We start from the raw sequence: 72,089 nt of genomic DNA on the forward strand, positions 1-72,089 counted from the left end.
CCTCATCAAAAGAAACAATTTATGTCCTTCATCAAAGGCTACATGCGCAAAAAACAACAAATCAGGATCTGAGGTGCCAAGTTGATTATCTGTTGAGTTTGGCTCCTCCTGTGGTCAATCATGTGAAGTCTCCAATAACTACTATTCCAACTCCAAAAGAGTCTCCTACATAAAAAGTAAGTAATTAAGTGAATTTTTTATGATAGTTTTTTAATAATGGACTACTAATTAATGCTTTCGTTGCATATTGTCGTCCCAGGAAAGGAAAAATATGTGTGGGTAAATCAGCATCGCAAACACCCCCCAAAGAGCTCGAAAATAATGTAAGTTAATATATATAATAATAATTTTTGTACACTGTATTTTCCAATATTTCAACTGCTTTTCATATACTAAACATGGAACACTATTCTCAGGAAAACTTGAATAATGTTGAAGAAAATGTGATAGCAGCGCCTCAACCCAACACACTCCTACAATTGACCAAAGTACGTATATTCAACATGTTTACGTAGATATACATGTGTCAGTTAAACTTTATACTTATAAATTTATCAATATGTGCATCTATATCTTTGTAGAAAATAAAATGTTCACTGTCGGTGTGTAAACTTAGCAACGTCGTCGCCAAGGGTTATGTCAACTACTCGACTGATGAAAACCAAAAAATACATGGAAAGTCATTGACGACTGATTACTGTACAGTTTATGTGGAAGAAGTAATTAAGCCAGCCACCTGCGTACCAAACGAAGACAAAGTCCCGTTAACAATACATGGAAAGCCATTGACGACTGATTACTATAATTATTTTATGTTCACCGTTTAATTACTTGTAAGTGAGTAAACGTTCATAATATTCACGATATAATATTAAACATGTCACTAAAAGTAATAAATAATCATAATAAAAGAAATAACATGTTAGTATAGATCATTTTTTGCGACGTCTTAATTTCTTTATTTATTGGTGTATGTAAGCAATAGTAATGATAAATGATTAAACATGTTAGGAAACATAAATTATCCTTACATCTTAATTACGTTTGTGTCTCCAAAAGTCAACAATGACTGCGATAATATTTATAAACGGTAATCTTAAGTAAAAATTTATCACTCTATATGAAAAACACATCACTATAGGTATTTTATGTTCACCATTTAGTTGCTTGCAAGTGAGTAAACGTTCACAATATTCACAATATAATAATAAACATGTCACTAAAAGTGATCAATAATTATAATAAAATAAATAACATGTTAGTATAGATCAATTTTAGCGACGTCTTAATTTATTTATTTGTCGGTGTATGTAAGCAATAGTAATGATAAACGATTAAACATATCAAGAAACATAACTTATCCTTACAGGTTAATTATATTTGTGTCACCAAAAGTCAACAATGGCCACAAAATTATTTAAAAACGGTCACCGTAATTTATCACTCTATATGAAAAAACACATCACTGTAAGTATTTTATGCTCACCGTTTAATTGATTGTGAGTGAGTAAACGCTCACAATATTCATGATATAATATTAAACATGTCACTAAAAGTGATCAATAATCATAATAAAAGAAATTACATGTTAGTATAGATCATTTTTAGGGACGTTTTAATTTTTTATTTGTCGGTGTATGTAAACATTAGTAATGATAAACCATTAAACATGTTAGTAAGATAGCTTATCCTTACAATTTAATTACATTTGTGTCTCCAAAAGTCATCAATGGCCGCGATAAGATTTATAAACAGTGACCGTAAGTGAACATTTATAAGATAGATATATCTCCAAAAACACCATAGCATATAAAGACGGGTTTGACCTATAATAACGGGTTTTCATGAGTTATACTCACTATAATTGAACGACAACATACCTTATCTTCAATGAAGCGACCTTTCCTCTCATGTTCTTCAAAAATAAAAAAAAACTGACATAAAATGTCTTTAATGATGAGTTTTTACATGGATAAAGCCCAGTTTTGTACTAGTGTAAGGAAAAGATAAAACGATAATCATACTGAAGATTAAATAAACACGTGTTAGTGATATGTTATTATTCATCCTATAGCCTGATTAAATTCGGTTAACCCCAAACCTATAATCTAACAATTTTGTGAGAGACAGAAAGATGTGTATAGATCTATACGGGGCTGACACCCCCACCTACAATTACAAGCTACAATCTCGGCAGGATAACTTTCTTAAATATAAAAATAATATTATTCGATGTCCGATGAAGTGTCTCGTGGGGTATATATCGGCCGACAACATCGATTATAGGGGCTCATGGTAATTTTTTTTGGAAAATCTTAATTTAAACTGCCTAGAGGGACGCCTTCAAGTAGTTGTATGATTCGATTCGATAAAGATTATAAAGAATAGGATAGGTAATACATCCTAACGGAAAGAAGGGTTTTAAAACACGAATAGTTTTCGATCAAATAAAATTATAAAATAGAAAACTATAAAACCTATGCACTCACCAACTTTATGCTGACGTTTTTCAAATTACATGTATTCTCAGGAAGATGAGTGTGGAGGGCAGCTGTGGAAGGAAGAAATTTATCAAGGAAGTTGTTGGAAGTCGTTTCTATTTGTTTTATGCCTAGTTATGAATAGGAAGTATGCTTCAATGTAATGCCCGCGTTTTCTGCTAGATTAAGTCATAGTCTGTAATCACTTTGGTCAACTATTATAATATTTATATGAATGAATAAGAAATGATTATTCATATATTTGTATGCGTACGTGTTTTATAGGATATTATGTGTAATTTATATGAATATTAAATAATAAAATACATAAAATTAAAATGTGTGTCGAAGATAAAAGATTACTTAAAGCAAATAATCTTAACCTAGTTTTGGTATACGATATAAGGATTCCGGAGATATAGGGAGCGTTCAAATCCGAGTTCGTATGAAGAAGTTGTGCTTCTTCGAAGTTTCGCGACTAAACCGGCACGACTCTGTGTCTTGTAAAAAGTTAATTTTTGATAAATTAATGTTTATCCTTAGTGATATAAACGAAATTCGTAGTAGTCGTTAAACCGGAGCGTGCATATAGAGAACGTCCAAATCTAACCTCATGAGAGGAAGGTATGATTTTTCTAAGATTCAACATAGTAGTATTCAGCTCAAAAATCGAATTTTTGATTGGTCGACTTTTAGCCAAAATAATCTAAACTAGAATTGAAGATCTCGTTAATAGGAGTCCGAAGATATAAAGTCTGTGGAAAACAGACACCGGATGAGAGAGTTATGCTTTTTATACGGGCTTTAACAGTCTAAGCCCGTGTGAAAAATATAAACTTATAATGAGCTGACGGAGTCTAAACGAAAGTTGTAGATCTCGTCGAGTGCTTTTCAAGGATATAAAGAACATCAAAAGGGAGTTCATATGAAGAAGTTACGCAATTTTGAAAATATGAAAAAGGGTATGACGTGCACGACGCGCCCGACAAGATCACGCAGCCCCACCCACTTTTCGCCATGTGTCAGACTTATATTCTACCATGTCATTTTGTCCCGACTAGAGGTGCGGCGGGTTGGTAAGGAGAAATGGGGCCACCCTATCCCATTGAGTGCTCTACCATCCATGATGCACGGCGTGCACAACTCTAATTAGCCCTATAAATACCAGCTTATTCCTTCATTCCTCCTCACACTATTCTATCGACTTTGCTATGAAATACTAGACATTTGGACCATTTTTCCTTCATTCTAGCCTATGGCGAAGCCTCTGAGTACTCATATGAGTAGTAGCCTTCGAGTACGAGATCCCGAATCAATATTCTGCCCGCTTAGATCCTCATTCTCATCAATAGCCCTCTGTAAGTGAGATATAATTATTCTGCTTCCGTGTAACTTATATTTATAGTTATAAGTCATTACTAGGAGATTTATCAATGATTCTAAGTCGTTATACTGCTTGATCTACTTACGAGAGTGATGTCTAGTATGGATTTAGTGAGGTATTTAAAGTGGGATTTCCAAATCGTATACTCTGTATACCAAATGGAACCTACCTTTGATATGATCCTACCTGGTTATTCCTTATTTAGATCTCGAAGTAGACTTTGGAATTGTTGAGGAATCTAAAACCTAAGGATAATAATTCATAAATCATGAAATTAGAGTAAGACTTAGCGTCATGTACATCTAAGTCTTTTAAAAAAGGTGTAAGGCGAAGCTCTGCCTGATTCACCAATCACCAGACACTTTTGTGAGGAGAGTGTGTAGTTATTACCGAGATCATAATCTAAAATAAAAGTATTATTTATATGAAACATTAAATGATTGCATGTATTATCTGTGCTATATGCTATTCTGAAACATCACAAAATTTAAGACCAAAAATTTCATTTTAATAATAATAAAACCATCATCCAAAACGAGTTCATAAAACAATAAATGAAAATATGAGCATGTCAATAATCATCCAAATACATCAAGTCAACAAAATGTGGAACAACATGGTGTGTACGATGCTATCATCCCGAGCTCTTCCCCTTCGATACGGAAGTACCTGAAACATAAACTGAAATCCGTAAGCACGAAGCTTAGTGAGTTCCCTAAAATATCTCATACCATACATGTCAAACATATAATGGGCCATGCCCAACAACCATCGGGCCCTGTCCGATATCGAGCCCCACTCGGAATAGATCTGTAAGTAACATGAGATGGACCCGCCCCATCACATTCATCAGGCCCCGCTTGGCATCGGGGCCCGCCCGACATTCATACTGACACATAAACACATGCATGAATCACTAAGATAAATAGAATACAATACACCCATCAGGCCTCGTCGGGCATCAGATCCCCCCCCTGGTATACATATCACATGATACACATGCAAGAGTCATACAGACAACTAGCATCCTAATCATAATAAATCATGGGCCGACTTTGATGCCTTCGACCCGCCAAGCATGGTGAGGAGACTCACCTCAACTGCTGAAAATCAGATAAATGCTCGAACTGCTGATTTGGAAAGTCCCCGCACTAATTAATCAAATAAAACCCCAATTAATAACTGGGCCATAAAACATAAATAGGAATCTTTCTCAATTGTCCAACTCCCAGGTTGAAAGACCATTTTACCATTTCCTCACTTGGCGCAATAACCGAGGCCCAACCCAAAGCCCACTATGTGCCCAAATCCAAGAAGGCCTAAAGCCTAACAATGGCCCAAATTCAGAAAGACTAGTGGCCCAACAAGGCCCAAAACCCTAATAGCCTAAAAACGGCCCAAACCGCAAGGCCCAAAGACCAGGCTTGGTACACTGTACGAACCAGACGTACGAGGTCACGTACTGGATCGGGGATTCAGCAGCGTATGCCCAACATATGCGCCCATTCAGCACTTTTTCCATTAAGTGTATAGTACTTGCAACCAAACATCCAAACTTCAGATCTAAGCCTTGTGGAACGTCTTAATCCATAAAGTCATGAACTTGGAGCCTTTGTATGGCTCAAAAGAACCCAAACCTTACTTTTAGCATTCTACTTACATTAAATGGACCTAAACACATTCATGGTTGATCCACAACCATCAAGATGCTAACTTGATGGACTAGGGACCTCAGAAACATCAAGAGAAGCAACTACTAACTTCTGGAGTGGCAGAAACCCACTAGATCTCATCATAGGACCAAAAAAGGACCAAAACTTCATAAAGACTAGATCTAAGCATACAAGGAGCAAGTTCCAAGATTTATACCTCAATGAAGCTGGAAATGATGTGTGAAATCTAGATCTACAAGTTCTCCTTTGATCAAGGCTCCTTCATCCAAGCTCTTCTTCCTCAAATCTCACCAACACACACTAGAAACACGCATGAAAGGGTCAAATCTCCTCAAGAGGGACTAGGGTTTCGAAATGGGGCTCAAAGGAAAATAGAGGCTGAGAAATGAGAGGATCATGGGTCATAATGTTGTTTAAATAGGGTCCAAACCCTTAAATTTAGGGTTTGTCCCCTGGGTGCGTACGCCCTACGCACGAGAAGTATGCCCAACATACTCTCAGATTTCCAAAAATGGCAAAACTGCCTCCTACAGACCAAATCTGCAAAATATATACACACACCAATGGTCAAAAATGAAAAGTACCTTGAATCGGGTGTTACAATTCTCCCCCACTTGAATCAGACTTCATCCTCGAAGTCTGTTGCCGTAAATAACTTTGTGTAATGCTCCATCATCTCGCCCTTTCGGTGTTGCCACTGCACCTTCACCAACTCTACAACCTTGTTCCTCAAGGTTTTCGTCTTCTTGTCAAGGATGGAAATCGGTCTATCAATATAATTCAGGTGATCATCCACCTGAATATCCTCCAATGAAACCACCATGGAATCAACAACGAAACATTTCCGAAGCTGGGAGACGTGAAACGTGTTATGGATCTGAATAGGCTCCTCAGGTAGATCCAAGTGATAAGCAACCCGGCCCACCCGAGCCAAAACCCTAAAAGGACCGATATATGTGGGGCCCAACTTACTCTCTTCCTGAATTAGATGACACATTTCCAATGTGACACCTTGATGAGTACCATGTCCCCAACTTGGAACTCTAGATATGATCGGCGCTTGTCGACATAGCTCTTCTGCCGACTCTGTGTTGTCTGAAGTCAACCTCGAACCTGCTGAATCAAATTAGTAGTATTGAGTACCACCTTAATACTCCCCATGACCCGCTAAATGAACTCACCCCAACATATCGAGGTCCTGCACTTCCTCCCATAGAACATCTCGAAAGGAGTTCGATCAATGATGTCGTGATAACTATTGTTATATATAAATTACACAAAAGAAAGAAATGTATCCCAACTCCTTGTGAAATCCAATACACATGCCCATAGCATATCCTCGAAGGTTTGGAGAGTCAGCTCACTCTGTCCATCAGTCTGCGGGTGGAAAGTTGTGCTGAAATGCAGACGAGTACTCAGCTCCTCATGAAACTGTTGGATTAGTGTCTAAGTCCATAACTATAATTGGTATATACTTGACCCGACCCGACATGGTCCATTTGGGTTGCATGGCATCGTGCATTTGGATAGACTAAAATGAGAGAAATAACACTTAAGGTTTATTAATATATTATAAGTTCTAATATATTAATAAGATTATTTAATTAGTATTGATCAAGACTTAATCTAGAATTAATTAAGTGATCAAAAGAAGACTAATTAAATATATGGGTTGATTGTGTAAATCATCCATACCTATATAGTGGGCTAATGCTCCATGGATTATCAAGTTGGGCTAAAACCCATAGGATGCTCCATGGATGCTCCATGGTGTATTTGAACCCATGGATCCAAGGAAATGGAAAGCCATGACAATTAGGGTTTACCCTAATTGTGACAAACTATATAAGCATCTTATTCTTGCAAAATCGACCACCCATGTGTGCATGAAGAGGGCTAGGCGATTTCATGAAGTGTTCATTTCTCTCTAAGTTATTCCAAGTGCATTTGATGTTGTGTGAACCATTTGAGGTGTCACATTTGGGGCACTAGGCTCTTGAGCTCCATGGAATCAAGCACCAAACAAGAGGTATGTAATTCTACTAGAATTTATATTATGTGTACTTTATATTATGCTAGTTAGAACAATACCTTGGAAAATTGATATTTGCATGTATAATAGAGAAAACATAGATCCAAGGTATTTAGGGTTGCATGTACACCATAGGAGTGTTAGAATGCTCAAAACCCAACAATGGTATCAGAGACTAGGCTTGTTTTCACTTATACTTGATGCAAACTGCTTAAAATCGAAGTTTATTTGCTGCTGGGACAGTGGACTCGCCGAGTTCACTGATGGACTCGACGTCCAAGACAAAATGCATCCAACTCGCCGAGTTGGTTCGTGCACTCGACGAGTTGGACCCCCAAACAGCATATCTTCGAGTTTTGGTGCTGGAATTGGTTTAGAATCATTACCTTTGACTGTTTTGGACTTATAAAACCTGTTTTTGATGTGGTAATGATTGTGTTAAACCAATTTCAATGCTATAATCGAATTTTCAAGTTTATATATGTTTATGTAATTCTTGAAAATTGTTAATTATGGATGTTCATGCTTATGAGTTTTGGTAGATCATAGGAATTATGTGCAAATTGTTTGTTAGTATAATTCTTGATCTCAATGAAATTGTATGGACTCCATAACTTGTCCTCAAATTATGGATTACCATAAGTTTTTTATGTTTCCTTAATTTATGAGTTAGTTTAGATTAATGAAAAAAAATTGTGTTTTAGTTGTTTTTGATCCAAATTAATCTAGAGTTAGTTCATAAAATATGTTTTTGTAACTTGTCTTCAAGTTATATGAAATGTCATATTTATGAATCTTAAAACTCATAAAAGTGCCATAGGTTACATAAAAATGAAGAGTCTTTTTCATTTAATTATTTTATGACTCCATAACTTGTCCTCAAGTTGTGGATTTTAAAGAGTCACTTCTTTAAAAGATGTCATTAAAAGATAAGGAGTTACATAAAAATGAAGAGTCTTCATTTTAATGTACATAAAACTCATAAGTTATGAAATGAAAAGTCTTAAATAGTTTCAAAACTTGCCCTCAAGTTTTGGAATTTGTAAAGTTACTCTTCATGTGTACTTTAATTTCAAATTGAACCCTTAGAATTTTAAAAGCTAAAATTCAAACTTTATGGACTTCATTAAATTGATTAAATTGTTTGATTAAAAGAGTTAATAATTCCATAAAGACATGGTTTAAGTTTAATTAAATTAAGAGTATAGTTTAATTAATAGATTAAACCACCAAGTATTTTAAATGTTTAAAATACACCCTTATACTATTATTATAATTTTAATTATATAGATATGTATAAGATAAAGTCAATCTTACCATTAGTAGGCCTCATTCACGAAGCCGGTCTATAAGGGGGTATAAGGTTGCTGCCTATAAAATGGCAGTTTAATGGGTGTCCACTCTCACCCACCGCTTCCTTGACTGGTGGAGGGTCGTTAGCCGAACGGGTAGGAAAGGACTATAATTCTCCCTTCATTAAAAGTATAATGATAAATACTAAGTAACTAAACACTTATAAATTCCCAATCTTAGTTACTTAGGAAAATGTGAAATAGGTGCTAACCCATGAAATTACACTTTGTACCTTACCAAGTCGTTAGTTGAGCGTGTGTGGTTAACCGGCACACTAATAAGGACTAGTAAGAGTGGCAAAGGGTAACTTGACTTTATTATAGATCAGTGGAGCGTGTGTGGTTAACCGGCACATCGATTAGGTGATAAAGTTAAGGGTACCAAGTCAATTTGCATGGTTATTCACACCTTGTTTGTGATCCTCGGCATCCCAGTCACAAACTTGAGAGGGCACAATCGAGATTCAAACATGCCATTGAAAGTTCAATGTATCTCAAAAGATCTAGGAGTTTCAAATCCATTTAAAACTTAATAGTTTATTTCGTTTTTCATGGTGGAAATTGGTAAATCGTCATTTACCTACCTTCAACTATTTTATAACTCGGATTACGACATCCCTCTTCCAGTTATAAATAGGTTGTTGGATCCTAGCCTTAATATCTCATATTGGGTGTTATATTAAGGACTTTAAATCAACTAACTTGAATTTCTCCCTTATAGATGTCTAGTTTAGACAACTATGGTCTTCCCAAATCTTTAGGAACAAGCCTCCTAATAAAGATGATATCCCAAAAGGCAATCAAGGTGAAAGACTGATCCCTTTATTGAGCACTAATGGGACTGGAAATCATAGTTCATTTCCTCCACCTCCTCCAATAAATCTCCCTATCCCACAAGTTTCAAGACTTGATAAGTTCTAAGTCACTCAATCCCTATTGGAAAACAAAGTCTATATGTGCTTAGGTCTTGGAGATTAAGTCACATATTGACAAGCCGGGAGAGTCGGGTGTCGAAGTCTCGAGGTAGCTGGCTGTTGACTTGGTTCTGCAGTCACTTCCTGATGACAGATCTGTTGGATTAATGTCTAAGTCCATAACTATATTTGGTATGTACTTGACCCGACCCGGCATGGTCCATTTGGGTTGCACTTCACCGGCACAATTTATATGGATAGTCTTTTGAGAATAGTATATTTATGATTTATATTAATATATTATAAGTTCTAATATATTAATATGGAATCATATTATTTAATTAGTATTGATCAAGAATTAATTTAGAATTAATTAAGTGATAAAAAAGAACTAATTAAATATGGACTCTTATATATATGGAATGGGCCAAGTTCATTTAGGTTGGGCTAAGCTTTCATGGATGGTCCATGGAGCGTTTAACCCATGGATCCTTTGTAAATGAAAGGTCATGGGTATTAGGGTTTACATGGATGCAACCCTAATCCTCCATAATATATAAAGGGGTCCTTGGCTCACAAAATTAGCACACGTGTGTGAAAATAAGAGTGGGCCGATTTTAGTGTGCATACATATTCTCTCAAGTTCTTCCAAGGTGTTTTGGTGATTTGTGATTCCATTTGAGGCTTCCACACTATTGGGGCTAAGCTCTTAAAGCTTGAAGACATCAAGCTACATCAAAAGGTATGTCATCTAACTAGAACTTTGTAGTATAGGTGCTTCATAATATGCTAGTTAGGATGAAACCTTGGAATAGTTAATATTTGCATGTATAATAGAGAAAACATAGATCCAAGGTTTATAGGATTGCATGTACACCATAAGAGTGTTAGAATGCTCAAAACCCAACAGTGGTATCAGAGCCATGGGTTGATTTCTGTTATATTGATGCAAATGTTTTATTTTCAAGTTGAAAAAAAAAAAACAAACATGACGTTTGTCAAATTTTAAGATAATTACTTGTTTTGTGAAAAACGAATTATTTGTAAAATTTGAATCATTTGTTATATGAGTTGAATTAGGTCAAATTTAGTAAAAGATAAAATGATATGATTATTTTATTAGTTTTAAAAGTTTGATCTAAATGTTTTAAGGAGTTACATATTTTGTCATAAAAGTTTGGAGCTCAAAAGTTTTTTTTAAAGTTGTGATCTTAAGGGTTTTTGAAACTTCCATAAGTTATGGATATGAAAGTTTTTTTTTAAAAAAAAAATTTGATTCAAAGTTTTGATGGAGTTACAAAATTTGGTGTTAATGTTTTAAAGAATTCCATAACTTGTTCTTAAGTTATGGAACATGGAAAGTTTCATCATAAAACACCATTAATTCCATAAGTTATGGAATCCAAAGGTTTTCAAGAATTACAAAACTTGCCCTCAAGTTTTGGAATTTGAGAAAAGTTTTTTATGAAAAAAAAAGAATTGAATTCTAAAACTCTTGGGTTCATAACTTAAACAATTAATTAAATGGTTTTAATTTTGAGTTTAATAATTGGAATTATGATGTTTTGTTGAATAGTTCAAATTAACTCTTATTGACTTTATTAATAGTTAATTAAAGCGTTTAATTAAAAGAGTATTATTAAATCCATAAATATATGGTTTGAGTTTAATTAAATTAAAAGTCTAGTTTAATTAATAGATTAAACCATCAAGTATTTTAAATGTCTAAAATACACCCTTATACTATTATAATATTAAAAGTTTAATATATTATATGTATAAGAGCAAGTCGTCTTACCATTAGTAGGCCTCATTCACGAAGCCGGTCTATAAGAGGGGTATAAGGTTGTTGCCTATAAAATGGCAGCTTAATGGGTGTCCACTCTCACCCACCGCTTCCTTGACTGGTGGAGGGTCGTTAGCCGAACAGGTAGGACAAGGACTATAATTCTCCCTTCATTAAAAGTATTAATGATAAATACTAAGTAACTAAACCTTTTATTAATTCCCAATCTTAGTTACTTAGGAAAATATGAATAAGGTGCTAATCCATGAAATTACACTTTGCACTTTATTAAGCTGTTAGTGGAGCGTGTGTGGTTAACCGGCACACTAACCTGGACTTAACAAGGTAGGCAAAGGGTAACTTAATGTTTATCATAGTATCGTTGGAGCGTGTGTGGTTAACCGGCACATCGATTGAGGGGTAAATATTAAGGGTACCAAGTATATTTGCATGGTTACTTCACACCTTGTTTTGTGATCCTCGGCATCCCAGTCACAAAACCTGAAGGGCACACTCGAGATTGAAACATGCCATTGAAAAGTTAAATGAATCTCAAAAGAATCTAGGAGTTTCAAAACCAATTAAAACCTAATAATACATTTCGTTTATCTTGGTGGAAATTGGTGAATCGTCATTCACCTACCTTCAAATATTTTATAGCTTGGATTACGGCATCCCTCTTCCAAGTTATAAAATAGTTTGTTGGGTCCTAGCCTTAATATATCATATTGGGTGTTATATTAAGGACTTAAATCAACTTTACGTGAATTTCTCCCATTGTTGATGTTTGGTTTAGACAACAATGATCTTCCCAAACCAAGCTTTCCTAATGAATATGACTTCCCGAGTTTGGCTCATGGAAGTCATACTTCTCTTCCTCCACCTCCTCCAATTATTCTCCCTAACCCACAAGTTCAAGGTCACTCAAGCCCTAATGGCAAGCAAGGTCTATGTGTGATCACATCTTAGAGATGAAGTCACATATTGACAAGCCGGGAGAGTTGGGTGTCAAAGTCTTGAGAAAGTTGGATGTTCAATCACTTTCTAAGTCACATAGTGAGTTCCTTTGGGACTACTATGAAACAGACTATGACATGAACCTTAATGATCATATCTATTTGCTTGGTGCTGCTGAATCAGCAATGATTTGGAACGATAGTAAAGCAAATTTGATTAGAAGATCAACTTCCCAAAAACTTTATGGACAGTGACAATGGTGACACTGGAAATCCAGAAAAAGCATTCTCTTCCCAATGGAAAGGATTGGCCATAGTCAACCCGGTTGACCAAATGGTAAAGAGAAAGGCTAAGTCTGAGATAGTCCCATTACCAAAGGGTCCATATGTTTATTTTGCCAAAGGAAGGGGCGTTGATTGCAAAGCTGCCGAATTTACCTAAGGATGTTAAAGGCAATAAGTTTGACTCTACATCAGGTAGAGCCCATTATCTAACTCTGTTAAGTTCTATTCTGAGATCCTCATTACATGATGTGACTGGGTCACATGTTGATGTTTTAAGAATCAAAGAATAGAGAGAAATCTTAAAGGAAGTATATGTTGATTCTGATCGCGAAGGTGGATTTCGATCGCATCAGAATTTTGAGCAGTTGCTTAAGAAGTTATGATATATTGCTAAGGAATAGATAACAACAATTTTCCATGTGGATTGTAAGGATAAGTTTTTCCGTAAAGTTTTAAAATAAAAGAAAATTGTTTAATTTTGTTTATTTGAAGTATCCTTACAATGGCATTTGTGAAAAATTGTTGTTTATATGATTCCACTGACAGCAATATTGGAAAATGGATTTGATTCTTTCATTTATGGTAGTGTCTAAATTTACCAAATCAGGAAAGTTCCTCATCACCCAAGTTTCAATTGGACCGAAACTTGGAATCATGCAAGTTGAATAGTATGATGAATGAGAACTTTCAAGCATTGGAAAATCAAGACTAATTACTTGTTCACATGGATGTGTGAGTCAAGTGAAGGACTAAAGGGATCGAGTACACATTCTTGTGCAATGGTCATGTCCACCACAAAGCTCGTTAAGACTATTTGATTTACTAAAGTTTAGTAAATATGGTTATACTTACAAGTTTAAGTATAATTCTGAAACATTGGAAAAGTCTCAATGTATGGCAGAACGAATGGGAAGAATCAAATTAGGCAGAAAGATAAAAGTTTCTCAAATCTGAAAAGATGGGAGAGTACTTTAGTATCATGTTTGTGATCATCTTAATGATTTAGAAATCATATCACAATTAGTCCTCTAAAGGTCTTCTTAGTGCATTCTTATGACTAAGAAGAGGAGTCATGAATTGTTGAAATGGTTAGATCAGGAAGATGAGTCATACTTCGTTCCAAAACAATTCTTAGAGTCATACTCCAAGATTGTAACTTGAGTGACATATCTTAAAGAAAGGTTTAAAACACTTGTCAAATGTAAGAGTAAAAGTTTCCTACTCTTGTACATTTGAAATTGGTAAGTTGTGATGTTTTGGATAAAACAAAGACCAACTAAGGCCAATTGTGTGAAGTGTTTGTCTTGATAAAGAATCCGCACTATCTCTTGAATATTTGGCAAGATAGTCTTATATGTCAAGAGGATAGTGGGAGTCTTAAAGATCCTAAAAAGAATTTCAAGAACTAATCAAGAATAAAACCTGAGGTTCTTCACTAGCACACGACTTGAGGTTTATAACCTATCGTGTTGACATATTCTGTGCCCATTCCAGTTAAAGTTGGCTTTGCATAGGAGTTCTGAAAGTTCTCAATTGGTTGCATAACAACTTGGAAGCAATGGCAGGCCCTGTACTGCCAGGTGGCAAGAAGTTAAGATTGCATAAGTTCAGTCCATATGAGTTTGGATTTGTCATTATCCTTGTCTTGTGACTATGGTTTTGACGATTCACATGGATAAGAACACATACACCATAAATCTAAGGGTCATAAGGTTTCTCTCCGATTCATGAAAATGATGGTGAGGAAACACTTCCACCAAGTAGATTTGAAGCAGATGGCAAAAGGTCTAAACAATTGAGACTATGATTACGGCATCCTTTTTCATAGTTCTGAAATTGTTTAGACACACATGCATGATATCTAAGGAAAGGTGTATGCTTTTGATAAAGTTTTATCAAAGCATCTCGTATCAGAAATCTGAACTTTGGTAAGAAAGTCAATAAAGTATTGATTTGTAGAAGTCCAGCTGATTTCTGAGTACATGTCAAAGCTAGTGGGAGCATAAGTGTTATGCTAATAATCATCATGTTAGTGGGAGCATGATAATTATTGTTGGTGTTGCAAGTTAGCAATGTTAATTATAGAAAACAAAAGTTTCAATTCGTGAGGCTGCAGGGATTGAAAAAGTTGTTTTGCTACAATTAAGGGAGAGGATATACTTCATTTCAGTTCTAAAGGCTTAGATTGAGACCTTAATCATCTTTAGTCAAGAATATATATATGAATTTCATGTTGGATTGGTTCAACTTAAGGAAATTCTATATATTGCGTTCTCAAAATTCGATTATGATTACGGCATCCCTCTTCATAGTCAAATTTTGAAAACATGGCAAATAAAAATATTGTAGCAAAAGACTGGTCTAGAATCATGTCTTTATGTGAGACATTATGAATCGTGTACCATTTGCTTTGGGTACAGGATCGATTGCATGTGTTATAATATTTGTCATTTCTAAATTTTTCTAAATGCCTATAGACATTAAAAAGGGAAAAGGTCTAGAATTGGATATGACTAAAATGATTAAGCAATTGTCGAGGACAATCTGAGGTTTACCAAAGATTGGTTGCTCAGGGACAGTTGGAAGTATAGTGCTAATTTTGGAAGGACCATATTGACATATTCTGAAAAGAGGCATCTCTTATTCAGAAGTGATAGTCAAAATGAGAATATGGAGTTGTCTCCATAGGTGGAAGTTATCTGTGTAAGATTAGAAAACTTAATGCAAGAAGCATGTCTAAAGCAATGTACTTTGAATATGAGACTTAGTTTCCATGGAGTTGATCTCCATTAGAATACCTTGTAATGACTGTTGACAAGTCTTTGTGACTTTGTACATATTCATTACAGGAGGGTCAGTGCATATAAGTTTAAAATCTAAACAGATTTCGATAAATGATAGGAATTTGAAATTCTCACATTTTTCGATAAGGATTTGGGAGTGTGAAATTAGAATCATTGAAATTATGTTCAATTGGTTTATTTCACAAAGTAAGGATCATAGACAAACATAGAGTGCATACTTGGTGTATGGCAAAGCTATTGTTTAAGAAAAACATAGTGTACATGCTTGGAGCATGGGACAACTAGTGTTATTAATTCAAGTATAAAGTTGATAAAACCGAAACAATGAATAATGAGTAATCAGTATGGTGATAAATAAAAGTGTTTATTTATATTCATAGGGTTTGATACCATATTTGATTAATTTATTCTTGTGTTTCACTTTGCATGTTTTGACTTCCAGAATAACTAAGTCGCTCTTCCTGAATGATTAAGTTATTCAAACCATCCACAGTCGGTCATATGTTGGAAGTAGATATGAATCAAGACTGTCATGGGTTGGTTTGTAGAGGTCCAAGTTGGTGGACAAAGTGGTGCTACAACACTCATGAGTGCTCATAAGTTCTGAGTATTTGATTCAACCCGCGCTCATTTGAATCACTTCATGGATTTTATCACGAGTGATCATGAGAGGATAATATCTTATATTCTTCAAACCTAGAGATATGAGTTGTTACTATGAGTTGGTTATACATTGATTGCACGAAAACGCATTTTGTAACTCGATGTTATAAAACGTGCCTTTGTGTATGATTCAACAAGTAGTAGAACAAGCCATATGAGTCGAAGTTTATCCATTCCTTTTACCTTCGGGATAAAAGCAATATCTGTGGGCCCCTCGATGATTTAGCGATGACACATGTGAGTGCTTGGCCAAGCCAGGACTGATTTGATTTGTTCAATCAGTCAGTCATCATAAATCGAAAATCGGGAAACAACAAATGGACAGAGAGAATGATTATAATCCATGTCTCAGTCCATATGATATCTAGAATGGAGGAATATATGATCCCTTATCTAATGGACAAGTCATTGACAAGGTCAGAGTTCGACAGCGGCTTTAAGAGCTACGATTGCCAGTTAGGTTTTGAAGTCATACTCAATAATAGTTTTAGACTTATCCAAGTGGGAGACTGTTGGATTAATGTCTAAGTCCATAACTATATTTGGTATGTACTTGACCCGACCCGGCATGGTCCATTTGGGTTGCACTTCACCGGCACAATTTATATGGATAGTCTTTTGAGAATAGTATATTTATGATTTATATTAATATATTATAAGTTCTAATATATTAATATGGAATCATATTATTTAATTAGTATTGATCAAGAATTAATTAAGTGATCAAAAAGAACTATTAAATATGGACTCTTATATATATGGAATGGGCCAAGTTCATTTAGGTTGGGCTAAGCTTTCATGGATGGTCCATGGAGCTTTTAACCCATGGATCCTATGTAAATGAAAGGTCATGGGTATTAGGGTTTACATGGATGTAACCCTAATCCTCCATAATATATAAAGGGGTCTTTGGCTCACAAAATTGGCACAAGTGTGTGAAAATAAGAGTGGGCCGATTTTAGTGTGCATACATATTCTCTCAAGTTCTTCCAAGGTGTTTTGCTGATTTGTGATTCCATTTTAGGCTTCCACACTATTGGGGCTAAGCTCTTAAAGCTTGAAGACATCAAGCTACATCAAAAGGTATGTCATCTAACTAGAACTTTGTAGTATAGGTGCTTTATAATATGCTAGTTAGGATGAAACCTTGGAATAGTTAATATTTGCATGTATAATAGAGAAAACATAGATCCAAGGTTTATAGGGTTGCATGTACACCATAGGAGTGTTAGAATGCTCAAGACCCAACAAGATCGCGACATGACCCTTTAATGATCTTATCTATTTGCTTGGTGCTGCTAAATCAGCAATGATTTGGAACACTTGTAAATAAAATTTTATTAGAAGATCGACTTCCCAAAACTTCATGGACATTGACAATGGTAACACTGGAAATCCAGAAAAACTTTCTCTTCCCAATGGAAAGGGATCGGCCATAGTCAACTCGGTTGACCAAATGGTAAAGAGAAAGGCTAAGTCTGAGATAGTCCCATGTACCATTCCTAAAGAGTCCATATGTGCCTATTGCCAAAGGAAAGGGGCATTGGTTGCGAAGCTGCCGAATTTACCTGAAACCTCTTAAGGATGGTAAAGTCAAAAGTTTGACTCTACTTCAGGTAAAGTCCGTTATCTAACTCTATTAAGTCTCTTTTGGAGATTCTTAATACATGATGTAATGTAATTACATTTTGATGTTTTTGAAGAATCAAAGGAAGCTTAAAGAAAAGGTGTGCTGATTCTGATCGCATGGTTCGATGACCAGAATTTTGAGCCACTGCATAAGAGTTATGAGATATTGCTTAGGAATAGATAACAACAAAGTTTTCATATGAATTTGCATTATAAGGATAAGTTTTTCCGCAAGTTTTAAAATAAAAGAAAAGTTTTGATTTATTTATTTTAAGTATCCTTACAAAGGCATTTATGAAAAATTGTTGTTTATATGTTTCCATTGATAAGCAATATTGGAAAATGAAATTTGATTCTTTCGTTTGTGGTAGTGTCATAATTTATCAAATAAGGAAAGATTCTCATCACCCAAGTTTCAGTTGGATAGAAACTTGGAATCATGCAAGTTGTATTGTGTGATGAATGAGATTTTTCCATCTTTGGTAAATTAAGACTAATTCCTTGTTCACATTCGCATGTGAGTCAAGCGAAGGACTAAAGGATCGGGTACATTAGGTTGTGTACTAGTCAGGTCCACCACAAAGGTTGAATAAGAAGAATCAAATAAGGCAGAAAGATAAAAGTTTCTCCAATCTGAAGAGATGGGAGAGTACTTGTGTATCTTGTTTTATGATTATCTTAGTGATTATGGAACCATATCACAATTGATCCTCTAAGGACACCTTAGTGCATTTGGTGGCTAAGGAGAGGAATTGTGAATTGTGGAAATGGTTAAATCAAAAGATAAATCATACTTCATTCCAAAATAAAATCTTAGAGTCATACTCCAAGATTGAGCCTTGAGTGACATAATCTTAAGAAAGGTTTAAAACACTTGTCAAATGTAGAGTAAAATGTTTTCTTACTCTTGTACATTTGAAATTGGTAAGTTGTGATGTTTTGGATAAAACAAAGACCAACTAAGGCCAATTGTGTGAAGTGTTTGTAAAAGAATCCGCACTATCTCTTTAATATTGGACAAGAGAGTCCTATATGTCAAGAGGACAGTGGGAGCTTAAAAGATCCTGAAATAGTTTCAAGAACTAATCAAGAGTTTTGTTAATCACTAGTCACGACTTGAGGTTTGTAACCTATCGTGCTGACATATTCTTATTTCTATATCTATTACAGAAATGTTGACTATGCTTGTGAGTTCTATGAGTTCTCAATTGTTTGCATAACAACCTGGAAGCAATGGTAGGCCCTTGTGCTGCCGGGTGGCAAGAAATTAAGATTGAACAAGTTCAGTTCATATGTGTTTGGATTTGCCACTAACCTTGTCTTGTGATTATGGTTATGACAAATTCACATGGATAGGAACACTTACACCATAAAAATCTAAGTGTCATAAGGTTTCTCACCGATTCATGAAAATGATGGTGAGGAAACTCTTTCACTAAGTAGATTTTAAGTAGATAGCAATTGTGAGAAAGACAAAAGGTCTAAACATTATGATTACGGCATCTCTCTTCATAATTGTTTAGACACACAAGTGAGCTATCTAAGGAAAGGTGTATGATTTTGATAAAGTCTTATCAAAACATCTCGTATCAGAAATCTGAACTTTGGTAAAAAAATCAATAAAGTATTGTTTTTCTAGAAGTCCAACTGATTTCTGAGTACATGTCAAAGCTAGTGGGAGCATAAGTGTTATGCTAGTAAGATAATAATCATTATGCTAGTGGGAGCATGATGATTATGTTGCAAGTTAGCAATGTTAATTATAGAAAACAAAAGTTTCAATTCGCTTTGAAACGTTGTTTCCCTATAATTAAGGGAGAGGATTTTATACTTCATTCCAACTCTACAAGCTTAGATTGAGATTTTAATCAACTTTAGTCAAGGATATATATGAATGTTATGTTGGAATGGTTCAACATAAGGAAATTCTATATATGTTGCGTTCTCAAAATTCGTTTATGATTACGGCATCCCTCTTCATAGTTCGAATTGTGAGAACATGGCAAATAAAAATTTTATAGCATGAATCGCGTCCCATATGCTTAGGATATAGGATCGATTGCATGTGCTATAATATTCATCCATTCTAAATTTTCGTAATGCTTAGGGCATTAAGAAGGGAAAAGGGATTAGAACTAGATATGACTAAAATGATTAAGCAATTGTCGAGGACAATTTGAGGTTTACCAAAGATTGGTTACTCATGGACAATTGGAAGTATAGAGTAAGGATCATATTGACATATTTTGAAAAGAGGCAACTCTTGTTCAAAAAGTGATGGTCAAAATGGGAATATGGAATTGTTTCCATAGGTGGAAGTTATTTTTTGAATCTGTGTAAGATTAAAGAACTTAATGCAAAGAAGGATGTTCAAAGCAATGTACTTTGAATTTGAGACTTCGTTTCCATCGAATTGCTTTCCATTGGAATACTTTGTAATGTCTGTTGCCAAGTCTTTATGACTTGTGTGCATATTCATTACAAGAGGATCATTACATATAAGTTTAGAATCTAACAAGATTACGGTAAATGACAAGAATTTTGGTGTTCTTGCATTTATTGTAAAGGATTTGGGATTGTGAAATGAGCATCATTGAAATGTTTTCAATCGATCTGTTTCACAAAGAGAGGACCACATGTAAACATAGTGTGCATACTTGGAGTATGGCATAGCTATTGTTTGGACAAACATAGTGTGCATGCTTGGAGCATGGCATGACTATTGTTTCAATTCAAGTATTAAGTTGATTAATCGAAACTTGAATAATGAGTAATCAATATGGTGCTTAGATAAAAGGGTTTTTATGTACACTCAAAGTGTTGGGGCCATATAGGATTATTATTATTCTTGTGTTTCACTTTGCATGTTTTGACTTCCAGAATAACTAGGTCATTCTTCCCGAATGACTAAGTTATTTAAACCATCCACAGTCGGTCATATGTTGGAAGTAGATATGAATCAAGACTGTCATGAATTTGGCTTGTATGATTTGTCTAATGTGCATTAGACATAGCAGTGGTTGCTACAACATTCATGAGTGCTCATAAGTTCTGAGTATTGGATTCAACCCACGCTCATTTGAATCACTTCATGGATTTTATCACGAGTGAATCATGAGACGATAATATCTTATATTCTTCAAACCTAGAGATATGAGTTGTTGACTATGAGTTGGTTATACATTGATTGCACGTAAACGCATTGGTAACTCGATGTTATAAAACGTGCCTTTGGGTATGATTCAACAAGTAGTCAGTACAAGCATATGAGTCGAAGTTTATCCATTCCTTTTACCTTCGGGATAAAAGCGATATCTGTGGGCCCCTCGATGATTTAGTGATGACAAAACGTAAGTGCTCGGCCGGGCCTGGACTGATTTGATTTGTTCAATTAGTCAGTCGTCATAAATCGGAAATCGGGAAACAACAAATGGACAGAGAGAATGATTATAATCCATATCTCAGTCCATATGATATCTAGAATGGAGGAATATATGATCACTTATCTAATGGACGCTTCATTGATTTGTTCAGAGTTCGGCAGCAGCTTTTAAGAGCTACGATTGCTGGTCAGGTTGTGAAGGCGTACTTGCAATAATAGTTATTAGACTTATCCAAGTGGGAGACTGTTGGATTAGTGTCTAAGTCCATAACTATAATTGGTATATACTTGACCCGACCCGGCATGGTCCATTTGGGTTGCATGGCATCGTGCATTTGGATAGACTAAATTGAGAGAAATAACACTTAAGGTTTATTAATATATTATAAGTTCTAATATATTAATAAGATTATTTAATTAGTATTGATCAAGAATTAATCTAGTACTAATTAAGTGATCAAAAGAAGACTAATTAAATATATCGGTTGATTGTGTAAATCATCCATACTTATATAGTGGGCTAATGCTCCATGGATTATCAAGTTGGGCTAAAACCCATAGGATGCTCCATGGATGCTCCATGGTGTATTTGAACCCATGGATCCAAGGAAATGGAAAGCCATGACAATTAGGGTTTACCCTAATTGTGACAAACTATATAAGCATCTTATTCTTGCAAAATCGACCACCCATGTGTGCATGAAGAGGGCTAGGCGATTTCATGAAGTGTTCATTTCTCTCTAAGTTATTCCAAGTGCATTTGATGTTGTGTGAACCATTTGAGGTGTCACATTTGGGGCACTAGGCTCTTGATCTCCATGGAATCAAGCACCAAACAAGAGGTATGTAATTCTACTAGAATTTATATTATGTGTACTTTATATTATGCTAGTTAGAACAATACCTTGGAAAATTGATATTTGCATGTATAATAGAGAAAACATAGATCCAAGGTATTTAGGGTTGCATGTACACCATAGGAGTGTTAGAATGCTCAAAACCCAACATAAACCTCTTCCAAAACCTTGATTTAAACCGAACATCCCTATCCGAAACCACTGAAACCAGAACCCCATGTCGTGCCACAACCTCCCTGATGTAGATGTCGGCCAACTTCTCGGCAGAGATACTCTCCTGAATTGGAATGAAGTGCGTACTCTTGGTCAATCATTCCATAATGACCCATATCGAATCCACTACGTGCGATGTTCGGGGAAATTTCGTGATGAAATCCATAGTAATCTCTTCCCATTTCCAAACAGGAATGTATAACGACTGGATCTTGTCGTAGGTCGCTGATGCTCGACCTTGATTTTCCTGCAAGTCAAGTACCTCTCCACATACCAGGCCATATCTCGCTTCATACATGGCCACGAATAATCAAGATGGAGATCTCTACATATATTTGTTGCTCTAGGATGCATAGAGAACCTCAACTTGTTTGCCTCCTCCATCAAAACCTGGAGTGCACTTCCCAAATATGAAACCCACACCCTCCGATGAAGGGTCAATAACCCGCGACTATCATAATCGAAGGAAGCCACCTGGCCTACTATGCGCTCACTCTTCCGGTGATCTTCCTTCATAGCCTCAACCTAAGCCTCTCAAATCTGCTCCAAGTGTGGAGTAATCACTGTCATCCTCAAACACAAATCTCATATCAGAATCGCGATTGCCTTGCGGCTGAGAGCATCGGCCACCACATTGGCCTTCCTCGGATGGTAAAGGATCTCACAATCATAATCCTTCACCACATCCAACAACCTACGCTGCTTCATGTTCAGATTCGGCTGATCCATCAAATATCTCAGGCTCTTGTGATCAGTGTAGATAGTACAACGGACCCCATAGAGGTTGTGTCACCAAATTTTGAGGAGAAACACCATAACCCCCAACTCCAAATCATGCGTATGATAATTCACCTCATGAGGCTTCAGCTGCCTCGAAGCATAAGCAATAACACGACCCCTCTGCATCAGAATTGTACCCAAACCCATGATCGACGCATCACAATAAAGCACAAAATCCTCAACACCCTCTGGCAGGGTCAGAATCGATGCCTCACACAATCTCTAATTCAAAGTCTCAAAAGATGCATGCTGCTCAGGCCCCCAACGAAACGTGACGATCTTCTTAGTCAACCGAGTCAAAGATACCGCTATCTTGGAGAAATCCTGAATGAATCTCCGATAGTAACCTGCCAAACCAAGGAAACTCCAAATCTCAAATGGAGACTTCAGAACTTCCCATCTCATGACCGCCTCGACCTTGGCCGGATCGACCAGAATATCATTCTGGTTGACAAGGTGCCCTAGAAACTGCACCTCGTACAAACAGAACTCACACTTGGAAAACTTCGCATACAGTATCTCCCTCCTCAAGGTCTCCAATACCTCCCTCAGATGCTCCTCATGCAGCTCCTGGGTCTTAGAATAGACTGGGATGTCATCGATAGATACAATCATAAACCGATCCAACATGGGTCTGTATACGTGATTGATGAGATCTATGAATATAGCTGGAGCATTGGTGAGACCGAAGGGCATCACCACGAACTCGTAATGAACATAACGAGTGCGGAAGGCCATCTTCTGCATATCCTCCTCTCTGACCGTCATTTGATGATAACCTGAACGCAAATCAATCTTGGAAAACCAAGATGCATGCTAAAGCTGGTCCAATAAATCGTCAATCTTCGGGAGTGGATAACGGTTCTTCACCATTAGCTTATTCATCTCTCGGTAATCGATACACATCTGATGCGACCCATCCTTTTTCTTCGCAAACAACATTGGCGCTCCCCATGGCTAACTACTCGGCCGGATAAATCCCCTGTCTAACAGTTCCTATAGCTGTGTAGAGAACTCCTGTATCTCTGGGGGAGCTAATCAATAAGGTGATTTGGCTATCGGAGCCACACCAAGAACCAAGTCAATCTGAAACTCCACCTGCCTCTACGTAGGCACTCCAGGAAAATCATCCGAAAACACATCCTGATACTTCCGAACAATCGAAACATCGACCACAGTCGCCTTACCTTTCTCCCAAGTATCCATAACATAGGAAACAAATCCAGAACAATCGAATCACCAACTCTCCCCTACGTGGGGCCCGAATACGCACCAACTGCTGCTCTAAATCAATCACTACCCCATTGGGTCTTAGCCAATCCATCCCCACTATAACATTGCTCTCACGCAAGGGAATAACAACCAAATAGATCAAATACCACTCGCTGAACAACTCCAGGACACAACCCCGATGGACCCTATATACTCGTATAGGACGATCGTCAACAATCTCAACCTCTAATGGACAATCCAGGTACCCCGGAGCATCATCAAACCTGTTGCTGAGGGCAAGAGATATAAAGGATTGGGTAGCCCCCCGAAGAAAACAATACCAAAGCAGAGATACCCTTCACAAGGAACGATTGTAAAACAAAACACACAGATATAAGTAGAAAATCAACATAAATAAAGAGATAAAGGGAATATACATACCCGTCACCACATCTAGCGATGCACGAGCCTCCTCGGTTGTCAATTAGAAAGCCCTGCTCCTCACGACAGGCGTTTCCGCCTTGCTCTGCCGGCTATCTTTAATCCGTAAGGTCGCCAGAACGGGTGTTGCAACTGGTCCCACTATTGCTAAACTCGGTCAATTAGCCTTATAATGGCCCCTATGATTGAAATGAAAGAAAATCAAATCAGATACCTTGGCGGTGGTGATGGCAGTGCAATCCCTGCTAAAATGACCCGTCTTGCTGCACTTGAAGCAACCATAACCACCCACCATGCACGCCCCATTGTGCGTCTTTCCTTACTTACCGTAGCAGCCCGGACCCTACTGGCCCCTCGACCTCGAGTCAAAGACCTTGGGCCTCTTTCCTGAACCCTGTGAACTTTGAACCTGATCTGACTTCCTTTTCCTCTCCATCTCCAAGTCAATATCCCTTTCTCTGGTTCGCGCTATCATATCCCCTAGTGTCCTGCAACTGGATCGACTCACAAACTGTCGGATATCGCTCCTGAACATATCATGGTACATTGTGTTCTTTATCTCCTCGTCTGCGACATACCGCAGAACCAATCACGCCCTCTTACGGAACATAGTAGGGATCTCTGCTACTGTGTCAGTAGTCTTCTGAAGGTCCTGAAACTCCCTCGCCAACTGTTGGACCTCAATCACAGGTGCGGACTCATCCCAAAATCTGGTCATAAAATCCTCCCAAGTCATCGAATCGATCACATCGCCTCCCAAGGCATGCCCAACCTCCTCCCACCAGTCTCGAGCTTTATCCTTGAGAAGACAAGATGCAAGTCGGACCTTCGCCTCTTCAGGAAAAAGACAAGATCGGAAGGCATTCCCGACGTCTGCCAACGAATACCTACTCACAATCGGGTCCTTCTTCCAAAAGAACTCCAGGGATCCGCATGCCTAGAACTCACGAAAGTCAAGGTGTGAGCTCCCATCATCTCCACCAACTCAGAACGTAAAGCACCCATGTGCTCATCTAGAATCTCCATGATATCCTCCTTGATCATACTAAAGATCACAAGATTCTGATCTAGAATGTTGCGGGTAATCTCTAATGAAATGAACTCTCGCATCTGATCATCCAATTTTCGACCCAGAGCCCGAACCTAAACTCTCACCGACACCAGAACCACTACCAGATCCTCCTCGAGTGACCACCATACTGAAAATAGACCATTCAAACTATCAGAACATATATATATATATATATATATATATATATATATATATATATATATATATATATATATATATATATATATATATATATATATATATATATATATATATTGAGGTATCCCATACTCTACAAGCTTCCTGGTATCATTGCAACTTTCCTTGACTCGAGTATGGATCCTCTTCTTCCAGTAGTACGGGCCCACACTACTTTACACATCTATTTGTCCTTCCCTCAAGGATCGCCCCGATTCCTCCAGGTCACTTCCTTATCAAACCAAATATTCTCAATATGACAAGGCTCTCAACACTGAATCATATCCTAGGTCTTCCTAGGGCAACCACGTCACCACTCTCCGCCATCAGTTGCAGAAGGAACTCCCCCTTAACACCCCCTAACCTTCTAAAATTATCTAGTCTCAGTAATATGTAACTTAACATATTCGCTTACTAGTTAGCTGATGTTAATGGGAACTCCTAAAAGCACAAAGCAAGCAACATTCGAGCATCGAGTAGTTGGAATCAAGCATAACCTAATCAGGTCATCCTATCACTGACTCAAGCTCGATTTAGGGCATGGGCAATATGGGCAATGGATCAGGGCCCACCATTTTAAGGGGCCCAATTTTTTTTAATAGTATATGATGTATCGGTTCAGCAGCCCAAGCAATCCAACATCATCGGAAATCAACGTAAAAACGAAGAGGCGAAGACAGTAACGATAATTCGATCAATACATCACCGTGTTTGTTTTCGTTAAAAAAATTCCATTGCAACAATCAACGTCGACAGTCGGTCAGGGCAGGGCATCAGGCCTCAGTGACAGCGTGCAGCAGTCATCGAGACAGCCGATAGGTGAGGATCAATTAATGTCTTAGATGATTATCCATTTATCGTGTATTCCTGTTATCACTTTATCAATGATTCTTCACTCTTGATTCTTGGTCCTGTTAATGTAATAGTCTAATTGTAATGACCGAGATTTGTCATGTAATTATGTTGCACCATGTTCAAAGTTATATTTATACTTATGTTCGAATTTGGTGGGTCGGGGAGTACGCTGGGCGTACAAGGCATACGCACGGCGTACGCAAGAGAGGTGGCGGAAAGTCTCCATGTTGATGTTGGGCGTAGGCTGATAAGATGCAAACCCTAAATTTTAGGGTTTGCACCCTATTTAAGCAACTTATAACCCTCCAAACCCTTATCCTTTCAGCCTCCAGTGTCCCCAAAATTGTCCAACTCGAACCCTAACCCCGTTGCATGTATCTTGAGCTTACTTTGAGCTTTTTGGTGACATTTTGGTGGTTTTGAAGAAGAATGAGCTTGAAGAAGGAGCAAGAGATTGGAGAGGGCTTGTAGATCCAGAAGTTTGGCATCATTTCTGACCCATTTGAGGTATAAAGCTTTAAACTTGGTCATTGCATGCTTAGATTTGGTTTTGGGGTGTTTTATGTCACTTTTTTGTCCCATGCTTGAGGTCCTTTGAGTTTTAGATGATTTTGTCCGAATAGGCTGTCCTTTTTGGTTATTGGAGGTGTTTAGAACCATAAAAATCGGATCTTGATGGTTTAGCATCAACCATGCAAGTGTTAGATGGCCACTAAGTGAACTTATGGACTTAATGTGTGTCTTAATCCTCACCCATGCATGCAAAAGCATAAAGTTCATAACTTTATGGTTTAGGATGTTGTTAGGAGCCTAGATCTACATTCTTGACGTTAGGACCTAATAGATTAAGTCAAAAGAAAGAACTTAGGGTGGCTGGCAGGAACGTTGGGTGTACCGGGTCAGCTTCCCACCTCTGGTCAAAGTCGGAGTACGTCGGGCGTACCTACTGTGTACGCTGCGCATACTCGTTCAGTGGGCTGTTTTGGGGCGTGAGTATTGGGCTTAGAATTTGTGGGCCTCAAACCCACAGGTGGACTGGAACCCTTGGGCATGGGATTAGGATTATTATTTTGTGCCTTATTGGTCCTTAAAGCCTAATTAATTGGACTTGGACATTTTATTATGAAGGTTGGGCCTTGGGAGGAAAGGGGCCCAATAGGACAAAGATTAGGGAACCTTTGCTTTATGTGGTAATTGGGCCTTTGGCGTTATGTTTGGATCTAATAGCTAATTAGGAAGTTTTTATGCTTTAGGGAGAGGAGCCCCGAGTCGTCTATGGAGTACGGTTCGACATTCATAGTTGAGGTGAGTCTCCCTACATAGAATTTGTTGGTCGAAGGCACCAAGGTCGGTCCACTAGTATTGATATAACTTAATAATTGTCTTTATGATAATTATTAAGGTGGTATGTATTGTTTGATGTTTATGAGAGATATGCATGATTTTATATGGTAGTCGTAAGGGGTGAAATAGACCCTGTAATCGGTTGGAATAAGACCGAAGGGTAGGTCGGGCACCCATATATTCCTGACAAGGGTAGGTTGAGCACCCGTATATGCTCAGCAGGGTAGGTTGAGCATCCGGATATGCTCAACAGGGTAGGTCGGGAACCCGGATATGCCTGGAAGTATGCTATGTTTTATGTGGTATGGTGGGGGAAACTCACTAAGCTTTATGCTTAGCAGTTTAGTTTGTGTTTTAGGTACCTCCAACTCGAAGGGGAAAGGGCCGACTTGATCGCATCACATCACACTATGATTTCCGCATTTGAGATCTTGGGATTTATACTTTGATGATGACTTTCTATGTACTGTCTTGATTGTATGACTAAAACAATTTCGTGTCCTCATGGTTTTGAAAACATTTTTGTTCTAGTCATGTTTTGATAAACTAAAAATGAAATGAAATTTTTGGGTCGTAATTTTAGGGATGTTACAATTTTGTATCAGAGCCTTGGTTTGAGGGATTCATACATACCTTCGGGTAGGTTTGAACTCAAACTGAGGGTTTGATAGATTTTATAAGAAAAACAATTTTTTAAAATAAATAAAGAACGATAATAGAAGACGAGATGTGTGATGCGAGCAGTCGGCCGAGCTCAAGTAAGTTTTCCCCAAGATACCCATACCTGTTATCTGATATGAATTGATTTATGAATATGTGAATTGCATGCTAGTTAGGACTAGGGATCTGCTCAGTTTTTGCATAATTATAAGATAATTGCAATTGGGCTATGGATCACCTTGGAACATAGGTTGGACGAATTCTATGGGAAGCCCATAAGGAATTCATCCGAGGGGTGTTCTAAAGAAGTCAATGGGCTACTTGGAGCCTAAGCAGTCAAATTAGGGTTTCCTTGTTTGATAACCCTAATAGCCTCACTATATAAAGACCCCTATGGCCCCAAAACCGTAACTAACTCTTTTGGAGGAACCCTAGGACGTTTTTGGTGCTCCTCATCCTTCTCATAAGGCATCCTCTTGCTCTTGGTGTTTGTAAGCCATTAGAGGAGTGACACTTGTGACTCTAAGCTCCAAGACAAGAAGATTCAAGCCATTCTTGAAGAGGTAATCATCTAGATCTATTCTTATCTGTTAATTTCGAAATTTATATGCTAGATTAGGGTTCTTGAGTCTTGGATGAATTGCATGTACAATAGAGAAACCTAGATCCAAGCATTAGGGTTTGTATGAGCACATAGGATGTTCTTGTGCATAAAACTCATCAGTGGTATCAGAGCCTTGATTGGTTTCTATTGTATTGATGCTTAGTGTTTCATTCTTGATTGCAAAGTCGAGTTTTTGGCCATCTGCCTGACAAACTCGTCGAGTCCCAATGTGGACTCGTCAAGTAGGATGAACTCGGCGAGTCCATATGGTGACTCGGCGAGTCTGGCTTCCAGACAGACAGATTTTCAAATTTTTTGCCTATTTTGAATTAGGATAATTGCCATAATTGTTTCAAATTAATAAAATACGAATTTTATTGATTCCTTATGATTATCTTTGTCAAAATAAAAGATTTTGGTCATCTAATTAGATAATTGTTACCTAGTTTGATAAATGTTAAATTATTTGAATTATTTGGTCAATTATCTTGCATGAAATTGGATTAGGTCAAAAACTAGATAATCACCAATTAATTGTTTAATTGCCTTATTTATATTTTGATCTAGATAGTTTTGAAAGGTTTCAAAACTTTCCCTCAAGTTTTGGAATTTAATTTTTTGATTAAAGGTTTAATTTTGAAATTTTAAATTCTAAAACCCTAAGTTTTGAAAAGTTCAAATTACACCCTTATGGTTTTATTAAATTAATTAAGTGTATAATTAAAAGAAAATTAATAAATCCATAGTGACATGGTTTATATTTAATTAAATTAAAAGTATAATTTATTAAAGTAGACCATATAGTATTTTAAAAGTGTAAAATGCACTCTTATACTATATATAACATTAAAAGCATAATAGTATATATGTATAACTTAAATGCTAGTCTTACCGTTAGTAGGCCTCATTCACGAAGCCGATCTATAAGGGGGGTATAAGGTTATGGCCTATAAAATAGCCGTTTAATGGGTGTCCACTCTCACCCACCGCTTCTTTGATTGGTGGAGGTTCGTTAGCCGAACGAGTAGGATAGGGCAAACCCTTTCCATTAAAAGTATAATGTATTATAAAGTAACTAAATGTTTTGACAAATTTCCCAATCTTAGTTACTTTAGGCAAAAGTGAATTTGATGCAATTCCATGAAATTACACTTTGTACCCTTGCTAAGACGTTAGTGGAGCATGTGTGGTTAACCGGCACACTATATGGGCTCTAAGCAAATGTAGCGAAGGGTGACTCGATGTTTCTCATAATTCGGTGGAGCGCGTGTGGTTAACCGGCACATCGAATAGGTGACTGTAACATTGGGAGCACCATGTAAGTTTGCATGGTTATTCACATCCTGTTTTGTGATCCTCGGCATCCCAGTCACAAATCGAGGGGCATATCGAGATTTAAACATGCCAATGAAAAGTTCAATGAATATCAAAGGATCTAGGAGTTTTCAATACATTTAAAACTTAATCTCTTTTTCGTTTTTCATGGTGGAAAATTAGTGAATCGTCATTCACTTACCTTCAAATGTTCTGCAATTTGGATTACTGCATCCCTCTTCCAAGTTGTAGAATATTGTGTTGGGTCCTAGCCTTAATATCTAATTTGGGTGTTTTATTAAGGACCCAATCAATCAACTAACTTGAATTTTCTCCCGTTTTGTAGATGTCAAAGTATCACAACTATGGTCTTCCTAAATCCCTTGGAACAAGCTTTCCACATGAAGATGATATTCCACGATTCGATCGAGGAACAAGAGTGTTGGGTTATGAGCATTTTAACACTCCTATGGTGTACATGCAACCCTAAATACCTTGGATCTATGTTTTCTATATTATACATGCAAATATCACTTTTCCAAGGTATTGTTCTAACTAGCATAATATAAAGTACATGTAATATAAAATCTAGTAGAATTACCTACCTCTTTGTTGTAGCTTGATTCCATGGAGCTCAAGAGCCTAGTACCCCATGTGTGACACCTTAAATGGTTCACACAATATCAAAACAACTTGCAATAACCATGAGAAGAGATACTTCACTCTATAAATCGGCTTGCCCTCTTGTGTATGTACTAGTGTCAATTTCACCAACCAATGGGGTCTTTATATAGTGTGCACATTAGGGTTACACCATGTAACCCATGACTTTACCCATTCCTTATGCTCCATGGGTATTCACCTCCATGGAGTATCCATGGGTCACCACATGGGTTAAACCCAACATAAGGAATCATGGATCATAAGCCCACATATATAAGAATGAATGATTTACACAATCAATCACCATATATTTAATTAGTCTCTTTTGATCACTAAATTAATTCCAAATTAATTCTTGATCAATACTAATTAAATAATATGATTTTATATTAATATATTAGAACTTATAATATATTAATATGTCACAAATATCCTCTTCTCACAAAAGGTCTATCCAAATGTCCTGATGCCATGCAACCCAAATGGACCATGCTGGGTCGGGTCAAGTATATACCAATTATAGTTATGGACTTAGACACTAATCCAACAGTCTCCCACTTGGATAAGTCTAATAACTATTATTGCAAGTACGACTTCATAACCCGACTAGCAATCGTAGCTTTTAAAAGCCGCTGTCGAACTCTGAACAAATCAATGACGCGTCCATTAGATAAGGGATCATATATTCCTCAATTCTAGATATCATATGGACTGAGACATGGATTATAATCATTCTATCTGTCCATTTGTTGTTTCCCGATTTCTGATTTATGATGACCGACTAATTGAACAAATCAAATCAGTCCAGGCTTGGCCAAGCACTTAGGGTGTCATCACTAAATCATCGAGGGGCCCACATATATCGCTTTTATCCCTTTAAGGGTAAAAGTAATGGATAAACTTTGACTCATATGCTTGTACTACCTACTTGTTGAATCATACACAAAGGCACGTTTTATAACATCGAGTTACCAATGCGTTTTCATTCAATAAATGTATAATCAACTCATAGTCAACAACTCAAATCTCTAGGTTTGAAGAATATAAGATATTATCGTCTCATGATTCACTCGTGATAAAATCCATGAAGTGATTCAAATGAGAGTGGGTTTAATCCAATACTCAGAACTTATGAGCACTCATGAATGTTGCAACAACTCTTGCTATGTCCACTACCTTGGACATCTACAACCAGCGTCATGACAGTCTTGATTCATATCTACTTCCAGCATATGACCGACTGTGGATGGTTTGAATAACTTAGTCATTCGAGAAGAATGACCTAGTTATTCTGGAAGTCAAAACATGCAAAGTGAAACACAAGAATAATACTAATCCTATATGGCCCCAACACTTTGAGTGTAAATAAAACACCTTTTATCTAAGCACCATATTGATTACTCATTATTCAATGTTTCGATTCATCAACTTAATACTTGAATTAAAACAATAGTCATGCCATGCTCCAAGCATGCAAACAATGTTTGTCCAAACACTAGCTATGCCACACTCCAAGTATACACACTATGTTTGTCTATGATCCTTACTTTGTGAAACAGATCGATTGACAATATTTCAATGATGCTCATTTCACAATCCCAATCCTCCCTTTGTAAATGTAAGAATACCAAATTCTTGCCATTCACCGTAATTTGTTAGATTCTAAACTTATATGCAATGATCCCCTTATAATGACTATGCCCAAGTCACAAAGACTTGGCAAAAAAGATTACAAAGTATTCCAATGGAGAGAAATTCCATGGAAACGAAGTCTCACATTCAAAGTACATTCCTTTGAACACCCTTTTTGCATTAGGTTCTCTAATCTTACACAGATTCAAAGAATAACTTCCACCTATGGAGACAATTTCATATTCCCATTTTGACTATCACTTCTGAACAAGAGTTGCATCCTTTCAGAATATGTCAATATGCTCCTGTCTCTATACTTCCAATTGTCCATGAGCAACCAATCTTTGGCAAACCTCATATTGTTCTCGACAATTGCTTAATCATTTTAGTCAAATCCAGTTCTATTCCTTTTTCCATCTTAACGCCTTAGGCATTTGGAAAATTTAGAATGGATAAATATTATTGCACATGCAATCGATCCTATACCCGAAGCATATGGGACACGATTCATGCTATAAAATTTTTATTTGCCATGTTCTTACAATTCGAACTATGAAGAGGGATGCCGTAATCATAATCGAATTTTGAGAATGCAACATATATAGAATTTCCTTATGTTGAACCATTCCAACATAACATTCATATATATCCTTGACTAAAGTTGATCAAAATCTCAATCTAAGCTTTTAGAATTAGAATGAAGTATAAATCCTCTCCTTTAATTGTAGGAAAACAACTTTTCAAAGCGAATTGAACTTTTTGTTTTCTATAATTAACATTGATAACTTGCAACACTAACCATAATAATCATGCTCCCACTAGCACAATGATTATTATCTTACTAGCACAACACTTATGCTTCCACTAGCTTTGACATGTACTCAGAAATCAATTGGACTTCTAGAAATCAATACTTTATTGACTTTCTTTCCAAAGTTCAGATTTCTGATACAAGATTGCTTTGATAAGACTTTATCAAAATCATACACCTTTCCTTAGATAGCTCACATGTTTGTCTAAACAATTATGAAGAGGGATGTCGTAATCATAATGTTTAGACCTTTTTGCCATTCTCACAAGTCCATGTTAGTCTGCCGGTTAACCACACGCGCTCCACTAATGACTTTGAGAATGCAAATATCACAATTGCTATCTACTTAAACTCTACTTAGTGAAAGCATTTCTTCACCATCATTTTCATGAATCGGAGAGAAACCTTATGACATTTAGATTTTTATGGTTCATGTGTTCCTATCCATGTGAATTTGTCAAAACCATAATCACACGACAAAGTTAGTGACAAATCCAAACTCATATGGATTGAACTTGTTCAATCTTAATTTCTTTCCACCCGGCAGCACAAGGGCCTACCATTGCTTCCAGGTTGTTATGCAACCAATTGAGAACTTATAGAACTCATATGCAAAGTCAACTTTTAACTGGAATAGACACAGAAATAAGAATATGTCAACACGATAGGTTACAAACCTCAAGTCGTGGGCTAGTGATTAACAACACTCTTGATTAGTTCTTGAAACCATCTCAAATATTAAAGACTCCCACTGACCTCTTGACATATAAGATTATCTTTTTTCAATAATCATTCCTTGACAAAACAAATATTCAAGAGTTAGTGCAGATTCTTATCAAGTTAAACACTTCTCACAATTGGTCTTAGTTGGTCTTTGTCTTATCCAAAACATCACAACTTACCAATCTCAAATTTACAAGAGTAGAAAACATTTTACTCTACATTTGACAAGTGTTTTACACCTTTTTTTTTAAGATTATGCACTCAAGGCTCAATCTTGGAGTATGACTCTAAGATTTGATTTTGGAACGAAGTATGATTTATCTTTTGATTCAACCATTTCAACAATAAATGATTCCTCTCCTTAGCCAAACAAATGCACTAAGGTGTATTTAGAGGATCAATTGTGATATGGTTTTATAATCACTAAGATAGTCATAAAATAAGATACTCAAGTACTCTCCCATCTTTTCAGATTGGAGGAAATTTTATCTTTCTGCCTAATTTGATCCTTCTCATTGGTCCTGCCATACATTGAAACTTTTCCAATGTTTCAGAGTTACACTTAAACTTGTAAGTATAACCATATTTACTAAACTTTAGTAAATCATGACGAATAATCTTATCAACCTTTATGGTGGACCTGACCAGCGCACAACCTAGTGTACCCAATCCTTCAGTCCTTCACTTGACTCACACATAAATGTGAACAAGGAATTAGTCTTAATTTCCCAAAAATGAAAATTCTCACTCAACATACAATACAACTTGCATGATTCCAAGTTTCTATCCAACTGAAACTTAGGTGATGAGAATCTTTCCTTATTTGGTAAATTATGACACTACCACAAATGAAAGAATCAAATCCATTTTCAATATTGTTTATCAATGGAAACATATAAACAACAATTTTTTCACAAATGCCATTGTAAGGATACTTAAAATAAATAAATCAAAATTTCCTTTTATTTTTAAACTTTTGCGGAAAAATCTTATCCTTGCAATGCAAATACATATGAAAAACATGTTGTTATCTAATCCTAAGCAACATATCATAACTCTTAAGCAGCAGCTCAAAATTCTGATCATCGAACCATGCGATAGGAATCCATCTTCATGAATAGAATCAGCACACTCTTTCTTTAAGCTTCCTTTGATTCTCCCAAAACATCAAAATGTAATTACATTACATCATGTATTAAGAATCTCCAAAAGAGACTTCACAGAGTTAGATAATGGACTTTAACCTGAAGCAAAGTCAAACCTTTTTGACTTTTACCACCCTTATGAACTTTTCAGGTAAATTCGGCAGCTTCGCAACCAATGTCCCTTCCTTTGGCAAAAGAAATATATGGAACTTTTGGAAATGGTACACTTGATTGTCTCAGACTTAGCCTTTCTCTTTACCATTCGTCAAAAGACTTGACCATGGCCAATCCCTTTCTATTGGGAAGAGAAAGCTTTTTTGGACTTCCAATGTCACCATTGTCAATGTCCAAATAGGTTTGGGAAGTAGATATTCCAATCTAATTTGCTTTACCAATGCTCCAAATCATTGCTGATTTAGCAGCATCAAGCAAATAGGTAAGATCACTAAGGGTCATGTCGTGATATGTCATCAGGAAGTGACTGAAGAACCAAGTCAACAGCCAGCTACCTTGAGACTTCGACACCCGACTCTCCCGGCTTGCCAATATGTTACTTAACCTCCAAGATGTAAGCACATATAGTCTATGCTTGTCAATAGGGATTGAGTGACTTAGAACTTTTCAAGTCCTGAAACTTGTGGGATAGGGAGAATTATTGGAGGAGGTGGAGGAAGTGAAGCATGATTTCCAGTCCCATTAATACGCAACAAAGGGATTAATCTTTCACCTTGATTGCCACGTGGGATATCATCTTCAATAAGAAAGCTTGTTCCTAAAGATTTGGGAGGACCATAGTTGTCTTAACTAGACATCTATAATGGGAGAAATTCAAGTTTAGTTGATTTAAAGTCCTTAATATAACACCCAATATGAAATATTAAGGCTAGGATCCAACAACCTATTTATAACTGGAAGAGGGATGTCGTAATCCAAGCTATGAAATAGTTGAAGGTAGGTAAATGACGATTTACCAATTTCCACCATGAAAACGAAATATAATTAAGTTTTAATTGGATTTGAAACTCCTAGATCTTTTGAGATACATTGAACTTTCAATGGCATGTTTGAATCTCGATTGTGCCCTCTCAAGTTTGTGGTTGGGATGCCGAGGATCACAAACAAGGTGTGAATAACCATGCAAATGGACTTGGTACCCTCAACTTTATCACCTAATTGATGTGTCGGTTAACCACACACGCTCCACCAATCTATGATAAACTTAAGTTACCCTTCGCCACACACTGTCAGTCCCATGTTAGTGTGCCGGTTAACCACACACGCTCCACTAATGACTTAACAAAGGTGCAAAGTGTAATTTCATGGTTTAGCACCAAATTCACATTTTCCTAAGTAACTAAGATTGGGAATTTATAAGTGTTTAGTTACTTAGTATTTATCATTATACTTTTAATGAAGGGAGAATTATAGTCCTTATCCTACCCGTTCGGCTAACGACCATCCACCAGTCAAGGAAGCGGTGGGTGAGAGTGGACACCCATTAAACTGCCATTTTATAGGCAGTAACCTTATACCCCCCTTATAGACCGGCTTCGTGAATGAGGCCTACTAATGGTAAGATTGACTTTATCTTATACATATCTATATAATTAAAATTATAATAATAGTATAAGGGTTGAATTTTAAACTTTTAAAATTCTAGGGTTTGATTTGGAATTAAAGCATTCATAAGCAAAACTTTACAAATTCCAAAACTTGAGGGCAAGTATTGAAACTTTTCAAAACTCTTGGATTTTCATAACTTATGAGTTTAATTAAATTTTTAAAAACTTTAATGAATAGACTCTTGAACATCCATAACTTGAGGACAAGTTATGAAGTCCATAAAACTATTTATGAGAAAAAGACTCTTCATTTTGTAACCTATGACACTTTTATGAGTTTTAAGATTCATAAATGTGACTTTTCATATAACTTGAGGACAAGTTACAAAAACACATTTTATGAACCACTTTTAGATCAATTTGGATTGAAAACAACTAACACATAATTTTTCCATTAATCTAAATTAACTCATAAAACAAGGTAACACACAAAAACTTTTGGTAATCCATAACTTGAGGACAAGTTATGGAGTCCATACAATGTCATTAAGATCAAGAATTACACTAACAAACAATTTGCACATAATTCCTATGATCTACCAAAACTCATAAGCATGAACAATCCATATCAATAATTTTTCAAAAATCATATAAACATATATAAAACTTGAAACTTTGATAATAACTTTGAAATTGGTTTACCATAATCATTACCACATTAAAAACATGTTTTATAATCCCAAAACAATTTAAGGCAATGATTCTAGACCAATTCTAGCCTTAAAACTCGAAGATATGCTGTCAGGGGGTCCAACTCATCAGGTGCATGAACCAACTCGACGAGTTGGATGAATTTAGGCATGGACTCGTAGAGTCCCTTACTGGACTCGTCGAGTCAGCTGACCAGACAGCATATAAACTTCGATTTTCAGCAATTTGCATCAAGTATAAAAGAAAACAAGCCTAGGCTCTGATACCACTGTTGGGTTATGAGCATTCTAACACTCCTATGGTGTACATGCAACCCTAAATACCTTGGATCTATGTTTTCTCTATTATACATGCAAATATCACTTTTCCAAGGTATTGTTCTAACTAGCATAATATAAAGTACATGTAATATAAAATTTAGTAGAATTACATACCTCTTTATTGTAGCTTGATTCCATGGAGCTCAAGAGCCTAGTGCCCCAAGTGTGACACCTCAAATGGTTCACACAACATCAAAACAACTTGGAATAACCATGAGAAGAGATACTTCACTCTAGAAATTGGCTTCCCTCTTATGTATGCACTAGTTCCAATTTCACCAACCAATGGGGTCTTTATATAGTGTGCACATTAGGGTTACAACATGTAACCCATGACTTTACCCGTTCCTTATGCTCCATGGGTTTTAACATCCATGGAGTATCCATGGGTCACCACATGGGTTAAACCCAACATAAGGAATCATGGATCATAAGCCCACATATATAAGAATGAATGATTTACACAATCAATCCCTATATATTTAATTAGTCTCTTTTGATCACTAAATTAATTCCAAATTAATTCTTGATCAATACTAATTAAATAATATGATTTCATATTAATATATTAGAACTTATAATATATTAATATGTCACAAATATCCCCTTCTCACAAAAGGTCTATCCAAATGTCCTGATGCCATGCAACCCAAATGGACCATGCCGGGTCGGGTCAAGTATATACCAATTATAGTTATGGACTTAAACACTAATCCAACAAAGAGATCATGCTTCACTTCCTCCACCTCCTCCTATTGTTCTCCATAACCCACAAGTTCAAAGTCTTGAAAAGTTCAAGCTCACTCAAGCCCTTTTGGCAAGTAAACATGACGAAGGAAAGTCAGTGTGTGCACACGTCTTAGAGATGAAGTTGCACATTGATAGGTTAAGAATGTTGGGAGTCGTTGTCTGTGAGAAGCTAGCTGTTTACTGGGTTCTTCATTCGCTTCCTGAATCGTATAGTGAGTTTGTAAGAGAGTACTATATGATAGACCACGACGTGACCCTCATTGATCTCACCTATTTGCTTGTTGCTGCTGAATCAACAATAATTTGGCGCACTGGAGAAGCAAAGTTGATTGGTGGATCTGCCTTCCATACCTCCATGGACATAGGCAATGGCAACGAAAGGCATGCAATGGTCGAAAAGTTTGATCATAAGAGAAAGGCAAAGTCTGAGGTAGTTCCGTATGCTGTTCCAAAAGAGTCAATTTGCTTTTATTGCCAAGAGAAGGGGCATTGGATACGAAGCTGCCCTGTTTACCTGAGAGATCTAAGAGATGGGAGAGTCAAGACATTAAGACATATGGTTCCACTTCAGGTAAAATCCATTAACTAACTCTATAAGTTCCTATTTTGATTCTTGATACATTTTGTGATAAGATTGCATTTTAGATGTTTTGTAGAATCGAAGAAAAAGAGAGGAATCTTAAAGGAAGAAGCGTGTTGAATCTGATTGTGAAGAAATGGATTTCGATCGCATGGATTCGAAGATTGGATTTTTTGAGATGCTACTTTAGAGTTAGGATAGATTGCTAAGAAATGTAATAGCATAGTTTTTCAATTAAGTTGCGTTGTAAGGACAAATTTTTCCGCAATAAAAAAAAATTTGATTTTGTCTTATTTATTTATCCTTGCAATGACATGTATGAAAAATTGATGTTTGTGTATTTCTATTATTAGCAATGTTGAAATGGATGTGATTCTTAGTTATGTTATTCATGGTAATGTAATAATTTTCTAAGTAAGGAAAGATTCCCTTCGCCCAAGTTTCAATTGGATAGAAACTCGGAATCATACGATTTGTATTGTGTGATGTATGGAAATCTTGGTACTTAGGTAATTAAGACTAATTCTTTGTTCACATAAATGTGTGAGTCAAGTGAAGGACTAAAGGAACTAGTACACAATGTTGTTCACTAGTCAAGTCCACCATAAATAATAATAACATTATTCGTCATGATTTACTAAAAGTCTAGTAAATGTGGTTATACTTACAAGATTAAGTGTAATTCTGAATCATTGAAAAGTTTCAATGAATGGCAGAACGAATAAGTAGAATCAATGAAGGCAGAAAGATAAAAGTTTCTCCAATCTAAGAAGAAGGGAGAGTACTTTTGTATCGTGTTTTATGATCGTCTTAATGATTAAGAGCCATATCACAATTGATCCTCTAAGGACATCTTCGTGCACTAGTATGGCTAAGAAGAGGAATCGGAAATTGTTGAAATGTTTAAATCAAAAGGATGAGTCATACTTCGTTCCAAAATCAAATCTTAGAGTCATAATCCAAGATTGTGAATTGAATGACACATCTTAAGAATATTTAACACACTCATCAAATGTGAAGTAGAAAATTGTTTTCTTACTCTTGCGCGTTTGAAATTGGTAAATTGTGATGTCTTTGATAAGACAAAGACCAACTAAGACCAATTGTGTATAGTGGTTTGTCTTGATAAAGACACACACTAATTCTTGGATATTTGTTTTATCAAGAAATGTTTCTTGATAAGAGAATCTAATATGTCAAGAGGTCAGTGGGAGTCTAAAGATCTTGAAAAGTTTCAAGAACTAATCAAGAGTAAATCTATTAAACACTAGCACACAACTAGAGGTTTGTAACCTATCGTGTTGACAAAATTTTATTTCTATGCCATTCCAGTAAAGTTACTTATGCATATGAGTTCTACGAGTTCTCAATTGACTGCATAAGGGCAAACACCTTGTTCAATGAAAGTACATTAACTGGCATAAGTGAGCTGCTAAATAACTTGGAAGCAATGGTGGGACCCTTGATGGCAAGAAATTAAGTGTGAACAAGTTTTGTCCATAAGAGTTTGGATTTGTCACAAACATTATCTTATGATTATGGTTATGACAAATTCGCATGGATAGGAACACATGCACCATAAGATCTAAGTGTCGTAAGGTTTCTCTCCTTCATGAAAATGATTGTGAGGAAACGCTTTCAATAAGAGAGATTTTAAGGAGATAGAGATTTTAAGGAGATAGCGATTGTGAACACATGCACTATACTTCGATTATGATTATGACATCCCTCTTCATAGTTCGAATTGTGAGATTTGGCAATTAGCTTGAACATTTGGGACATAGTAATATAAGTTCTGAATTAGTTTAGACACACATGTGAGTTGTCTAAGGAAAGGTGTGTGAGTTTGAGAAGCTTAGATAAAGGCTTATCGAAGCACATCGTATTGAAAATATGAACTTTGGAAGTCAATAAGTATTATCTTCTAGAAGTCCAACTGTTTTCTGAATACGTGTCAAGGCTAGTGGGAGTATAAATGTTATGCTGGAATGGATATAATCATCATGTTAGTGGGAGCATGATTATTATTTTAAGTGTTTCAAGTTTGCAATATTAATTATAGAAAAACAAAAGTTTCACTTTGCAAAGTTGCAGGGGTAGAAAAGTTGTTTTTACTATAATTAAGGGAGAGAATGTTATACTTCGTTTCCAATCTAAAAGCTTAGATCGAGAAATTTTAATTGAATTTAGTCAAGGATATATTTATTAATTGCATTCTCAAAGTTCGATTATGATTACGACATCCCTCTTCATAATTTGAATTTTGAGAACACGTCAAATAGAAATATTATGGCAATATTATAGCAAGAAACTAGTAAAGTATTACGTTTTTCATTATGAATCGTATCTCATACGCTTCGGGTATAGGATTGATTGCATATGCTGTAATATTTGACCGTTCTAGAATTTTCCAAATGCCTAGGGCATTAAGAGGGAAAAGGGACTAGAACCGGTTTGACTAAAATAAATTGAACAACTGTCAACGAAAATCTAAGGTTCGCTAAGGATTGGTCGCTTGTGAGCAGTTGGAAGTATAGTAATCCATATCGACATTATTATGAATAGATAAGAATCTATTCACAATGAGTTGTTATATGGAAAATATGGAAATGTTTCCATATTGGGAGTTGGACGTTAAGAATTTATGTCTAGATTAGAAACTTTTATGCAAGAAGGATGTTCAAAGGAATGTACTTTAAATGTGAGACTTCATGACTATGGAATTGCCTTATAACAATATCCAATAGAGAACTTTGTAATTTCATTGGCAAAGTCTTGGTGACTTTGACGCTGTGATAATACGAAAGGACCGTTGCATAAAATGTTAGAATCTAACATATTCTAGTAGTGGTGAGAATTTTGTATTCTTACACTAATGATTAGGAATTGTGAAATGAGCATCATTAGAAATGTGTTCATTTGATCTATTTCACAAAGTAAAGATCATAGGTAAACATGGTGTGCATGCTTGGTGCATGGGACAACTGTTGTTATAATTCAAGTAAGAAGTTGATTACCCGAAACAACAAATAATGAGTAATCAATATGGTGATTAAATACAAGGTGTTTTATTTATACTCAAAAGTTTGGGCCATATAGGATTAGTATTATTCTTGTGTTTCACTTTTCATGTTTTGACTTCCCGAATAATAAAATTATTCAAACCCTCCACAGTCGCTCATACTTTGGAAGTAGGTATAAATGAAGACTGTAATGAATCCGTCTGTAGATTGTCTAAAGTGTTTAGACATGGCACAAGTTTGCTGCAGAATTGATGAGTGTTGCTATAAGATTAGAGTATTGGATTAAACCCACGCTCACTTGGATCGCTTCATGGATTTTATCACGAGTGATTGGTGAGACGATAATATCTTATATTCTTGAAACCGAGATGTGTGAGTTGTATTCTGCAAGTCGGTTGCACATTGATAATATGTAAACACCAGTAACTTGGTATTATAAAACATATTGTTGTGTGTGATTTGATGAGTAGGTACAAACGAGCATTCGAGTCGAAGTTTATCAGTTCCTTTTACCCAAAGTGGGATAAAAGCGATATCTGTGGGCCCCTCGATGATTTAGTGATGACACCCTAAGCGCTTGGCCAAGCCGGGACTGAGTTGATGTGTTCAGTTGTAGTCTGTTGTCAGTCGTCATAAATCGGAAATCGGGAAACAACACGTGAACAGAGAGTATGATTGAAATCCATGTCTCAGTTCATACGATATCTAGAATGGAGGAATATATGATCCCTTATCTAAAGGACAACTTACTAATAAGATCAGAGTGTGACAGCGTCTCTGAGAGCTACGATTGCTAATCGGATGATACTTTCATTTGTAGTTACTAGACTTATCCAAGTGGGAGACTGTTGGATTAGTGTCTAAGCCCGTAACTATATTTGGTAAGTATTTGACCCGGTTGTGTATGGTCCTTTTGGGTTGCCTTCACCAAAGCAACTTGATAGGATGATTTATGGAGAAAGAGGATTAATTATGATTTATTAATATATTATATGAATAATATATTAAAGGAGAAATCATATTGTTTAATTAATATTAGTCAATAATTAATTAAGAATTAGTTTTGTGACTAAAAGACATTAATTAAACTTAGGGGACTAGAATTGTAATTATAAGATAATTGCAATTGGGCTATGGATCACCTTGGAACATAGGTAGGACGAATTCTATGGGAAGCCCATAAGGAATTCGTCCAAGGGGTGTTCTAAAGAAGTCCATGGGTTGCTTGGAGCCTAAGCAGTGAAATTAGGGTTTCCTTGTTTGATAACCCTAATAGCCTCACTATATAAAGACCCCTATGGCCCCAAAAACGTAACTAACTCTTTTGGAAGAACCCTAGGACATTTTTGGTGCTCCTCATCCTTCTCATAAGTCATCCTCTTGCTCTTGGTGTTTGTAAGCCATTAGAGGAGTGACACTTATGACTCTAAGCTCCAAGACAAGAAGATTCAAACCATTCTTGAAGAGGTAATCATCTAGATCTATTCTTATATGTTAATTTCGAAATTTATATGCTAGATTAGGGTTCTTGAGTCTTGGATGAACTGCATGTACAATAGAGAAACCTAGATCCAAGCATTAGGGTTTGTATGAGCACATAGGATGTTCTTGTGTATAAAACCCATAAAAAATAAGCGTCCAAAAAGTTGTATCATCTATTAAAACGGTTAATATATTGGAAAAGTACTCGTCGACGTGATTGCGAAAATATAAAATTGGTAAAAATTTGAATCCGATAGGACCGTTTGAAACGGTTAATCAACCGTATAAATAATTATTACGACTTCGAAATGGTACATAGAGATTGATTAAGTTTTGACTAAAGTTATAAAATGGAGAATCGTAGTACTCATCAAAATAAGAACTTTAGGAAAAAGAATGCCGAAAACGGGATCCGTATAAGAGAGATATATGATTTTTGTAAAATCATTTATTTTTACCCCCGTTAGGCAAAAAGCTGAAAGTTAAAACTAGCCAAAACAACCTAAATGACCTCAACTATATTTGTGTCGCGTGCATTCCGGAACCTCAACTATAAATAACTTGGTAAGTATCTCCATTATGCACCCTCAAACACCTCTCTCTCACTCTCTCTTAGATCCGTTGCAATCCCGAAGCCATCCCAGACTCCCGAGCCTGAATCAACCCTACATCAGCGGTATCACGCGTCGAAGGTGAATTCATGGCCCCATTTTTATGGTTTTAAAAGATTTTACCGGGGGGGGGGGGGGGGGGGGGGAATACATGCTTATCAAAATGCTTTATCAAAATATATTTTTGTAAATATATTAGTAGTTTATATATATAAACATGAAACGATAGGATAATATACCGATAGAAACTCTGCGTAGACTTAAGCAATGATATTATGTCTAATCGTTATGTTACCCAATATACTAGGAAAAGATTATACCTAGATTTTACGCTGGCCGATTTCCAAGGATAATTTAGTACCTAGAAGTAATGTTGGTCAAACCTTAAGTTAAACATTGTACTTAGCCGTTACTCTGCCCTAATATCATGTTATCTAGATAATCATAATTATATATATATATATATATATATATATATATATATATATATAAAGAGATAACTATGGAAGAAAACGTAAGGATAGACAATATACTTAACTGTACCATAAACTATCAAATAATATTTATGAAAGATAATTATTATATATAGGGTCAAGTATATATGAATAATTATGTAAAGAAATTGGTATCAAAGAAAGATTAAGTAAGGAAAAGATAAAACGATAATCATACTGAAGATTAAATAAACACGTGTTAGTGAGCTGTTATTATTCATCCTATAGTCTCATTAAATTTGGTTAACCCCGAACCTATAATCGTTAATATTATGAGAGACAGAAAAATGTGTGTGTGTGTGTGTATATATATATATATATATATATATATATATATATATATATATATATATATATATATATATATATATATATATATATATATATACGGGGCTGACACCCCCACCTGCGATTACTAGCTACAATCTTGGCAGGATAACGTTATTAAGTATAAAAATAATATTATTCTACGTCTAATGAAGTGTCGTGAGGGTATATATCGGCCCACAACGTCGATTAGAGTGGCTCATGGTAATGTTGTTCGGAAAATCTTAATTTAAACCGCCTAGAGGGACGCCTTCAAGTAGTTGTATGATTTGATTTGATAAAGATTATAAAGATTAGGATAGGTAATACATCCTAAAGGAAAGAATGGTTTTAAAACACGAATAGTTTTCGATCAAATAAAATTATAAAACAAAAAACTATAAAACATATGAACTCACCAACTTTATATTGACGTTTTCAAAATACATGTATTCTCAAGAAGATTAGTGCGGATGGTAGCTGTGGAAGGAAGGAATTCATCTAGGAAGTTGCTGGAAGTCGTTTCTATTTGTTTTATGTATAGTTATGATTAGGAAGCGTGTTTGAACTCCAAACAATGTAACCCTAAAATAATTTATAATAAATAAAAGTAATGTTTGTGCTATACTTTTATGTATTGTTCAATATACATGTCACCATGATTCAATATCCCTACGTCGCACAACCCGACGTTTCCGCTGCTGGCCGGGGATGTGACAAAAAGAGACCGAATTTGTGTCATCTTTTTAAACTTGAAATGGTAACAAAGTTTTTTTTGAGTCCCGTTCAAAAACAATTAAAGGACCAAACTATTCCAAAGATGATTCTAGATACTTTGATAATTAATATCATTAGTGTTGATTTTTCGGTTACTGCTCTTGTATCATTAAATTCATTTAATTACATGTGACACCTGTTATCTTGTTTTCTATAAATAGAAATTAAGCATGTTAGGTTTAAACGGTTACCCTAATTAAACGGACACATGGTCTTTAGTAGGAAGGTACAAACCCATTAAGGCATTGAGGACCATACAAACAATTGGCTCTTAAGCCTCAATGACCTACCAAAAACCATAGGTGTGTTAAAAGTCCATCCATCCAACCAAGGGCAATGCTGTCCATCTTTTTCTGACACGCTTTTGAAAACACTTCCACAATTCCAATTATTCGAACACTTTTCCAACAATTCTACTTGGTAAAAGGTTGGACTGTTAGACCAAAACTACATTAGTATCCATGTGTTCATGATGTTCAGTTTACCTCACATTTTTATGTATTTTTTTAACAAATGCGGTTGAATATATGATAGGTCATAAATGAAATGAGGACAAAACTGGAATTTGAATTTATGATCGTTTCCATCGTAAAAACGTAACGTCCTGTCGTGTTCGTGTTTAAAATTCAACACAATATTAGCATGTTTGTCATATTTATATGATTGAGTATGAATAAGATAAATTCATGGTTATTTTTTATTATAAACTGTTTTTCTTTGTCTACGACAAGACTTGAATCATGAATAACTTCTTATGGAATGAACATCTTTTGAAACCTTTTATACTAGTAGACCAAATGTCCATTGACAATGATCTAAAAGCAAAATCACTTACAATATGGATACATTTTGATAAATTTTTTGATAACCAATCAATAAACTAAAAATCTTATCACAAAACTTATGTACGTGCCATACAATAATTTTTTAGTTGTTGTAAAGTAAAAGAATAAAAATATTATCAAATCATGGAAAATTCTACGCATATTGCTTATATTATAAACTTTTTTTTTCTTTTTTTTTTTATTTCAACAAGACTTGAATCATCAACAATTTCTTATACTACCATACCAAATGGACTCAAATGCCCATTGACAATGATCTAAAGGCAGAAACACTTACAACATGGATGCATTTTCAATAAACTTTTTGATAACTAATCAATAAATCAAAAATCTTATCACAAAACTTATGTACGAGCCATACAATAGTTTTTTAGTTGTAGTCGTAAAGTAAAATAATAAAAACACTATCAAATCATGGAAAACTCTATTCACACAGTGGCGGACGCAAAACATTTGAAGAGAGGTGTCACTCATATACGAAGACGATGCACTAATACGAATATATATATATATATATATATATATATATATATATATATATATATATATATATATATATATATATAACACTACGGGACAGAATCGGAGCAGTGGCTCGGGACCCCAAATGTCCTACAGGTCCACCACTATGCACACAACTTATAAATTTACAAACAAATTGAAACTTTAAATGAAAAAAAAATGAAAAAAAAAGTGTCACAATACTTTTTTTCTAACTTTATTAGATTTATTTGACCCAAAAAACTTTCTAAGAGCTAGCGATCGATTATATAATGAGATTTAAAATTACTGTAATTTCATTTTTCCACTAAACATCACTCCAATGAAGTTGAGTGATTATAAATGATCAAGCAAATTATAATTAGTCGTAAACAAATAATAATTAATCGTAGAAAAAGTTGTTTTTAAACATGTTCTCAAAACTCTTGGATAATCTAAAACATCCAAGAATTATGTTTTTTAAAGGAAAATATACTATACTCATAAACTATTAATAATTTCACATATGTTTCAAAAACAATCGATCTTAAAGAGAAAAACAACATATGATAAAAACAACATATGAAATCATAGAATTGTATACAATAAGTCTCATCTTTCGTTTTAGATACACTACTAGTTGTTATATTAAAATCCAAATTTGAAATCATTCCATGAGAAGTTTCCATCTCTAACTTAAACCATTCATACAAATATATATAGTTAGACCAACGCAATTCATTTCGACATCATTTGATTCTTTTTTAGCAAAAAGTAGGCATAAATTGTTAAGCATACCTCGAGTTTTTAAACTACGTAAATATCTGTATTACATGTTATATTTTAATAGGTCCAAACTGATTTTGTTGTTATTATTAAACGAATAATTAATAATTTGTAAGCTAGTGGATTTTGTTTCTGTGTATATATTTTGTTATTAAAGATTTTTTTTTTTTTAACATGTCTTACTTTTTGATTTATTTATCTTATTTAAAATTGTCATTATTATCGGTTATTTTTTTTTACAATGAGTCATTAATTATTTTATACATATTTAATCATTATTTTTTGGACATATGTATTCAGTACTTTTTTTTCTACATATTTTTTATCATTAATCATACATAATATAAATATGTAATATTATGTATTAATATGATAGATATTTGTGTAAAACATATAATTATTATATATATATTAAAGTTGTGGAAGAAAGGAATAGTAAACTTGTGATACTTTGTCCAGGTTTGGTCCCTTGATTTACATATCCGGTCCCTGTACTTCCTTAATTAATTTATTCATGTCCTTTTGTTTGTGTTCCATTCAACTTCCTGGTCCATGTATTATTGTTGGGTTTGTGTTCCATTCAACTTCTCATTTTTTTGGCAGAATTGGTCCCTGTATTATTGTTGGAAGTTAGGAATACTAAATTTGGATGTTTTTTGGCAACTTTGGTCATTATTCTTTACCCATTTTGACACTTTTGGTCCTTGCAATCAATATTTTTACACTTTTTTTGGAACCTTTTAATATTTAAAGTTTGGCTACAAAACTTTAACGGTTTGACAACTTTGATCCCTTTTCTAAAAAGTGCTAATTCTTACCCCTTTAATTCTTTAGCCATTTTCACACTTCTGGTCCTTGCAGTCAAAACTTTTACATTTTTTTTCCGGGGCAAAGCCCGGACTTTTCATCCTTGCACTTTCTATGTCTGTCATATTTATCAATTCGGAAACAACATTGAAAGCTTCTGGCCCCCGCGTAGCGGGGGTAACCTTTCTAGTTACATATAAAAAATATTTTACAAATAAATATGTGTTTTTTGTGTATAAATACATATTTTAATGGCTATGCACGTATTTATTCATATAAAAACCATATTTTCATATATAATATATATTTTTTATTTAAACCGTATACTTACATATATATACGACATTTCTTACAATCAAACCATAATTTTACATAAAAATACATATATTATGTATACAATTGAACTATATTTTAATGTATAAGTATGTATGTTTACCTTATTGTTATACTTAATTGTTACCTGTTGATATTATAATCATCATAGTGGGCCTTATTCCTTAATTCCATGGAACAAAATATTATCAATGGTTTGTTTAGATTAGGGTGTTCCTCAGTTCAAATCCAATAGATTTCGATAGAACTGACCCAATCCAATCATTCATTGGATGTTGGATTTTTTTTCAACCGATCCAGTTCAATTCGATATTGAAAATAAAACTAAATGATCCAGTTAGATGTTGGATTTGATCGGGTGTATCCATTAGATATTTTTATTGATTTAATAAATTGGTATCCATTATCGAACCATTTCTAATCTCTTTCTATTGAATAACCAAATATAAGTATGATAACTGACAATAAAATCACACATAATTGTGTTACATAAGACCAACAAAGTAACATTAACTACAAGTCTTCAACTTTAACGATTAAGGTTCAAAGTTCGACCAAATAATATTGGATATTTATTAGATTAACATTGGATATTCAATTGGATCGGTTCGGTCATCCATTGGATTTTCAGAATGATCCAATAACCAATCCAATCTAATTGATTTGAAATTTCGCATCTGATCCAATCCAATTATAATTGGATATCCAATTATAATTGGATATCCAATCTTTATCCAAATCGGTTGGTTCATAATTGGATTGTTCTGTTCAAATTGGACTGGTTAATTTATGCACACCCTTAGTTTAAATATTGTCAAGTTGAATCTTCCAAATATAAAAAACATATGGATGTTGATGATGGAATGATCGAGACCTTTCTCGACGATCATACAAAATAAGGTTTAATTTTATGATATTCATACGTAATAATATATATATATATATATATATATATATATATATATATATATATATATATATAGGGTGGTGTGTGTGTAAAAATATTATTTAAACAAAAAATATGTATTTAAACTTGAAAAATATGGGTTTTAATTTAAAAATATGTATGTATACATAAAAAATGTATTTATATGAAAAAACACATATTTATTTTTAAAACTATTTAATTTTCATATAAGTATTTATGATTTATATAAATATTTATAAATATTTGTGCGTAATAATATGTGTTTGTATTATGTAAAGTTACTAAGTTAGTGATAATGTAACGACCCAAAAACAGTGATAAAAATTTTCATTTTAAGAACCATTAATTTTATACATCAAGTATCACAAAGTTAACCACAAAACAAAATGTCAACAAAACATCAGAGTACAAATGAAAATAAGTGTGAAATCATGAGGGGGATATTGTGCCATCACGTCGGGCCCTTCCCTTTTGTACCGGAAGTACCTGAAACCATAAAAATAAACTGTAAGCAAAAATCTTAGTGAGTTTTCCAAAGTACCACATACCAAACATACAATTGGGCCCAACCCTAGGGTATATTCCAACCCGAACATACAAGTATGGGCCCAGCTTGGGGTTTCTTTCAACCCATCATATACTCATGGGTCCAGACATGGCATTTATTTCAACCCAATCATACAAATATGGGACTAACCCTGGGGTTTCTTTCAACCCAATCATATAAATATGGGCCCAGCCCCAGGATTTCTTTCAACCCATTCATACAAATATGGGCCTAACCTTGGGGTTTATTTCAACCCAATCATACCAATATGCAAAAGTCACAAAGATAGCTAACATCCTACATACACAATTCAGTGGGCCGACATTGGTGTCTTCGACCCATAAGCACAGTAAGAAGACTCACCTAGCACAGAAGAATGCAAAATCTCACACCCGAACTGCCGGTACTAGACTCCTCCTATTAATCACATCAAATAACCCGAATTAACAATTAACATAAATACGCTAGCTCAACTAGTCCAAATACCAAACTAATCCTTAATTGGGCAAATTACCATTTTGCCCCTTCCAAGTCCAACCCTCACAGGTGACTAAAAGTCAAAAAGTCAAAAGTTAAACCCTTGATGACTTACACATAACGTATCATAGATCTGTGCATGACGTAGAGCACCATGCTAATTATGGACTCAGAATAAGCTACGTTGGGTTTAACCTAAGTTACGCACGACGTAGCCAGCAGTTCTTCAAAATCCATCTCTAATCTCTTAACTCATTAAGACCTTTATATCCCAACCTCAGATCTGGTCTAAAAAGGCCCTCTAATCCATAAAGTCTCCAACTTTATGCCTTTTTCATGGAAAAAGAGAGATCAAATATAAAACCCTAACTTATCTTACCATCTAAAACTCCATAACTCTTGCATGGGCGAATACAAAGGACCAAGCTTTCATTTTTATGTCACCAAACATTCAAAAACGTCTGAAAGCATAGTTCAAATGGTCTGGAGTAGACCATACTCATTAGACCAAGGTTTTGGGACAAAGAGGTCATAAACTTGTAACCTAGAAAGATCCTGAAAAGCATGCCTCAATATTTGAACTTTATACCTACTGTAGATCAACAATGATGTGTAGATTCTGGATCCAAGAGCTTGAGTGCACCACCACTTCTCTAATGATCTTCATTCACCAACAAGAACACAAAAATATCACGCAAAAGCTTCAAAACTTACACTCAAGGATTAGGGCTTCGAGATGGGGGCTAAGAGGGATGGAGGTTGGTTATAAGAAGGTCCAAGAGGAGTTAATGTCCTTAAATAATGGTCATAACCCTGAAACTTAGGGGTTGGGACCAAAACGAGTACGCCTGGTGTACTCCATGTGTACGCCCTACATACTCAGCAAAACTAGAGATCCCTTTTTATGACTTACGCCCGACGTACACTCCATGTACGACTAGCATAAGGACCTATTTTGCAAGAAATATTATTTTTGGGTTAAAAATAAAAATACCTGGAAAAGGGTGTTACAGGTAAAATATGTGAAAAATAAAAAAGATTAGTGACTAAATATGTGTAAAAATAAATATTATTGGCTAAATGTGTTTAAAGAAAGATTAGTGACTGAAATGTGACTATATGTGTACACGAAACAAAGTTCCTTTCACTTACAAGTTGTTAACACTTAAACAGTCGCCACAATCCCACCACCAAAACCATTATGTTCACCACCATTGCACTGTCGATGTCTTTGATTAGCTCACCTACCACCATTGCTCCTTTTATTAACTTAAAATCTACCATTGAATGTCCATTTAGTTGAAGTATATTTATACATATTATAAGGCCTAATGCATGTATATAGGATATGTACTCTAAATAGTCTCATGTACACTCTTGTATTTAAAATGGTTCAATGAAGGCATAATCCGCGAGAAAATAAACTCCTTATAGGATATGAGAACAAAACCATAGTCGTCACACACCCTTCTATGACATAAACCCTAGTCATCTTCTTCCTCCTCCATTTTTTCAGTTAAATCCTAACTTATATACCTTCCTCCTATAATCCTTTTCACGATTCTTTCCTTTCAAATAAATGGTTGGTAGTCAATCGTCAACCACATGTTCGACTAAGAAATTATATGGAATTACAAGCATCAAATATTACAAACATCAAATAATTCATCTCACTCACTCTTGATCTTTATAAACTTACTTATGACTCATGATGTGAATGGTTTGTGACTTAACGAATGTGGTTTGATATGCTTGGTCACATTGATGGCACATCCTCATGCAAGCATGTTGATCCCAATTGTAGTAAGCTTAATTCCATCATCAAGATATAGATTATGACAATTCTTTAAGTTACTCCTTCAAATGTTTTGAAGAACGAAGTCATTTTTGGGAAACTTGGACGAGGTTGGAAGATATTTTCGAGATAACAAATACATAAGAGCCATCCAACTCGAAAAATAAACTGCACAATATCATAATTAGGGACCTTTATGTCATGGAGTAATACAAACATATTTAAACCATGGTTTATCTCATTTATAATATTGATTTGTATTTGAAAATAATTTTGTCGTATTATCAATGGATTGTTTGACAAGTACGAGTAAATTGCTAGAATCATATATCATTGCTTCCATTTTTCATCATTTCAGCAAGCCTACCTTATACTTTTACGAGAAAAAGACTATAAAAATCAAATATCTCACTACCATTCCTCTTCACCGAAGTTTTTGAACACAAAGAATGTTAGATTTTGGGTCTTAAGAATATCAATATACTTGGATATTTTATAGGATCGTGATTGCAATCACTTTCCAAAATTTCTGATTTCGACCAAAATCAGATTTGAGATAATCCAAGAATGACAATTTAGAAGTCAGAACACTTTTAAATCTAAAACACAGAAAGTACCTTGTTGTTTTGTTTTTGATGAGATAGATAATTGTTTATGATCAATTTCGTATATATAAGAGTTCAACCCTTCTCCTAGAACATTTACATTCCATTTATACAAGGAAGAAAGTGGTTAAAATTCAGTTACACCAAAATTGACGCCAAAAGATGGTAGTTCTTGGACATAGCTGACACACACCCAGGGGCTATGCCCCTTGGAACCTCGTACCTAGGGGAACTGCCCCTGAACCCCCATACTTTGGGTTCACGTTTATCACTCTGAGTATGCACCTCGTACCTCCAGTGTCAGTGACTAAATAGCACTCAACATATCTCGATAGCAATACTAACTACACTAAAATAGTTAGATAACACTAAAATCTACAACAGAGAATCTTAACATGGGATCAAACCGGGAACAACAAATCAAGGATCTGGTTGCTAGAATGACACGCATCGTAATCACCATAATGGTTATATGGGTAACCGATGGTCACAATAAGCACCCAGTCACCCACCCCAAGCCATTATACATATGGTAGACGTGTAGATATGAAATCTTCTTAATGTGGGTTGCCTTGCAACCCATCGTCTGCCCCATATTAATATTGTCTGTGTCAACAACAACAACATTATCATGAGCAGACAACACGTGCTACATCATCATCATAATCTCTTCTTAATTGAGTTGGTTATATTATATAATTTAAGTTCACCTCCATAAAATTTCAAATCCGTGTCTTTAAAAAATCATATTGATGGTAAATAGACACCAAAGTTATGTCCCATATCGATGAGGATTCATGTATACTCTCTACTATTTTAATAATAACAATAGTTCATTTGTTTTAGTTATTGAAATTTATTTAATACATAATTTTAAACATTTAAGGAAGTTGCATGTTTTTATCCTTCTTACTACAACGAGATGTACTTCCACCGCCTACTACTTCTGATTGACCCTTACATGTCCTTGTATTATTCCCGGAGTTATTAAACTTGGAGAATTTTATTGACTTTCCATTTCTTGATAACTTGCCAAACTTCACCATATGTTCACCATTAATTATTCAGACACCTTCACCCTTATTGTTTTTCCTATATCATGGCAATAACATGTTTATATGGAATCCCGGAAAGTTCTCACATTCTACATGTACAAGAACTCTTCATTATGTCAACTAAAAATTGCTCACATAAATAACTTGTCACTTGGTGTTTTTACTTTGAAGATTTTGTTTTGTTGTCCTTCATCAGTTTTGTAGTGTATGGTGTTAGTGATCTATTGCACTTCTATATGTCCTCTTGGACTATTGAAATCCTCTTCATCAAGTACTCCCAAATAAACTCTAGAGAAGTGATTATGGTTTTGTTTCTCCTTTTAACTAATTAGCTATTAAGGCTCTTATGCATATTGTTAACAAGACATCACATTTTGCCATTCACGATACATATTGTTAATGAAAATAATAATAAAGTTAATAATCTTGTAATAGTTTATTTATCCTAAGTGAAACTTGAGAAATATAATCTAGATCAATGACAGGGAGGAATTTCATTTAACCATTCTTCTTCATCCTTGTCCACACTTTTAAGCTTTTCCATAGCATTTTTAAAGTATGGAATGGTACAAGTGACATGACCTTATTTAACTATATATTTTAGGATTTATATTAATATACTTGTCTAAAATGTTATATTTTGAGATATATGATAATTAATATGCTTGAAAATATTTAACTACAGTTAAAATGGGAGTTTTGATGCAAAAGGAGGAAAACGGAGCTGAAAAAGCCACAAAAAGGATGTTGATGGCAGCTTGACCACTCATCATTGTTTTGACCATATCTCATGACTCGTAACTCCGATTGGGAAGATTCAAGATATTCCGGAAACTAGACAAAATTTGAGACGACTTTTGTGTTTATGCCAAATTGTGATTCCCAATGCCTATGCAGTGGCAAAGCCATATCAATGGCATGGAAAATCAAAAAATTCCATGAACGGGAAGATTCCATCTTCCACGGCGTGGCAAGACCTTTTCCATGTCGTGGAACCGAAAAATCTAGAAAAACACAAGATTTACAACCCTAATCGGTGTGCAACCTTTGGCAACCTATAGATGCGACTTTTACTTCACTTTGAAGTCCAGAAACCCTCTAGGGTTGATTTTGAAGCTAGAGATTCGATTTGAGAAAGGATTTGAAAATTCATGTGCTATTGTATTGATATTTCACTTCGGGTTTGTTTGATGATCGTGTTTCGTAATCTTTTGGTGATATTTTCTGGTTTAGTTTACTTAATATGGTGTAAAAATCTTTACTTTCATTAGATCTTGGTGAACCATAGTTAAATATGTTTTGACTTCGTTAGATTGGATTTTGTGAGTTCTGTTAATACTTGTGTTCGATTCATCGCTTTACCTTCCATGTTAAACTTATGATTTTTATTGGCTATTGCTAAGTTATGTGTATTTAAGAGGACCAATCTAATTACATTAACTTGAATCTTAATTAGTTTATGGCCATTAAACTTTTAGGAGTAGAGATTGATCATATCCTAGGGTTAGGTAATATTAACTGTGACTTTGACAGTGTTAGAGAGTATTAGATATCCATGATATGCTTCAATTGATTTTCATGATCACTTAAAATAAATCACTAGATCATATCGTTCATAGTTCGAATATATTTAATTAATTATGTATTCACTAATTACATGATCATTATGTTAGTTGTTCATTAATTATTAGTGTTAGGAAATCCAACCAAGATAACTAGTCATATTACAATTCGGTAATCAACTCATTAAGACATTGCACTTCTAATAAATCAAACACGGAAACTTGGGGGATTCATAGTCTAGTGGAAGTACTTCTTATCTTATGTTTTAATTTGGTTCTTTACTTTGTTTGATTAATAGATCGTTAAAACTAGTTTAATTAGTTTAAATAAAAATCCTTTTTTACTTTACGGTTATTAATTTAATTAACATTTGAATTATTTGATCTAAACTATTAACATTCCCTGTGTTCAACACCCTTTCCTACCTTAAACTATATTACTTCACGACTAGGTACACCGCCTATTTGTGTTTAAGACAGGTTGAGATTTGATAGGGCTTTATAAATAAATAACTAGTGAATAAGTAAAACACATGAACAAGATTTAGCACAATTCCAGTGTACTTCCTTGAAAATATTATATTTCCAATTTACCCTTATATTCTCATGTATATGTCGCAATCAATATTGATGTTTAACACATGGAAACAAATTTGCAATCGCTAGGATTACTCCTAAATAAACAGCCAAACAATGAAATATATTCAAATTTTGATGTGATTAATTTATGTAACTAAAAATTTCCAACAAAAATAGTAACTAAGTAAGTACCTTTTTTCCTTTCTTAAGCAAATATAAGGTTTGAATTTCTTTGAAAAGATAGGTCATCATCAAAGCAAGACAGAAGACTTTGTATATTTAGCCTCTACTAAGTCGTAGGCTATATGATAAATACCACTATTAGGGTCAACACCCTACAAGAAAACAATTGAAATCATGAAACCAAAACTAACAAACCAAAGATATGAAAATAATATAAATGCAAAAAGTAAATAAATGTAAAAATCATACCATTGCAGTTAATATCTAGCCATGGTATGGACCTTTTATAAAGCACTCATCTAGCCCCCAACAAGTATCCTTATTCTACATTAAACCCCTTCTTTGAATTTCCCTGACATATGTAATTCCTCTTGAAAATTTAGGTCACCATTTTTAAAAGATTTGGTTCTCCTTCAACATCTATCTTCACATTCGTGTCTTCATTTCTAGCTTGTGATTCTAGGATGTAGTCTCTTAATATCACATATTAAAACTTGTAATCAACCATAAATCGATTATTTTCCTTTATTTTTGCACTAAATACTATTTGTCGGGGCACTTAAATATCATATTTTATTTCTAATTCTTTCTAGAGAGCCTTCATAGGTATGGTGGGGTTACTCTCATTTTGAGTAACGATCTGCTTTGAAATATATGTTTTCATGAAAGATTTAATTTTTCTTTATTAGAGTCAAGTATGGCTTGATGGGATTTAGGTAAACAAACAAAATTAAAACCCTTAACTTTGCATGCAACCTAAATAGGATCTATGTTTTCTCTATTGAACCTATAACTAAGAACATCAAAAAGAAACCTGAAAACCCTAGGGTATTTTCAAAATTAATAAGAGAGGATTTTAGGATAATATACCTTTTAGTTGTTATAGCAAACAGCTAGAATTCCTCTTTGTTGATCTTTAGGAAGCAATCACCAGAAGTGTCGTGCCTCTAATGGAATCACACCCAAGTTAGCAAGAGGATAATATAAGAGAGGGAGAGAGAGAGAGAGAGAAAGAGAGAGAGAGAGAGAGAGAGAGAGAGAGAGAGAGAGAGAGAAAGGAGGAGGAGGAGGAGGAGGAGGCAAGATTTCATCCAAGCCTTGGGAAGAAAAGGAGTGGACGAAATATGGGGCTAAGGATGGCCTTATATAGTTGAGGAATCTTGAGGCCAAAACTAGGGTTTAAGGGATAAGCCCTAGATTGATTTACTTGGTGACTAAGCAGCCCAATCTCCTTATCCAAGGAGCCTTAGAAGAAATCTTCTAGGCTTGCCCTAGAGGATTTTTCGTCTGCTTCATCCCATGAGGTTCTAGAGCCTTCCTTCTTCAACTTTCAATAAATAACCAGACAATCCTTGTACTTTTAATTAATCCAATTAATTTCTGATTAATTATTAGTTAAATAATACCTTTTCTAATTAATATATTATTTCCATAATACATTAATAAACTATTTATTTCAATCTTTTAATCACATAATAAGTTAATCTCTATCTCTAGAAGTCATTATTTCCAATTGCTAGGTTTGAGGGCAACCCAAAAGGACTGTACTACTATCAATTCAAGTATATACCAATTTTAGTTATGGGCTTAGACACCTAATCCAACAGTCTCCCACTTGGATAAGTCTATAACTATAATTGCCGATATAACTTCTGAATCGATCAACAAATTGTAGTTTCCAAAAGCCGTTGCCAAACTCTGACCCAGTCTGTTACGTGTCTAAGACAAGTGATCATATAATCATATAACCAATCTTGAATAAACCTCAGAATGTTCTTGACTGTTGTTTAACAACTCTAGTCATACAAAATTCTAATCCTTTTCCTCTCAATGCTCAAGGCATTTGTAAAATCAGAATACATGAATATTATACCATATGTAATCAATCCGATATACGAAGCATATGGGATTCGATTCATTATATCTGATATTTGTTCAATCTCTTGCTATAATAGTTTCATATATGGATTTTCCTATGTTGAACCATTTCAACATGACATTCACATATGTCTATGACTAGGTTCTATTAAACTATACGATCTAAACCATTAGATTCGAAAAAAAAAATATGAGAGCCCTCTCCCTAAAGTCTACTGTAGCGAAAAAATTCCCAAACTGTGCAATTTGTAAATTGGAAACATTGTGCCCTATAAACAGTATTGTCAACATGAAATAATAGCATAACAATTATGCTCCCACTAGCTTTGACATGTACCCAGATATTAACTGGACTTCTAGAAAATAATACTCTTGACTTTCTTACTGAAGTACAGATTTTTGTTATGCGATGCTTTGATAAGTCTCCAACTAGACTTCTTAAGCTTATACACCTTCATTGGATAGCATATATGTGTTCTTAAACCCTCTCAAAACTTGTATGTATGTATGTCTATATATATATATATATATATATATATATATGTCATGAAAGTTCAAACAAATCCTTGCCCTTCCTCACAATCGAAATATGAAAAGGGATGTCGTAATCATATTATGAATTTGAGAATGAAATTAACATAGCCAAATCCATATTGATCTTTATCAGATCTTTAAAATCTACTTGCGAAAGTGATTCCTCGTGATCATGAATTAGAGCGAATCTTTACCACATAGATTTCAAGGTGCATACTTTCCCATCTATTGTATTTATCATTTGCAACCCACAATCATAAGATAAGGTTTAGGACAAAACGAAATTAAAATTTAGCTTTCCTTCATGGACTGAACTTCGCAATTCTAATTTTATTGTCCTCTGGTTGCTCAAGGGCCTACCAATGCTTCCATGGTGTTAGCAGCTAACCCATATTGATCAATGTACTTTCACTGACCAACGAGCTCTTGCTTTAGCAGTTAAATGAAAACATAGAACTCATAAGCAATGCCAACTCAACTTGAAGTGTACAAAAAAATAAGAATAAGTCAACCAAACACGATAGGTTATTAACCTCAGGTCACGTTCTAGTGATAACTAAAAGGTTTATTGTCGATTGATTCTTGAAACTCTCAAGACAATATGACTCCCACTGACTTCTTGACATATGATTTTTCTCTTAAGCTACATTCCTTGATGAGATAAAGCAAATATTCAAAAGTTTATGTGGATTCCTGTCACACCTCCAAACCTGAACGGCGGAAATATTCGGGGGCGGAAGACGTCATGTACAGTATCACTACAATGCACAATAGTAATCAAAGTACAACATTCATTACATTGATAAAATATGACATTGCATTCGTGTTCAAATCATTGTACATTTGACACCAAAAAGTATAATTAAAAGACATAATTATATGAGACTCTGTCTTCCTCAAAACTTGTGGGTACATGTTTATCGATTTCCTGAAAATACAAGTAGTTTTGAAAAGAGTTTCAACAATTAAGTTGGTGAGTTCATAAGCATGTTTGTAATAGAAATCTGTTATTTGTTCCTGTGAAAAATGCAAGTATGTTTTCCCCAGAAAATCGTATATTTCTTTTGTATATGTATTTGTGTTCTGAAATAGTATGATATAGATTTATATTCCCATAATACTATGAAAAGTATGTTTTCTCTATACTAGAATAGCATTCTGTATTTATACTTGTATAAAAGCTTGTGAAATTGTAAATATCTAGATTCACTAATTATAGTTTCATTTATATAAAACTATTTGAAGTAGTTTACTTATTATTACAGTAAATGCATTATTCAATACCAAATTTTGAGTTATCATAACCGTGCTTGATGACTTAAGCCTCGCCTGAAACACGACGTTCTTCAGGCATCGAAATATGGTACGACAATTGTCACCACAGGTCTGCCGACCTAGCTGTTGCAAGCAGCTCTGGTGCGGGATTGTCAGTCCCGTATAGATCTATACACACGTGTCACGCTCTCCCTCAAGGAGACTCTGGTTATAATTTTCAGGACTTTTGTTTTATACTTAAATAAGTACTTGAAGCGTGTCTCACAAATGCTATATTGATAGTTACGTGTAGAATAATAAAAAAATATCCTTGTAATAGATATTTTGTGAATATCTCATAAATTATATTTAATATAATTTATATGGTTGTTTTCGTAAGTTATCCTGAATATGAAAAGAAATATGTAAGTTCCATCAACTGTATTGATAAGTACGCATGACTCATAAACTATAACTATTATAGTTTATATGTTCGTTTTTATATGAAATCCTGAACTGGTAAAATAGTATGTTTATTTTAGTAAAAATAACAATCGTAAACTATTTGAATAAATTTTGTTATTTATACAAGAATTCCTTGTATTTTACTTGTAATTCCCCCTAAAACATTATAAAAATATTCAAAATATAGGGGGTATAGACTCACTTGATAGGTGGTGATTCGGGCAGCGTTTCGTTTCTTAGAAAGGAGTTTTCTTGATGAAAATGAGAGTTTTTTTGATGAAAAGTCGGCTTCACGCTGGCATAGTTTCAGCTTAAAATTGAGGACTTCGGGGCTTCGAGGCTTGCTTCAGGTGGTAAGGAGGTTCCCGGGACTTCGGAGGGTTTAGAAAGGCTTAAAGGAATGTTTAATTGGAGAGAGGATTTGAAAATTCTAAACAAAACCCGGAGGTCTCGCATCCAATTTATAGGAGGGGTATGGCCCTCGGTACGCTGGGCATAGTATTCATGTACGTTGCGCGTACTACTGAAAACCTTAGTACGCTGGGCATACGTCTTGTACGCGGGGCATACTAATTTGAGTCTTATCCGATCTTCGGACGTGGTGAGGCTACGAGGCATGCGTCGAGGCTAGTCCCATTACGCTGGGCGTAATCTTTTCGTACGCGGGGCATAATGGCTACCTAGATTTGGACGTGTTGATTGAGCGAGATACGTGTCGCATACGAGGAAAGAGGCGATGTGGTTAATCCGATGCCTAGCTTCCGAGTACGCTGGGCGTACTCATGTACGCGGGGGGTACTTCCTTTTTCCAAACGTCAAAAATTCATATCTTTCGCATACGAACTCCGGTTTTGACGTTCTTTTGATCCACGCGTAGGTGAGACCATTCTCTACAACTTTCTTTTAGACTCCGTTGGCTAATTTTGAATTTATTTTTTAAAGTTATATTTTTTAACAGGCCGGGACAGGAAAAGTCCGTTAAAAATTCATAACTTCTTCATCCGACGTCCGTTTTCGTCTGTCTTTTTACCGTTGGATTTCTTTTGATAAGATCTCCGATTCTCGTTTAGCTTGTTTTGGCCAAAAGTTGCTCGATCTAAAGTTCAAGTTTCGCGTTGGGTACTGTTGTTTCGAAAAATCATTACTTCTTCATACGAAGTCTGATTTAGACGTTCTTTTTATGGACACTCTCGGTTTAACGTATACTATAACTTTCATTTAGATAGTTAAGGCTAAAAAGCATTTTATTGAAAACTCACTTTTTACGTTAAACAGTGTTTTGCCGGTTTTGTCGCGGATTTTCGATAGGTCATAACTTCTTCGTTATAACTCGGATTTGGGCGTTCTTTATTTTTTTCGAATCCTTGACACGATTTCTACCACTATATTCATCCCAAACAAGTTTATTTAGCATTTAAAATTTGAGGGTCGATTATGTAAATGCACATAGTATACAAAAATTTCTCTTTATTATTTTAAAAAGAACTACGAATTGATCTATACTATTACATTGATTCGAAATAACGGGTTGTTACATTATCCCCCCGTTAGAGGGAATTTCGTCCCGAAATTATTTCTAAATTGGTACTCATGGATAAGGGAAAAAATGTGGATATTTTTGCTTCATCTGATCTTCCCGTTCCCATGTGAATTCAGGTCACCGCTTGGCATTCCAGCGAACCGTCACTATTGGTATACGACTTTGTTTTGTTCTTTTGAATTCCCTATCCATGATTTCCACTGGTTCTTCTACGAAGTGTAGACTCTCGTTTAATTCAATTTCATCGAGTGGGATAACAATAGTCTCGTCGGACAAACATTTTTTGAGATTTGAGACATGAAAAATGGGATGAATGTTACTGAGTTCATGCGGTAGCTTGAGTTTATAAGCAACCGGACCAATTCTAGCAAGAATCTCGAATGGTCTGATGTACCTTGGACTTAGTTTTCCACTTTTTCCAAACGTATCATTCCTTTCCAGGGTGAGACCTTTAACAAGACACGGTCACCAACCTAGAATTCCAAGGGTTTTCGTCGTTTGTCTGCATAACTCTTCTGTCTGTCTGTAGAAGATTTCAATTGTTCCCGGATTTGTACAATCTTTTCTGTGGTTTATCGAATGATCTCGGGACCATTTAGAGTACTGTCGGTTACTTGGTTCTTGGCTAGTTGTGTATCGCCCACTTCAGCCCAACACAGAGGAGATCTGTACTTACGGCCATAGAGAGCTTCAAAGGGTGCAACTTTGATGCTAGTGTGATAGCTATTGTTGTAGGAGAATTCAACTAGTGGTAAGTGGGTGTCCCAAGCTTTACCAAAATCTATCACACAAACTCTTAACATGTCTTCAAGCGTTTGTATGGTTCTCTCGCTTTGCCCATCGGTCTGAGGATGGTACGTTGTACTTATGTCAAGATTAGTTCCCAAGTACTTTTTCAATGATTGCAAAAATCGGGAGGTAAATCTACTATCTCGGTCAGAGATAATAGATATTGACACACCATGTAATCATACTATCTCTTTAAGGTATGTCCTTGTTAACTTCTCCATTTTATCGGTTTCTTTTATTGGCAGGAAGTGTGCGGATTTGGTTAATCTATCGACAATAACCCAAATGGTGTCATGACCACCCGTTGTCTTGGGTAACTTGGTTATGAAATCCATTGTAATCCGCTCCCACTTCCACTCAGGTATTTCTGGCTGTTGAAGTAAACCTGAGGGCTTTTGATATTCTACTTAGATTTTGGCACAAGTTAGACACTTGCTCACAAAAGTAGCTATCTCAGCTTTCATTTTTGGCCACCAATACAATTCCTTGAGATCCAGATACATCTTATCTGAACCTGGGTGAATGGAGTATCGAGTTTTATGGGCTTCATTCATGACAACATGTCTATAACCATCAAACTTCTGTGTCCAGATCCGATTAATGAGATAACGAACTCCGTCACCCTTGATTTCCAAGTTCTTTTTCATTCCTCTTAATGATTCTCTTGTCATGTTTTTGGGTTTCAAGGCTTCCAGCTGAGCCTCCTTGATTTGTGTAGATATATAGGAATAGATAGTCATGGTCAGAGACTTTACTCGGTGGCCCGAGTACTCTTTCCGACTAAGGTCATCTGCTACCACATTGGCCTTGCCGGGGTGATAACGAATTTCACATTCGTAATCATTTAGTAGTTTTACCCATTGTTGTTATCTCATGTTAAGTTCTTTATGATCAAAGATGTATTGGAGGCTTTAATGATCAGTAAAGACTGTGCATTTCGTACCATATAGGTAATGCCTCCAGATCTTTAGAGAAAAAACCACTGCTCCCAGTTCGAGGTCGTGTGTGGTAAATTTGACTTCATGGTTCTGAATCTGTCTCGAGGCATAGGATATAACCTTTCCACGTTACATAAGAACGCAGCCCAGCCCTTGTTTGGACGTAGCGCAGTAAACTACAAAATCTTCTGTCCCTTCTGGGAGGGATAAGATCGGTGCGCTGCAAAGGGCTTGCTTTAGTTTCTGGAAAGCAGTTTCTTGTTTCTCCTCCCAGCTGAATGTCACATTTTTTGGGTCAATGTGGTGGGTGGCTTAGCAATCTTTGAAAAGTTTTGAATGAATCTCCTGTAGTAGCCAGCGAGACCTAGAAACTTACGAATCTTTGTTGGGGTTTGTGGGGTCGTCCAATTTTTGATAGCTTTGATCTTGGAGGGGTCAACATGTATCCGATCCTTGCTGACTACATGACATAGGAACTCCACCTTTCGAATCCAGAATTCACATTTTGAGAACTTCGCGTACAATTTCTCTTCCCTTAAGGTTTCCAAAACTTGTCGAAGGTGTTGGCTGTGTTCTTCATTACTATGAGAATAGACTAGTATATCGTCAATGAAGACTATAACGAACTTTTCTAAGTAAGGTCGACATACTCGATTCATCAAGTCCATGAATACCGCGGGTGCATTCGTTAGACCAAAGGGCATCACTACGAATTCGTAGTGACCGTAGCAAGTTTTGAAAGCAGTCTTTGGAATATCGGCCTCCTGGACTCATAGTTGATGGTATCCTGATCTCAGGTCAATCTTGGAGAAGAAACTAGCTCCTTGGAGGTGATCAAATATGTTATCTATCCGTGGTAAAGGGTATCGATTTTTAATGGTAAATTTGTTTAATTCCCGGTAGTCTATGCACATGCGAAATGATCCATCCTTCTTTTTTATGAACAATACCGGTTCTCCCCAGGGTGAGAAGCTTAGTCTAATTAAGCCTTTACTAAGAAGTTCGTTCAAATGGTTGGATAGTTCTTGGATTTCTGAAAGTGCAAGACGATATGGGGCTTTAGCTACAGGGGTAGCTCCGGGAATCAAGTCGATTCGGAATTCGACTTGGCGTTCAGGAGGAACTCCTGGGAGATCTTCAGGGAATACATCAGGGAAATCATAGAATTCAGGAATATCCTTGATGTTTTTCACTTCTTGTGTTTTATCAACTACGTGAGCTAAGAAGGCACAACAATCTTTGCGAAGATACTTCTTGGCCTTGACGCAATAAATGATTTGAAGCTTTGCACTAGGTTTGTCGCCATAGATAACAAGGGATTCACCATTTGGTAAATTGAGGCGAATGACCTTTTCGTAACATAGAATATCGGCATGATGAGGACTTAACCAGTCCATGTTGATGATGATGTCAAAGCTTTTTATGGAGACCAGCATAAGGTCTATTTGGAAGGAATAACTCTTTAAAGTAAGTGTACACCCTATGTATATATCGTTAACATGTCTTTTAAGGATTGGGGATTTTGTTTTAGTAGATGTTTAAATTCATGGCTTACGAAAGTTTTCACCGCACCGCTATCAAAAAGAATGCATGCGTAAGAATTGTTGAGAAGAAACGTACCGGTAACCACGGTAGGATCTGTCATCGCTTCTTCGTGGCCAATTGTTAAAACTCTTCTTGTGCCCCCCATCATTCTTCATTTTTGGGCAGTTTCTCTTGTAATGCCCGATTTCGCCACACTCATAACAAGTTTGGCTAACTCCCGTGGCAGGGACTTGAGATATGGGTTGTGCTGGTGCTTTACAGAAGCGGGCAGTATGCCCCCTCTTATTGCAGTTTCTGCAGTGCATTTCCTTGTAAACTCCCGTATGATGGAAGTTGCACTTATCGCACTTTGGTAAAGTTCTAGCATATCGAATCGGGTTTGCTGGAGTAGCAGAAATAGTGGTAGATGCAGGTGTAGGAACGGCAGTTGGAAGAATAGCAGTATGTACCGCCACAGTTTGTTGCTTCTTAGATGGCTCCTGTGATGACTGCCCCTTTCGTTTATTCAAAAATTTCTTTTTACCGCCTCCTTCTTTGGGCTTTTCAGCAACAACTAGTATGGAATCTTGAATAACTCCATGATCTATTAATGTATGTGCCAAACGTTTGGCACCATCAAACGTAAGGGGATTGGCAGCTAGAACATTCCCTTGAGTCGGGGGAGTTAATCCCGATATATATCTTTCCACCTTCTTGCTTTTCGAGGTGACCATCTCGAAACACAGTAGAGCCAGGTCACTGAACCTAGCAGTGTAAGCAGTGATATTGGAGCCTTTCATCTTCAGACCCCAGAGTTCCTATTCTAGCTTTTTCATTTCCCCCCTCGGGCAGTATTCAGCTAGCATTAGTTCTTTCAAATCATTCCAAACCATACCGTTGGCTATCGGAAGAGTCAGGGATTTGACTTGGCTATTCCAACAAGTGAGAGCTCTATTTGTAAAAGTGCATGCTGCAAATTTCACTTTGCTAGACTCGGGGCATGCGCAAATTTTGAATATTGATTCGATTTTCTCGAACCAACGAGTTAAAGCAATAACACCTCCCGTGTCATCAAAGGATCGAGGTTTAGCATTTGTGAAATATTTTTATGAACATTCCTTCGGATGATTATGATTATCTCCATGATTAGAATGATCGGAACCATTACCTGCCCCACTGTTGCCACTGGCATTGATCTGTGTTATTGTTGCTGTCTCGGCGGCAGCTACTACTTCTTGAAAGACAACAGCATCATATTGTGGAGGTGGCAGTGGTGGTGGATTTGGTGGATTGTTGTTCTTTCTGTTGGACTTTCTTGGAGGCATCCTTTATCTATAATGTTTTAAGAAAATGGTGATAAGTACAATATCATGGGTCGGGTGAAATTGGATAAGACATATCTTAATTTATGAAGCAAGATATTTATGAAAATTGTAATAACTCCTAATGAAGTAAAATGCTTATAATTTTTATTGATATATTGTTTTATACATGAAGTTGGGAAAATTTGACCTAGATATAGGTCTATATTACATCAACAAAAAAAATAGACAACATTACTACCTACAAGTAGTGTATTCACTTAATCGTAGGATGGAGTTTTACATATAGTTAAAAGTAGTATTTACATTCGAGATCCTAATTTATATCAGAATAGAAAATAGAGGTAGTGTAAACACTACTTGCGGCGAGTACGACTCCTAGTACTGGGCTCTGCACATGGGGTTCGGATTCCCTCAAACGCCTCTCCAATGTAGTCTGACGCTCTTGGAGTGCTCTCATTTCGATTTGAGCAGCAATCATTTCTACATGGAGCATGTCTGTGTCGTGTCTGGTTTCATCGTGATCTCCGTCTAGACGATGAATATTTACGGTGTTTTGTTGGGAGGCAGCAGTGACTTCTAGAATTCGGTTGATCGATATCCGAGATTGATTGACACTCTTTTCAAAACTACTTGTATTTTCAGGAAATCGATAAACAGGTACCCACAAGTTTTGAGGAAGAAAAAGTCTCATATAATTATGTCTTTTCATTATACTTTTTGGTGTCAAATGTACAATGATTTGAACATGAATGTAATGTCAAATTTTATCAATGTAATGAATGTTGTACTTTGATTACTATTGTGGATTGTTGTGATACTGTACATGACGTCCTCCGCCCCCAAACCTGAACGACGGAAACATTCGGGGGCGGAGGACGTCATGTACAATATCACAACAATGCAAAATAGCAATCAAAGTACAACATTCATTACATTGATAAAATATGACATTACATTCGTGTTCAAATCATTGTACATTTGACACCAAAAAGTATAATGAAAAGAAATAATTTTATGAGACTCTGTCTTCCTCAAAACTTGTGGGTACCTATTGTTGGATTAGTGTCTATGTCCATAACTATTTTGGTATGTACTTGACCCGATGGTGCATGGTCCATTTGGGTTGCCTTAACCAAAGCAACTTGATAGGATGAATTATGGAGAGAGAGGATTAATTATGATTTATTAATATATTATGAGAATAATATATTAAAGGAGAAATCATATTGTTTAATTAATATTAGTCAATAATTAATTAAGAATTAATTTTGTGGCTAAAAGAGATTAATTAAACTTAGGGGACTAGAACTGTCAATTGTGTGACAGTTGAATATTGGGCTAATGGACTCCATATTAGAGGAGTGGACGAATTCTATGGGGAAACCCATTAGAAATCGTCCAAGGCCTCTAAAGGAGGAGTCCATGGGTTTCTTAGGGCCTAAGCAATCAAATTAGGGTTTCCTTGTTAGATAACCCTAATAGCCTCACTATTTAAGCACCCCTAGGGCACCAAAAACATGGATAACAAAATCCTTAGGGTTTCTAGATGTTTTTAGTGCCTCCTTCTCTTCTCCTTCTTCATCCTCTTGCTCTTGGTGTTTGTGAGCCATTAGAGGAGTGACATTTGTGACTCTAAGCTTTTAGAAACCAATTACTAGAAGGAATAGATTGTTATTACTACATAACAATCAAGGTATGATCTAAACCCTATTCTTATGTTAATATTGATTATCACATGCTAGATCTAGGGTTTATGGCTTTGGATGATTATTGCATGTTCATTAGACAAACTAGATCTAAAGCTTTAGGGTTTGCATGTACACCATAGGAATGTTGTAGTGCTCATAACCCATTAGTGGTATCAAAGCCTAGGCTGTTTGTATGATGAATTGATGCTTAATTGTTCATTGCTTGCTTGAAAAATTGAATTTTTTGGGTTCTGACTGGCAGACTCGCCGAGTCCATTCATGGACACGACGAGTAGGTCCTACTTGACGAGTTCCATTGCGGACTCGACGAGTCCCAGGGTCTGGGAGCTAAAATTCGCGATTTACTTGCTGTTTTGGCTTGGGATACTTACCATAAACATTTTTAATTAGTAAAATCCGATTTTTATTGATTTTGGGTGCATATCCTTGCCAAAATAGTAGATAATTGCCAATTAATCAAATATTTGTTGCCTTATATGATAATGTATAATTATTTTAGTTATTTGGTGAATTGTCTTGCAAGTAATTGGACTAGGTCAAAATTAGATACCCAAATTAATTGTTAATTGCCTTATTTGAATTGTTGATCTAGAATGTTCTTGATAAAATTTGGAAAAGTTTCAATTTTCTCCCTTTAGGTTTCATAGTTTTAAATTTCAACTTTAAATGTTTTAGTTTTGAAATTTAAATAGTCAAACCCTAATATTTTGAAATGTTTCGAAACTTGCCCTCAAGTTTTGGAATTTAAATTTTGATTAAAAGTTTGATTTTAAAATGTTAAATTCTAAAAAAAAAGTTCAAATTACACCCTTATGGTTTTATTAAGTTAATTAAAGGTATAATTAAAAGAAAGTTAATAAATCCATAATGATATGGTTTATATTTAATTTAAATTAAAAGTAAACCACCTAGTATGTTAAAAGTGTAAAATACACCCTATACTATATATAACATTAAAAGTCTAATATTATATATGTATAACTTAAACTGCTAGTCTTACCGTCAGTAGGCCTCATTCACGAAGCTGGTCTATAAGGGGTGTTTAAGGAAATTGCCTATAAAATGACGATTGAATGGGTATCCACTCTTACCCACCACACTCTTGACTAGTGAAGGGTCGTTAGCTGAACGGGTAGGATAGGGCGAACCCTCTCATCATTAAAAGTATAATGAATAAAGTAACTAAATGTTTTATAAAATTCCCAAATCTTAGTTACTTTAGGAAAAAGTGAAATCGATGCAATTCCATGGAATTACACTTTGTACCCTTGTCGAGACAATTAGTGGAGCGTGTGTGGTTAACCAGCACACTAAGTTGGGTTTGGCATTGGTAGCGAAGGGTGACTCAATGTTTTGTCATAGATCGATGGAGCGTGTGTGGTTAACCGGCACGTCGATTAGGTGACTGTAACATTGAGGGCATCATGTACATTCGCATGGTTATTCACACTTTATTTATGATCCTCGGCATCCTAGTCACAAATGAAGGGCATAATCGAGATTAAACATGATATTGAAAAGTTCAATGAATCTCAAAAGATCTAGGAGTTTTCAATACATTTAAAACTTAAATTCTTTTTCGTTTTTCATGGTGGAAAATTGGTAAATCGTCATTTACCTACCTTCAAATGTTCTGCGAGTTGGATTACGGCATCCCTCTTCCAATTTGTAGGATATTGCGTTGGGTCCTAGCCTTAATATCTCATTTGGGTGTTTTATTAAGGGCACAATCAACTAAACTTGAATTTTCTCCCGTTTATAGATGTCAAAGTCTGACAACTATGGTCTTCCTAAATCCGTTGGAAAAAGTTTTCCACATGAAGATGATGTTCAACGATTGGATTGTGGAAATGGAAATCATGCTTCTCTTCCTCCACCTCCTCCAATAATTCTCCCTGACCCATGTGTTCGAAGACTTGAAAGGTTCAAGGTCACTCAAGCCCTATTGGCAAAAGACATGAAAATAGAAAGTCTATATGTGCTCATGTCTTGAATAAAAGGTAACATATTGATAGTTTGGGAATGTTAAGTTTCGATGTCTCAAGGAAGTTGGCTGTTGACTTGGTTCTTCAGTCACTTCCCGAATCATATGTAAGTTCATTAGAGAGTACTATATGATGGACCACGACATGACCCTTATTGATTTGACTTATTTGCTTATTTGATGCTAAATCAGGAATGATTTGGCGCACTGGTCAGCAAATTTGTCTGGTAAATCAATATCCCAACCCTCTATGGGCAATGACAACATTGGAAGTCCAGAAAAGTTTTCTCTACGCAAGAGTAAGGTTGAGTCTAAGATAGTCCCGTGTACCATTCCAAGAAGAATCCATATGTTTCTACTGCCAAAAGAGGGGGCATTGGTTACGAAGCTGCCCTGACTACCTGAGAGATCTAAGAGATGGGAGAGTCAAGATGTATGCCTCTGCATCAGGTAAAATCCACTATCTAACTCTATTAAGTTCCTTTTAGATTCTTAACACATGATGTGATAAGATTACATTTGGTGTTTTGTAGAATCAAAGAAAAAGGAAGCTTAAAAGGAAAGAAGTGAGATAAATCTGGTCATGAAGAAATGGATCTTGATCGTATGATTCAAAGATCGGATTGTTTGAGCTACTACTTTAGAGTTAGGATAGATTGCTAAGTAATATTTACATAGTTTTCATTTGTAATCGCATTGTAAGGACAA

This window comes from Lactuca virosa, chromosome 1, assembly GCF_052849685.1.
Source record: "Lactuca virosa cultivar CGN04683 chromosome 1, Lactuca_virosa_CGN04683_v6, whole genome shotgun sequence".
In the NCBI taxonomy this organism is placed as follows: domain Eukaryota; kingdom Viridiplantae; phylum Streptophyta; class Magnoliopsida; order Asterales; family Asteraceae; genus Lactuca; species Lactuca virosa.